Source organism: Diabrotica virgifera, chromosome 9 (assembly GCF_917563875.1).
Source record: "Diabrotica virgifera virgifera chromosome 9, PGI_DIABVI_V3a".
NCBI classification, from domain to species: domain Eukaryota; kingdom Metazoa; phylum Arthropoda; class Insecta; order Coleoptera; family Chrysomelidae; genus Diabrotica; species Diabrotica virgifera.
The window spans coordinates 99822954-99895042 of record NC_065451.1 but is presented as its reverse complement, the minus strand read 5'-3'; the positions used below and the strand labels follow the sequence as shown (position 1 = coordinate 99895042).

Below are 72089 nucleotides of genomic sequence, written 5' to 3'. Positions count from 1 at the left end.
TTAAAACCTTTATTTCATGTGTCGGGTATTATACTCAGGTTTGTCACCTCCGAGCAAGTGTGAGGGTGTCAACCAATATTGTATTCCTCATTAATAATAAGTTTGTACACACATCTCTAGATCAATTAACTGTCTAATATAATAAATTCATTACATATTTTTTTCCATATTGTAAAACCTGCGTTATCGACAGGAGCGTAGTAGCCTAGTACATCGGATGGTTAGCTAGTGTATAAAAATTGTATATAGGGTTTATAGGTATAGTTTATTAAATTTGTTGGTTGTAGGATTATAAAATTGTATATAGGGTTTATAGGTATCGTTCATTAAATTTGTTGGTTGTACCGGGTGTCCCAATAAGAATGGCTCTCGGCTATATCTCAGGAACCGTTTATAGTAGAGCTTTGAAATAAAAAATTTTATAACAAAAGTTGCCTCAGGGAAAGCCTGGAAATTATTTTCATAATTGTGGGACCACCGCTAGAGGGCGTAATTGAATATGAAAAATTAAAAAATCTAAATTTTACAAAATTTTCCTAATGAAGGGGCACTGGAAATCTGATCGTCGTATTCTTCATAAAATTCTACGCATACTTGATTTAACAAGTTTAGGTTTACCTTTGGAAATAAGAGGTGGGGGTGAGTGGGAATCTTGTTATGAAAAACTGGCTGTGAGTCCGGTTCTGCTTAATCAAATTTTGCAAACTTGGTCTTGTTGAAGATAGATCTTTTTCATTAATGTAAAAGTTATGATTTCGAACCAACTTAATGAGTAATATGCCAGCTAGAAGGCGTTATTTAATTTTTTTCAGAAGTCTAGTGTTCCTTGGAAAATATTAAATACAAACATGCATTTTTAATACCATATTACAAAATTAGACAAAATTAGCAACAGAATAGCGAAAACCGCATGTTAATACCTTTTTTCTATCTCGAGATATCTTACAAAACGTGTAAATTTAAAAACATAACTGTTACTGTCACCGGTAAACGAAATAATTCATTAAAAGTAGTGTGCTATGGAAACAATAAAGAAACATTTTCCAGCTCTCAACGTATATTAGGTCTTTTCAACGCTTCTGATTTGTTTCGAGCCTCGTTCATATCTCGTATATTAATATTATACACGGATTATACGGCATATGACAGAGGCTCGAAACAAATGAGAAGCGTTGAAAAGCCACATTACAAAGAAATAAAAACAACTATTTAGTGATGATATAAACTTTCAAATTTTTGCCCATGATTTTCGTTGCAAACATTTACTCTTTCAAGAGTAGTTTGAACAGCAGTCTCAATTTCTGCTCTAGATATGCTTTGAATGGCGTTTAGTATTCTCTGGATAATGTATTCTAGAGTAGTGTATGATGGGCAACAATTTGAATATTTAGGTCGTCACTAAGTAGTTCTTTTTTTTCTGTGTTATATTTAATTTTAATAGTATTGCTTCTCTTTATATTGTTTTAATTAATTATATTTTTATACGTTGACATCTGGAAAATGTTATTTTGTTTTTTTTTCCACAGCACACTACTTTTCATTAACTTAGTTTACCGGTGATAGTAACAGTTATGTATAAAATTTACACGTTTCTCAAGATATCTTGAGATAGAAAAAAGGTATCGACATGCGGTTTTCGCTATTCTATTGCTAATTTAATCTAATTTTATAAAGTATGATTAAAACTGCATACTTGTATTTAATATTTTCCAAAGAAAACTAGATTTCTGAAAAAAATTAAATACCGCCTCCCAGCTGGCTTATTACTTATTAGTATGGTTCAAAATTATCACGCTTACATTGAAGAAAAAGATTTGTCTTCAGCAAGACCCAGTTTTCAAAATTTGATTTAGCAGAACCGAACTTACAACCATTTTTTCATAACAAGGTTCTCACTCACCCCCACCTCTTATTTGCAAAGGTAGAGTTAAACTTGTTAAATCAAATATGCGCAGAATTTGATGAAGAATACAATAATCGGATTTCCAGTGCCCATTTATTAGGAAAATTTTGTAAAATTTAGATTTTTTAATTTTTGATATTCAATTACGCCCTCTAGCGGTGGACCCACAATTATGAAAATAATTTCCAGGCTTTTCCTGAGGCAACTTTTGTTATAAAATTTTTTATTTCAAAGCTCTACTATAAACGGTTCCTGAGATATGGCCGAGAGCCAGTCTTATTGGGACACCCGGTACATACATGTATGTTTTATTTCCTACCATTCTAGTATCTATATAAAAGTATTAGTTAATTACAGCAATATAAGTCACTCGGCGAAGCATTCACTAAATCCTTCTCTGGCGCCCTTCCGTTTTCCGTAATATCTTCTCGGTCAGTAGTTCTCTTTCTTTTCATTACTCCTTATATTAATTTACCGTCTTATTAATTAAGTTACCGTCTTATTAGGGCATGCAAATTGACCTAATCCTAACCTGAGCCCTACTGATAAGTCTCTTAAATATCCAGCTAGCCTAGCTTCATAAAACTTCCATAACTAAGTAGAATACCCCTTCAAAGCTTATATCTATTCTGTTACATCACACTTAATTCGTTACAAATTCTACTACATTCGTTACAACTACAATACTTTGTTACACTATCCAAAATGGTGTGTCCATGAGACAAGCAGCTGTGAGATTTGAGTTACCAATATCAACTATATAAGACCGAATGAAAAATGACGCCGTTAATTCTGGACATTCATTAGGAAGTAAGCCAGTGTTTTCAAAAGAAGCCGAGATTAAACTGGCCAACCAAATTAAAAAGCTGGCTAAACATTTTTATGGCCTAACACCCATTAAAGTTAGGAGATGTGCATATGACTATGCGCACAATCCAACAATATCATTGTCACATTCAATCAAGAAAAACAATTGGCTGGCAAGGACTGTTCCGCTGGATTCACGTCTAGACACAATATTACCTTCAGAAAACCAGAAGGAACTAGTATTAACCGAATTAAGGCATTTAATCGTCAAGAGGTATTATTTTTGATATTATTTTTTATAATTATTTTCGATAATTTATCGAAACTCATGGACAAATTTTAATTTACACCTAATAAATGATATAATGGTGACGAAACTAGCGTTCCACGGTGGAGCGTCCACCAAAAATATTCACAGAACGAGGACAGAAACAGGTTGGTTTTGTCACAAGCTGGGAGCGGGGGAAACACTACTGCAATATATGCTTTCAACGATTCGGGTACTTACATTCTACCCATGTTCATATTTGCTCACCAAAGAATAGCAGTACATCTTCAGCGAAATGGTCATCCAGGTGGAATCGACGGTTGCTAAAAAAATGGATGAATCACAAAGATTTATTTATTATGTGGCTAAGACATTTTCAGTTATTCATAAAATGTTCTAAAGAATATGATTTGATTATGGTTAATCACTCACTGCACCTTATCAGCTGACAATTTTTGCAAATAAAATGGGATTATAGTTTTGAAAATTCCTCCACACTCATCCCACCGTCTCCAGCCCTTTGATTGAGACTTGGGTGCATTCTATGCACCCTGGAATGTTCCAAATTCTTGACGAGTCATCCTGGAGATATTGCGGAGTTATTAAACCTGGCGTTCGGTAGAGTAGCTACCCCGAAAAAGGCCATTAAAGGCTAAAGAGACAGAATTATTTTCCTTCAACCTCGACGTATTTTCCAATTAATCATATGCTCCTGCAGAAGAGAAAAATGAAAGTAGAACTTGTAACCCTATACTCTGGGTATTGGGATTTTGAAGGGAAAAAAAACCGATAAAATAGGGGAAAAATAGGAAAGAAGCGATTTATGACACTAATGAAGAGTGGCTTAGCTCAGACGAACAAATCAAATAGGCAAAGAGACACTATATCTCAAGTGAGTGTTCGGGCTAGCTTCAATACACTGAATATTGGCTTTGAGGTATGCGAATAGAGAGATGGGATAATGAAACGATGAAAACAAGAAAATAAAATGAGACAGGTTAGTACAAAAATTAAAGGCAACTAGATAAGAATGCTGGAGATCGATCGAGATAAGAGGGACGATAAAGAGAGAAGGAAATGGGCGCCAACTCAACAAAAGGTTGAGATTTTTTTTAAGTAACGAACGACAGGGAAAAAAAATAACACTTGATACAATGATTTAAATACAAAAAAAAGAATCAATATTTAACTTGTGTTGCTATAAAATATATACTGTTTAGTAGAAACGGAAATAAAAATCAAAATCGCAACAACCAATATATTTATCAACAATTAATTATTGAACATTATGTATAAATATTTTATATTATACATCTATATAACATCTAAGTAACAGTAGTAGTGGGTGGTATAACAGTGAGAGAGGACCTAAGAGCCACTACAAATAAAAGAACCACTACTACTGGCCAAGGAAAAGATATATATTAGTAAACAATCAAAGTCCGTGTGAATAGCTGAAGTCTTAACCTAAGGTTAGTAATATAATAAACAAACTAATTGGACTGACAAGTGTCCAGAGCACTCAAATACCAGTATATGTGTAAGTATTACACTTAACACAGACACTGGGAGAATTAAAACATAAAAAAACGAGTCAGGTCGTAGATTCTACGTAAATCAAATAATGCTCACTCAAGTATTGAAAACCTCTCTTTAATATATTATATTTAATTATTATTACCCCTTTTTTTATTTAATTTTAAACTGATTGAATTACTTATTATTTATACCTTATCTAGTTTATATTAACACATGTATTTTTTTTACATCCTAATATTATTAATAAAAAAACAAATCCCCCATTTATTCAAAACTATATACGTAATTTGCTTGATTGTGTGCACACAAGGAAGTCCCCAAAAGTAAATTAATCAAAGGTAAATAGTACTATGAAATGCAAGTAATATAGGTAAAAATTAGCTTAGTTTTTACAATCACTGATCCAAATCAAGTCCAATAGGATGGGTGAGGTCCTCGTGGCTCCTATAAAGTCCAATGTAAGGCTCTTACTGTGTGGAAGAGCTCCTGTATCAAGTAGAGGTGGTAGATATTGGTATGTTTCTGTAGGTTAACAAAAAAAAACTGGTTCTGGATATAGGGACGAACTCTACAAAACAAGATAACATTCAATAAAATACCAAAGTCTCAATCAAATTGCAACAGTATACATTTTTAACATCGGATCGACCCCGTATTTTTTTACCAAACAAACAAACATCACCAAGGCACCCTGTCAGCTTGTGACAGACGCTGTCAATTTGTTGTAGCTGCGCGTTGGTTCGAATATTCTCGAAGGTACTAATTATTTTTATGTTAATTATAAAAACAGACAAAAACTCCTATGTTACTCTATCGCAAAAAAAATGGTCAAAGAAGGTCAAATGATATGAAGGCATATTACTGAGATTTTTACCGTGTTTCTTCACAAAAACAAAATGAAGCCATAAAGACAAAAAACATGGTCAGAGAAGGTCAAATGATATGAAGGCATCGCACTGAGATTTTTACTGTGTTTCTTCACAAAACAAAATAAAGACAATATCAGAGAACCGTTTTATCTAAAATAAATTATCTCTAGGCTTACCTGAAACTAACATGCAAACTTCAAAGCTTCCGTCATAACAGCATTGCTCATTTCTTCATATACAAATTATTTAATATTTACTTGCTTTGTCAATTGGTTACTCCAAAGATTTATTGAAAACTCTGTTTTTTCTTGAAATAGTTGATTGTATGTAATTTATTCGATGGTATTCATTTGTTCCAGAAATTCGTTCCTCTGACGATTTTACGTTTGCATGTTTACTGTTGAGCGAGCTTCGACCTGACTAAATCATAGATCCTCATCGGAACTTCGATTTCCCTTCGACAGTGGACAAGCCTGCGCGGTCGACGGAGGAATGTAGTTCTACGCTGATCGCAAGCGTCGCACAAGGGTTTATTAAGGGGACTTTGAATGGAATTCTAGTTGAATTTATTTAATTAGTAGCGTCATCGCTACAAACTCCTCAGAAACAGATTGTTCGGTATGAAAGCCACGAACCGCTCAGAAGTCTTACTTTTAACGACATTATTCCTATTCCGTCTTGCTCGAATGCCAATCCAAAACCAAAAAGCAATGTCAAAAAACAACATTCCATTATTTCACCTTAACACCGCTAAAAGATTTGGAAATACAAGAATAAACAAAATAATTTAATGACAAAAAAACTTGATAAAAAATGGATAACGGAATAAAAGGGTTCAGCAATGCCGAAACAAAAACCACACCGTCAAAAAAAATCAGTTAATTATAAGGACTTTTTTATAAAATATTTTTTTAAAAATATGTGTTACACACTAAAAAATGTTTTTCATTAAAATTACTTGGAGAAATATGTGCTCCTACTATTTCTGTATTTTTCTCTGTATAACTCAGCTAAATAATTAACAACTTGACATTTTCCTTAGGGGGCCGCCATTCCCCCGCTTTAGCCTAAATGAAATTGGGACGTGCATTTATAACTATCTACAAAGTACTTGATGTAGTATTTTAGACAAATAACTATTGTGGGCAACACAAAATCTATCCAATGTTTAACTTGTACAAATATGCGGTGGATATCTGCCATATTTAAAATCTATAACCCATATTCGGTATTCGGTAAATTAATTTTAGCATTTTTCGCTTCCTACTAATACCCATTTATGAGGGATTTTAACTAATGTTTCAATAAAATATCATTCTCAAATTTGCCATAGTCTTACCTTCCCTTTTTTTGATGAAAGTGTGACTCTTGATTAGAACTAGAAAATATTGGTTAATTTATCATCAGTATAAGTACAGGTTGTAAAGACCATTCCGAGGCACCACACTACCAAGGTTCTAAAGTAAATTGTTATTGCATGGAGCTACAAGTTCAAATTGAAAAACCTACGTGATATATAAAAATAAATATACAAAAAATAAAAAGTCCCAAAAATATTGGTCATAAATTATACCACAGATTCTGGGGTCAAAAATAGGTTGATTTAACCTAACTTATCTTAGTACAAATGGGCACATAAAAAAAGTTACAGCCCTTTGAAGTTACAAAATGAAATTTTTTTCCAATATATCGAAAACTATTAGAGATTTTTTATTGAAAATGGACATGTGACATTATTATGGCAAGACAATCATAAAAAAATTATAGTGAAAATTGTGCACCCCATAAAAATTTTTTGGGGTTTTGTTTCCTTAAACCCCCCCATACGTTCCAATTTAATTATTATTATGCTACCATTAGTTAAACTTACTGTTTTTAAAACTTTTTTGCCTCTTAGTACTTTCTCCAAAAGCCAGTTTTTATCGAGATGTTTTTATATTTGACAAATCCTCCACATGGTTAATTATAGAGACCTGGTAATAATAGGAAAATTTATTTATAATTTACATTTTTAGGTATATTTCGAACAATATTAATGCCTTATCGAAAAAATAATAAGAGGCAGAAAAGTTTTAAAAACACTGTGTTTAACTAATGGTATCGCAATAATAGTTTAATTGGAACGTACACAAGCATTTGCCGGGGGTTTAAAGGAACGAAACCCCCATAAAATTTGTATGTAAATATATTAAAAAAGAAGCCGCATCTAGAAAAAGAACAGGTGTATCGAAAAAATACTAAGATGGAAAAAAGTTTTAAAAATATTGTGTTTAACTAATGGTACCACAACAATAATTTAATTGGAACGTACAAAAAAGTTTGGGGGGTTTAAGGGAAAAAACCCCCTAAAATTTTTATGGAGTGTGCAAATTTCACTGTTGTTTTTTTAATATGTTCCTGCCATAACAATGCCACATGTCCACTTTCAATAAAAATCTCTAAGAGTTTTCGATATTTGAAAAAAAAATCCATTTTCATTTTGTAACTTTAAAGGGCTGTAGTTTTTTATGTGCCCTATTGTATATAGGTAAGTGAGGTTCAATCAATCTACTTTTGACCCCAGAATCTGTGGTATAATTTATAGCCAATCTTTTCGGGACACCGTGTATAATCGAATAAAAACAAGCTGTTGAAGAAGCGCCGACTCTCTCTACAGATGGGGTAAACTTTCCCCGCCTTCTTGTGATTGTGGCGCTGCAAGACAGACGATAAGGCACATAGTAAAATACTGCCCAAGTAGAGCATATACAAGCGACCTTATAGACTTTGCCATGGAAACCGAAGAGTCAATAGAATATATAAAACAACTGGACATCTGTTTGTAATGTATTATAGTTTCCCATTTTATACCGCTGACGAGGTTTTGGGATTGTAGCTGGGTAGTCTGCTATATCTAGGGCCTAGGGTATACAAGGTACTCATTTTATTCAGGCTGAGTCGACCTGGGACCTATAGACATTTTTAAAAATGTTTAGTTGTTCTTGCTGGCCTGTGATTTGAACCCTGGCCTACCAGCACGCGAGCCAAGCATACTATCGCCTGAGCTATGCCGGCCCACGTAATGTATTATACATAGGGTTACCATAATTTATTAAGGCCAAATCCGGACAGGGGTAGTAGAAAATGTAAAATGTGAATTTGACTCTGTTGCTACCTCTACATTGTAAATACAGTGTGTTCCAACGAAAATTTGACCCCACCCCACAAACTCAGAAACTAAGAGTTTCTTCACAAAAACACGTCAATTTGTATTGGAAGGGGGACGAATTTTCGTGCAAAATTCATGCTCTCAAATGTAACCCCCTACTGGCCCCCAGCGTTTTTTAATTAGCAAGTGTAGTCGAGTTGCACATCATTTGAAAGGTAGTTTTTTTTTCTCTACACGACCCTCTATTTTTTTTAATTTGCGAAATAACTTTAAAGACAGTTTTGGATTTAACTAATTTATAATACATTTGTTAAGTCCAAAATTATCTTCAAACTTGTTATGTAAATTAAAAAAAAATAGAGTTTCGTGTAGAGAAAAAAATTACCTTTCAAATGAAGTGCCACTCGATCACACTTGCTATTTAAAAAAAGTGGAGGTTGATGCGGGGCAGTGTAAGGTTACATTTGAGGGCATGAATTTTGCATGAAAATGCGTCCCCCTCCCATTATAAATTGACGTATTTTTTTAAATTTTGAAGAAGCTCTTGGTTTCTGAGCTTCTGGGGTGGTCAAATTTTCGTTGGAACAGACTGTATATGCGAAATGCATATGGCACAATTAAAAGTAGCTGTTTCGCTACAATATGCAACTAACATCGAAAATCTTTGCCAGTTTAAAATACCTATACACCTATGTTTTAACATACTTTAGACCTAGAACTTAAATAGGTGCTGCGTAGAATGAAATTTCTCACCGTTGCTTGGGCCAAGTGTTTTCCATTTTTTTTTAGTAAAGAAAAAAATCCGGACATTTCTCATATCCGGACGCCAATCCGGACATGTCTTTCAAATATGGACTGTCCGGACGAAATCCGGACGTATGGTAACCCTAATTATACATAAATCTAAATTTAATTACCTACTCTGTAATGTACACCATAAGCTACATAGATAAATAAACAGGAAATTTTCAATGGGCAATTTTCTACAATACTTTTTTTTTAAATATTGTTAGATATTTAAACTGGTCTTCATCTTTAAACAATCGACATCCTGTTGATGTAGTCTATTTAGATTTCTCCAAAGCTTTCGATCGTGTTCCCAAACGTCGATTACTAGCTAAATTGGATCACTATGGTATCCGCGGAAAGTTAAACTTTTGGATTCAAAATTTTCTATCAGACAGGTACTTCCGAGTTCGTGTTGGGGAAGCTTATTCACTGGACAAACCAGTCAAGAGTGGAGTTCCACAAGGATCAGTACTTGGACCACTACTATTTTGTATATACACTAGTGATCTTCCTCTTGTTGTATCCAGTAAGATTTCCGTTTACGCAGATGATACTAAATTATATGTGAATCCAATTATTGACCAACATGTTCTTCAAACCGACCTTGACGCAATATTCAAATGGTCCTCAGAGTGGTTACTTCCACTGAATATTGAAAAATGCGTCATACTACATATTGGCAAAAATAACCCATTACTACCGTACTTTATTAATGGGCATCCCATAGAGTCAGTAACCTCCCACAAAGATCTTGGAGTGATAGTTAATAGTAACTTAAATTGGTCTGACCATATAGTGTCCGTGTGTAAACGTGCAAATTCCAAACTGTTTCTAATCCGCAAATGTTTTACACGAATATCTCTAACCTCAATGAGTAAACTTTACTCTATATACGTCAGACCTATTCTTGAGTTTGCAGGACCAGTGTGGAGTCCAGATCTTAACCGTGATAAAGTCTTACTTGAAAATGTTCAACGTAAAGCCACAAGACTGGCATTTGGCCGTGTAAGACCTAATTATGAAGACAGACTATCCTTGGCTCATCTAACAACATTTGAACATCGACGTCTTCGAGGTGACCTAATTATATCCTTCCGTATTTTAAAATATAATTTTGGAAACCTTAACACAATATTTACGCTAAATCTAGACGAACGATTAAGAGGTCATCGTTATAAATTAAAGAGAGAACAGACGACAACAAGATCCAGGATGAACTTTTTACCAAACAGAATATTTAACATCTGGAATAACTTAGATGAAGACACCATATCGGCAACTAGTGTTAACATTTTTAAAAATAGACTTGATAATTCTTTATTTTCTTTGCAGGACTGAATAATTTTAGGACGGCATTATTTATTATTTCAAAATTTTGTTTGAAATTGTAATCTTTAAAATTTGTATTAGTTTTATAACGATATTTTTCTTTGTTTTGAACATTATGGGAGCTTTACAGGATTGAATTGTTTTAGGGCGACATTGTTTTATTGTTTCAATATTTTTATTTGATGTTTGTTAATTTTTAACTTTATTCTTAATTTGTATTAGTTGTAAAATGATATTTCTCTTTGTTTTTGGGCATAATAGGAGCTCGCTCCTCTGCCCTTATTTGATTTATAATAATAATAATAATAATAATATTGTACCGACAATTTACTTATTGAAATTATAAAGCATTGGAGGACTTGTTTGAATATTACGTAAGATAAACGAACATGAAAAGAAAAGTCTTCCGTCAACCGAATGTCAATGGCAATAGTACATTACCTGTTATATTCAAGAGTTGTATTTGTTTACAAACTGTTACGATTCTTTATTAATTTATTGAAATACACTGGCGTGCAAAAAATTTAGGTCACATTAAATTTTGTGTTTTGAGGTAGTAATTTGTTTACGGTTGTATCGGTTTCTTAGTATGCGCTGATATATATTGCTTTCCTAGAAACGAAGTATCATTTGTTGTTATTATCTGTCAGGTCAGTCTCGTACTGTCACCGTATTTACGACGTTTACGACTTTTTTTATGAAAAATATGCATTCACTCTAGTGGAACCTTTACAATTCCAATTGCCAATTTTTACAATTATGTGTTATTTTTTTGTGTAAAATCTATAGGTGATACAGTGTATTGTTAATGGTTTATATCTAATGAGTGATAATGCCTTTAGCTCCTGTTACTACAGCAAGAATTATAGCATTGATACAAAATGACTGCGGACAACGCAAAAATTGTTAGAAGTAGTCTATGTGTAGGTCTAATAACCAGGAGACCAGAATCCAGGCGAAATCGAATCACCACCCATAAAGATGATCGGTTTGTGGTGTCTGCAAGTTTGCGGAATAGAAGAGCCGCTGCGGTATTCTTATGAAATCAACTTCTAGAGGTGAGAAATGTTAATGTTAATGAATGGACTGTTAGAAGAAGGCTTTGAGCTGCTGGATTATCTTGCAGAAAGATGGCGAGACTAAATTTTGCCCAGACTCACCTGTCTAGGGGTCGACAAGACAAGAATTCTTGTCTTGACAACAACTTCTTGTCTTGTCTTGAGAAAAATCAAGAAATTTAAAAAAATCTTGTCTTGACGTTTTCTCTTTTCTTGGCATCTTATATCTTGTCTTGACTTAAGAAATCTTAAGATCTTGAAATTTCTTGATTGCCGGATACGGTGATTCCTCGACGACCTTTTTATTGCGTTGTGTGCTAACACTGCTTCCACTGCCACTGGAGTGACTTCCGGATCTGCATTTGTTTCCTGACGAAAGCAAAATTGATGTGTAGTTGCATGCTTAAAATTTTGTATGTTTCGTGCATATTCTAAACTTAGCTGTCCAGAATTTCATAAAGATTGTTGAACCAAATCGAAAAAGTTTGTACATCGAAAAGGATTTTGATTATTTGGAGGATGAGATCGAATTAAAAAATTATATACATGAGACTGCTTTAGATTTCATCTCTCCTGTAAGTAAAATTAAATAGCTTGCCAAAGAAAATAAAAACTCTGGGAAAAAACAACTTAAACTTAACAGTGCTTGCGAGGCCATAAATTGTAAGATGACTATGCCAAAATTAGATGTGCCTAGAAGATTGCATTAAACTTTCCAGATGCTAACATAGGGTTTAAGTGTAAAAAATGCTTTAACTATATTTTGCGACAACATCGAAAATCTAAATAATTGCGAAATATTACACAGTAGACTCCCTCTATAACGAGAACTGAAATGGCGGACTAATGACCTCGTTATATCAGACAACAATAATCAGCCGTGTGATGGATGACCGAAGATAACTTTAACGTTTGAGTTAAAGTTAAGATAACTCTCAGGAATAACGATGTCCATAACTATTTAGGTAAAATTTTTTGTGATGTATCGGTCACAGTTATGAGATAGTTATTTCATGAACGGTATATTAGAAATAACATTTGAGGAAAAAAGGTTGAAGTAACAAAGAGAACCTTATGTAAACATAGTACAAGATGGAGTGAGCGCGAGAGATTGATCGCAACATACTAGAGGATGAGTCGATATCCGTAAAAGTTGGTAAAGCAATAAAATCCTTAGCTGGGTGGGCCGGCCCGGCTGGATGTTTATAAATTTAAAAACATATTTTTATTCTTGTCTCTTGTGTGTTGTATCGGTCCTCGAGTCGTATTTGTGTATTAACGTTGTATTTGTAAATTAGTTCCACTTTTTGTTTTATTGTATTAATTGTTTTAGTTTTATTATTGCTACATATTTTTAATTGTTAGTTTAGTGTTTTTAATCGTTATTTAAGTGTAGTTTTTGATATTTTTAATTTTTTATATTTATCTTTTATCTATAGTCTTTACTCTATTATACCTAGGTAAATGTTTATTATAGTTGCTATAAATTTTAGGTGTAGTTTTTCATATTTTTTATTTGATTAAGGGGACAAGTGTCTAGTTTTTATTATTAGTAGTTTTGTATTTTAGTTGCTATAATTTTAGGTGTAGTTTTTTCATAATCATTTACGGGGATAAGTGTCTAGTTTTTAGTTAGTATTATTTTGTATTTTAGTAATAATAATATATTTGTAGTAATAGTACCTACTTTTGTAAACATGGCTCAACGGTCAAAGAAAACACAAAGAGGTCAGTATGAGAATCTTATAAATTTCCTTGAGAACAATCCAGTCCTAGTCACAGGCAAAACGAGGCCCAGTGATATTCACAAGATTAACAACCTATGGCAAGCATTTGCGAATGCCGAAAACGCGAGAGGAAATGGGCCTCTAAAGACTGCCGATCAGTGGAAAAAGATACAGAACAGTGATTATTTTGTTATCCCCTTTAATAAGCAGCATTTTTAGATCTTCAATGACTGGAAGGTGAATACAAAAAAGAAAAGTAGAGAAATACAGGTTGAGTTGACCCGAACTGGGGGAGGAGTTGCCATAAAAAAAAACTGACTTGGAAGAACGGCTGCTACAGTTAATATCCAGTATTCATTTAGGGGATCCGGCAATACCAGACCAGTTAGGGGGTTCAACTAGTCAAGGAGTTGAAGTGATAGGTAATTATTAAGTTACTTTAGTAATATAAACATAACTAGTGTGAATTCATTTTAGATGTTGTTCCATTTGAGGAAAACCAGTATCTGACAAATGAAGAAATCATTATAGAGATGGAGCCGCCAGTAGAGGCTGCACCACTGGATACTAGTCAAGGTATGTCAGCTAGATAATAATAATAAGTCTTTATTTTTTCTTAAAATTCATACAGTATACAAAATGTAGAAAATATATGGATAAAATAATCAGGTACTGATTTTTCTGAGGCAAGAGAAAAAATAGTATATTGTACAAGTGAGAAAAAAGACATATTTCTCATTAGCGCAGAAGTTTGTTGGCACGAAGCGAGTGCTGCAAATAAAGCGAGGGAGAAATATGTAATTTTCTCATGTGTTTTACACTGTACTTTTTCTATGGATGCGGTTTTGTCAAGAGTTCAAACTTCAAAATTAAATAATTTAGGTGCTTTTAGATATGCATAAATTAAAATAAAATAAACATACGTGTAGGTATATAACATATATGTGTAGGTATATTAACAGTTATAATTTGAACAGTTTTTAAAGGTAGTTCCTGGTAAGTTTTGCTTCAACACATTTTATTTGACAAAAATAATTACTGTGTTTGTATTGTGCATGTTACCATGGAAACGGCTATCATATGTATAGAGAACCCGTGAGAAAAATATTTCTCACTGCAATGGCCGACTTTTCTCATTGCATAAGGAATTGTTCGTTTTGAATGTATGTAACTAGTGAGAGAAGTTGCACATTGTATAGCATCCATAGAAAAAAATAATATATATATTTTTTCAAGTTCTGTAACAATAAAAATCCATAACTAATAGGAACATTTTGTAAATAAATAAAAAACTGTCACATAGGTTATACATGTTTCATAACAGGTCATTAACTAGTGGCACAAGTGTTAAGACAGTTAGCAATTTAGATCTAAGAGATTTCTTAAACGTTACAACCGATTTTAATTTTAATTCTTTAACTACTCCATTATACTTTTGATATTTGATATGTAAATGAGTTGTTCAATTGTTTTGTATGATATGCAGGAGCTGTAATTGTATCGACAATTATTGTGTATGTCAGTTCTATTTTTTTGTATGTCAGTTAATTTTGGTAATTTTGTGGAATGTCTATTCTAGCAGCATGTAAAAATCTTCTCTTTTCAATGTTCAAACATTTTACATGTTTTAATTTGTGAGAAATAGGCTGGTAGCTTCTTACACTATAGAGCAAACGAAGACACGAATTTTGAACCACCTTAATTCTTCTCCTGTCATCAAACTAATACTAGTCCCATATATAGTGATGAGTGTGCTAAATAACTGGCAAAATAACTCAAAAGATGGAAAACATAACATGAGTTATAATGTAGAAAATTCCCGATAAGTGTTTTTCCTATAATTTGTACTTTACCTTATTTGCTGATAACGAGATTCGTATTAATTGTAAATATTTCCAAATTATGTTATTTTGCTTTGCCATACTTAACTTAATGAGATTTCTATTGTCTATAATCATATCGATACCTCAGTTCCAGACTATTACAAGTCCGATTTTTTTATTTTGAGTTAAATATGAAGAAATGTACCTAATCATCATCTCTATCAGTTCCAAAGACTTACAAGTCGATTGGATATAAAACAAATAAATAAAATCAAATATTCTACTTTGGAAATAAAAAAAAATCACTTTTGTCAGTTTCATACGATTACATTTCGAAATAGTATGCTACGAAACCAAAATTTATGTTTAGTCTCCCAATTCCAAAGAATGATAACTCGGAATATTACGGTCTGGAACTAGCAACATTGGCACTGTCATTCCGATGCCGCCGAGTTGTTGACGGTCGAAGTGTGTTGTTTTGAGTTTTCTTTCATGGTCTAAGTTTTATAGTGTTTAGTGTTCACAATTTTGTGAGATTATTGTTATTTCTAAATCTTTTATTTAAAACATGGGCATCCCGAAGTGGAAACGAAAAATCGGAACAACTGCTTACATGTTATCCCTTGTAAATGAAGAAAAATACATCGCGGTAAATAACACGTGTGTTTTTTTGCTTTCACTGAGCAATTGTTTTAAATAACGTCCTTTTTAATCCTTTTTAAATTTCCCTTAGAAAAGTAAAATTTACTGAACCATGGGGAAAGACTGTTGCGGAATGTCAACAATGAAACAATACATGTAAATTAACGTATAAATACATTTAGGATAGTACGTTTATCAGCATTCTGCTCTACGAACTACGCTTACTAACGACCACAACAACCTTAAATGTTTAAAATAAACGGATCTTTACATAGCATGACTATAAAATAAAAATATAGTTGAACAGGCATTTCCCTTGCCCTTTAACAATGTTTTAAAATTGTTTTTGATCACTCCAGCTCCCATAATTTAGCCTAGCATATTATTATGTTCTTTGAACTGTGTCAAAATTGTAAATAGAGAATCCTTTAGGTTAGACTATTGTTTTTAAGGTATTAAAAGAAAAACATCGTAAAAAGAGGGTTGGGTCTGTTGGTAAAATTTTCCCTCTTTTTTATTTTAAAAAGTCTGTTCATTATTTCAGCCCTGCCCATTGGCGGCAACACCAGATGAATGGAACATAGTTTCATCATCAGTGGAGCTCACAGAAGCAAACAAGCAAATTTTAAATCCACCTATCAAATTACTTATTGACACCGGGAGTCATTCATCTTTACTTCGCCCCTTTGTGGCAGAAAAATACTTTCCAAACAAATATTTCATTGTAATACCCCTATTCTCACCTGCAACGGCAATAGCAAAGCAGATTTTAAAGCCGATATTCCCCTTTTCAACGAATTTAAACCTCTTACAGGAAACTTAGAATTCGTGTTATATAAATTTCATGATACTTTGATGGGATAATAGGTGTACGAGATCTTCGTAGCCTTAAACTAAATATAGACCTAGAAAATAAAATCCTTTACAATACCCATTTAGAAATACCTCTACTATATAGAAAACAATTTAATACAAAAAAATCAAAATTCCCTCATACACATCAACCCTAAAAATTAACGAAAACTTCTTAAATCCATCCGTCAATAAATATGAAAATGACGAATTTGAATGCTTTCATATTGAAGACGTACTACCAAGACAAAGATACGAAAAAATGAAGTCTTTGACCTTTCTCTATTAACAGACTCTGACTTCCACGAAATTGAATCCCTTTTAGATGCCACTTAAATAAATCGCGAGAGCCGCCCACCAAGCGAAGAAACTATTCAAAACCAAGAACCTAAGGTCCACAGTGATATACTTATAAACGAGGAAAAACCGCCGACACAACCTGAACAAGAACAAACTGAGATTACGAGTAATACCGCTCAACTTTAAGAACCCAATGACATTATTCCACTTACAGAGACAGATAACGAAACCGTACATTCTAGTCCAAAAAATCCGGTTATAGGTATTTCCCATATAAACAAATCTATTAACACTTTCAAAAATCAAGTTATTTCTAGCCATACAAATACAGAAAACAAAAATCGTAAAGTAATAAGAGAAAATTTTCGAGAAAAATCGAATTCAATTATCCGTCCCCGAATCTGATAATGAAACTAAAACTAGTCATAGAGGTATACACGAGAATATAAACGCCATTAAGCGAATATTCTACTGGTCCCGATTAGAACAAGACGTTAGAGAATATGTAAATTCATGTGAGATATGCCAGATGACAAAATACGAAAGACACCCTACGAAATTAATCTTCAAACCTACACTTATAGGTTGCGAATCGTTTGACCATATACAGGGTGAGGCAAATAAAGGGCTTATTAGAAATATCTCGAGAACTAAAGGCAACAGAATAATGAAAATTGGAATAAAGGGGTTTTGAAGGATGATCTAATAAATGAAAATATTTTCATCTCTTTGCAACTTCCGGTTATACCGGAAGTTGCTTATAACTTCGTTTTTTTAAATGGGACACCCTGTATATTTTTACATATTTGGATTCTCTTTGATGTCTTCTTTCTTAAAATATCAGGTTTTGTAATATTATACAGGGTATTTTAAAAGATAATTACGTTTTTTATTAATTTCGTAGCAAAATTAACACCCTGTAGAATTGTAGTAGTTTGACATCTAAAACTCTACTTACGTTCAAATGATTTTTAATATACTCTACTATTGTTAAGAATCATTAGTATAGCTAAATGTTTAATTTTAGTATACAGGGTTGGTCCAAACTCGGAATGAGTATTTTCTGAGTTTTCTTAAATGGAACACCCTGTATTTTAGTATTGTAATGAAATGATATTTTATGGTACTTTTCTATTTCTTAAGCATTCCCTATACCTAACTGCTTTAATTTGTGCTTAATTGTTAATCGCACCAACAATCTTAACTACGTAGGTATTTTGATAGCTAAACCATTATTGGTAATTTTAAGGACCAGTCTGGATTAATATGTATTTATTTCTGAAAAATTATTTGGGGTTGAGTATTTTCACGGCCAACCTAATAAAATTTTAATTATTTTTTGTTGCAATTAATGTTTAGCTTGAATCACCAATAACTCATAAATTAAAGCAGTTAGATATAGGGAATGCTTAAGAAATAAAAAAATACTATAAAATATCATTTCACTACAATACAAAAATACAGGGTGTTCTATTTAAGAACTCTCAGAAAATACTCATTCCGAGTTTCGACCAACCCTGTATACTAAAATTAAATACTTAGCTATACTAATGATTCTTAACAATAGTAGAGTATACTAAAAATCATTTGAACGTAAGTAGAGTTTCAGATGTCAAACTACTACAATTCTACAGAGTGTGAATGTTTCTACGAAATTAATAAAAAAAACGTAATTATCTTTTAAAATACCCTGTATAATATTATAAAACTTCATATTTTAAGAAAGAAGACATCGAAGAGAATCCAAAAATGTAAAAATATACAGGATGTCCCATTTAAAAAAAAACGAAGTTATAAGCAACTTCCGGTATAACCGGAAGTTGCAAAGAGATGAAAATATTTTCATTTAATAGATCATCTTTCAAAACCCCTTTATTCCAATTTTCATGATTCTGTTGCCTTTAGTTCTCGAGATATTTCTAATAGGCCAGTTATCTGCCTCACCCTATATACACAGACACATATAAAACACACGGACAATATTTTGTCACAATCATAGATAGTTTTTCCAAATTTAGTCAGGCCTATCCTTCAAAAACCCCTAATTCAGTAGAAGTTGCAAATAAACTTATACAATACTTCAGTCACTTTGGAGACGCATTACAACCGATAATGGAACAGAATGGAAAAATAAAGTCATTCAAGGCGTATGCAAAACTCACCATATCGAAATTCACTACACAACTCTTTACAATCCCGAAAGCAACAGCCATGTTGAAAGATTTCACTGAACTATAAGCGAAACAATCCTTACTCTTAAAAATTCTAAACCCCAAGAACCAATTGAATCTCTCATGAACTTAGCTTTACTATCCTATAATAATTCTATTCATTCTGCCACTGGTTATACACGGTTTCAAATTATTCGTGGAAGACTTGATTACAGAAACCCCTTTGAAATAGACGAGAAAATAAAAATCACCCAATATATACAAGACCACACCCAACCTAAAAACTTTAAATGACCTTATAAAACAAAAATTAGAAACAAAACAGCAGAAAACCGTCGACAAAATTAACGAAAATAGACAATCAACCGTAGAGATAAATACTAAACAACCTTTATATAAATTTAAGAATAAAAATGCATCAGAAAAGAAAAAAGCAAATCTTTACGAGAAACTAGAAGATACCACCATAGTTGTCTATTAGGGTGGGTCGAAAATATTGTTTTGCGAATTTCGATTTGTAATAGTGCGGAAAACATGACCTGGGTAGAGACTTAAAAACGTGCATATTTATTTTTTATTTATATTAAGATTAATTACCCGCGCATGACGTTTGAAAATTCGGAAAAATTGTTAAAATTACATTTATTTTATCAGAGTTTATTGTATAAATTACATGGCATAAAATGATATTACATTCTTATATTCAGAGATACACGTAATACAAATAATGATGAATCCAAAATATGAGAATAATCGTGCGCATACTGCGGAGGAAGGAGTGGGGAAAGAGGGCGTAAACTGTAGATCACGCGTCTTTGCTTCAGTGCACCTAATGAGTTCCGGGCGAAAGGTCGCGCGCATTTATCTAATGTTTTCGCGATTTTAAGTAGTTTTTGTTAGCTTTGTGACTTTGTGCATCATGGAGATTTCAAATAATACCCGAAAATCCACAAGTTGTCCCATATTTGGTGCTCCGGAAGAAATTAACGAAAATCAACTACCCACTTACAAACTTTATAACAAAATTATAAAATATTACAATTTAGTAAGACATCAGCTTAAACTTGAGAACAATTCAAAAAAAGAGCCATCCATTAATGAAGTATCTGAAATAGTGTCACCTAAAGTTGAATATTTATGGATAAAAGCGTCTATTCCTACTGTGTCTCATAATCGTGTGATGCAATTGATAAAAAGTTACCACGCGAAGTGTAAAAATTTAATAAAATGTTTGAAGCGTTTATCAGAAGAAAAAATTCAAGATTTTCATAGAAATTCGGAAAAACTGTTTGATTTGAGTTCATGTAAGTGTAAAGATTTAGAGTTATGCAAATGTTCCAAAGACCAAAAGATTCCTAAGGAAGAACAAGCTTTTTTAATAGATCAGAGAACAGAGAGAAAAATGATTATGGGAACTGTTGATTTATTGACAAGTAAGAGGAAAAAAAAACTGAGTGATAGAAAAATTAAGCTTAAATCCTATTACGATTCTAGCGTTTGTGAACCAGACCCTTCTCACGAAAATCCTAATACCTCAATAACGTCTGGAAGTAGCGATGAAGAACAAACTTTGCCCTCAAGTTCTCACGAAAATCCTAATACTACAATAACGTCTGAAAGTAGCGATGAAGAACAAACTTTGCCCTCAAGTTCATCAAAACCAGCATCAAAAAAACGTGAAATAACATCTCTCAAGAATTTATCAACTATCTGTGACCGATACGGGATATCCGATAGAGCAGCTGCTGCTGTCGCTTTTGCTGTTTTGCAAGATGTGAAAATCAACAACGAAGTAATCGATAAGTCGAAATTGCGACGAGCGAGACAAAAATTACGAAAAGAAACCTTATCTCAAAGCCAACTAGATACTATTCCTGCCTTATTTTTTGATGGACGAAAAGATAAGACCCTGAAAATTGTTATGAAAGGGGGAAAATACCCCTCAACATCTGTGGAAGAACATATTTCAATAATTAAAGAACCAGGATCAGTTTTTGTCGGATATGCCGTTCCAAGCCATGGAACTGCAAAAGCATTGGAGTCTGCTATCTTTCAAACAGTAACAGGTCAACTGAATATGTCTCTAGAGGATACTCTTGCCATAGGTTGTGATGGGACGGTAACTAATACGGGCAAATACGGCGAAGTCATACGGCTCTTAGAAAAGCGTTTACACCGACCACTTCAATGGATCATATTTATGCCTTTAACACTTAAATGAACTGCCCTTAAGACATTTATTTGCAAAACTTGATGGCACCACAACAGGACCTAATACTTATTCAGGTGCTATCGGAAAGTTATTAGATGATTGCGAGAAGCGCTCTGTTGTCGTGTTTGAAAATATAGAAGGTATGTTACCAAACATTTCAAATATAAAAGACCTCAGTTCTGATCAACGTTACCTTTATCATATCACATCTGCCGTCATAAGTGGTAAGTGCCCTTCTGATTTGTCTAATCGCTCTCCGGGAAAAATGTCGCATTCCAGGTGGCTAACAAAGGCCAACAGGATTTTGCGCTTATATGTTTCCCTGAGATACCTACAAACGAACTCAAACAACTCGCTACTTTTGTAGTTAAAGTATATGCTCCTATTTGGTTCGAAATCAAATTAAATCCGACATGTAAAGATGGAGCAAGGCACTTTTGGAAGTTGGTATTTTATTCTCGATATCTTCCGCAAGAATTGAAGAGTGTCGTTGATCCTGTAATAAAGCGAAATGCTTACTTTGCGCACCCAGAGAACTTGCTTTTATCTATGTTATCTGACGAACAAAAACATGTGAGAGAACTTGCCGCTAGACGCAATATAAAGGCAAGGAAACCATCTAAATCCCTTCAGCTTCGAGTCTTTGAAGTGCCTAAGATAGATTTAAACGCTTCGTCTTACATCGATTTGATAGACTGGCAGCAATCTTACTCGCAACCACCTATATTGATCAATGTTCTGGATGAGACTCTTCATTCCCTAGTTGAGTCAGGTGGTGATGATGAAGTCCTTTTTCTGAGGCTACCATGTCATACTCAAGCTGTGGAGCGGGCTGTAAAAACAGTAACAGAGGCATCTATGCAGCTTTGCCACAAAACAGCAAGAGAAGCTTTAATTAAGAATAAAATTATTTCACGAAAGCTTATGCCCAAGTTCGAAAGTAAGAAAGATTTTAACGTGATTTGAAGATACTTTATTTTTATTTTGTCATATTATTTGTTTATTTTTCTTTCTTTATAATAAAATTTAGTCCAAAAGCACTTTATTTTATTAGTTTACGTTGTTATTCCTATGAGCCACGATAAATCGATTTTCAAACAATTCACAAAAAAACAAAAATTTCAGTTTTTCAAACTCAATGCGCGGGTAGAAGGGGTTAAACTAGAAAAATTCTTTTTTCATTGTTTTTCATGAATGGATGTGGGTCACGTTTTTTTTACTATTACAAAACTTATTGGACAATTTTATTTTTTTCCATACAAAAGTGACCCACCCTATTGTCTATATTAAATTTAAAACAAAATCTAAAACTTATCACAAAAAGTTGTTAAAACCACAACGTCATATTCTAGGAAGAAGAAATGATCCAATACGTCATCATTATACTTTGCGCTCTAAAGGAACTGCAAGCACTAGCCATAACCGAAACTAACAACCCAATATTGCCTGTATACATTTGCAATCAATTTAGCATCTAATAAACAAAACTGCAATTTTTGTAAAAAATAAAATTTAAATAGTTCAATAATAGAACCTAGTTATATGGAAACTGCTTGAAAAATTAGAACAAATATATGGAAATTCACAAGTACCAAAGTTAAACAAATTCCAAAGTTATTACTCTTTATTTTCTACACAAGTAGTTATTAATAATAGACGATTAAAATTCACGTTCCCTTAGTTAATTCCCAATATAAACTAAATATTTCATTTATATCCTATACCTTTATCAAATTATACCATTATTCCTGAACAACCTTATATTATGTTGCTCAATACTGAAACATACTGGACCACATCAAAGAAATGCCCAGAGACAGATAAGTATTTCTGCCTCCAGATCAGCTTACGCCAGCATCAAACTTGTCTAGCAGACCCGATTATTCGTAAACGAGAAAACATTCCAATCCGAAACCACTACTCATGAAAAATTTGTATATCAACTACCCCAGACACCGAGCGAAGAAAGAAGGGAACCAAAAGATATTCCACCTTAACAACTCAACATGGATGAAATTAACCGAGTCAAAACCTTAAGTAACCTTCTACAAACAAGAGATCTTGAAAATACACCATCAAAACATACATGAATCAACCTGACGACATCACTGGTTATGGTAATCGTGCTCTTAGCCATCACTACATACTTTTGGATAAAGAAATATCGTTCAAGACAGAAAAGAGAAGAAGCCACCCAGAAAATAGAAGAATCCCTCTTTTCTGCTCTGATAAGGGAGGAGTTATAATGTAGAAAATTCCCGTGTTTTTCACGGGAGTGTGTTTTTGCTATAATTTGTACTTTACCTTATTTGCTTATAACGAGATTCGTAGTAATTGTAAATATTTCCAAATTATGTTATTTTGCTTTCCCACATTTAACATAATGAGATTTCTATTGTCTATAATCATATAAAAGAACTGTAAATTAAAATCAGAGGCATTGCTGAAGTGTCCTCGACATTGTAATCACTAGTTTTAAGTAGTTTTAGTATTTTTATAAATAAAAGTTTAAAAAAAACAAGTTTTCCATTTTCGAAAACAAAAGTCATGAGACATAAAAAAGTACAGGTGTAAAATTATCTTTACGAACCTATAAATTTACATTACATTGCACAGTATTCCACCTTTATATAATATATATTATAACTGAGATGTCTGTGACAGGAAAATTTTATAAAATTCTCCTGTACAGGGTTATTAACTATAGCTATTAACAGAATAAACTGCTTTATTTACAGAATTAGAAAATAATGTAAAATATAAAAGTTACATGATTTTTATGTACTTTCTGAAGATGATAGTAGAAAAACAAAGAGGGTGCAAACAAAATGGCCGCCGAAAAGGCTACTCTCATAGCCTACCATCATGACAGATCTATTAAAAATATCCAGTATCTCACTTATTTTTCCAGATAGGACCATCAAATCCAATATGGAAATGTTCGTTATAGAACGTTCTATTCAAATGTGTAACCATAGACAGGGTGTTCCATTTAAATTAACATAGTTAACATCTGCGGCCATTTTGTTTGCACCTTCTTTGTTTTTCTACTATAATTTTCGAAGACTACATAAAAAGGTAACTTTTGTATTTTGCATTTTTTTCTAATTCTGTAAATAAAGCAGTTTACAGGGGGTCAAAATATAGTGAACAACCCTATACTAGTGACAGTTGTGATACTCCTCCGGCAGAATACTAATAGGTCTTAGATCCTTATATTCAGTTGGATTGTTACATTTAGGTATGGGTCTAATAAATGCTTTTTTCCATTCATCTGGAAAATAGTTGCTAGAGAGTAGAGAGGCAACAGTTCATTATCCTAATGATATCCTCGTAATAAAGTACCTATACGTAATTAACATTTATTTAATTTGTTTACAGACCAAAAAAATGGGAAATAAAAGGTAGTAAATATAGAATAAAAAATGAGAAATTGGAAAAAGAAGAATGTATGTCATTTATTTAACTCAAAATACATTCTACTGGTGACAGAAAACAGAAAAAAATGTTTATTTGATAAATAAACATTGTTTGTTGCTTAAATTCAATATTCAACCTACGAAGAGGCAGATGGGTGGCAGCTTGAACATTGAAATTAAGCAAAAAGCAATGTTTTTTATCAAAAAACATTTTTTTCTGTTTTTTTGACAGCATTAGAATGTCGTTTGAATTAAATAAATTACATACATTGTTCCTTTTGTGTCAATTTATATAAAATCATAATGTTTATATAAAATCACTTATTAGAACTCTTTAGCGACGTATTATACAGTGTGTCCATAAAGTAACGCATAAATTCGTTATTTCGTAAACCGGCGACTTCAAGGAAAAATCCCGAAACAGGTCGATTTTTATTTTTAAATTACGATTTTTTGGAATGTATATCATACTAGTGACGTCATCCGCCTGGGCGTGATGACGTAATCGATGATTTTTTTAAAGAAGAATAGGGGTCATGTGATAGCTCATTTGAAAGGGTATTCAGTTCTCTATTAATTAATGTAAACTTAAACATAATTATTTATACACGGTGTTCAAAAAAACATTTTTTTAATTAAAATAATTGAGACAAAAAGAAGAATGTATGTAATTTATTTAATTCAAAATGCGTTTTACTACTGTCAGAAAACAGAAAAAAAATTTATTTGAAAAAAAACATTGATTTTCGCTTAAACGAAAAACTGACAAGAGGCAGATGGATGGAAGTTTTAACATTGAATTTAAGCGAAAAACAATATTTATTTGTCAAATAAACATTTTTTCCTGTTTTCTGACAACATTAAAACGCATTTTGAATTAGATAAATTACATACATTCTTCTTTTTGTCTCAATTATCTTAATTAATAACATGTTATTTTGAACACCTTGTATAAATAATTATGTTAATGTTTATATTATGGAATAGAGAATTTAATACCCTTTCAAATGAGCTATCACATTACCCCTTCTTCTTTACGTGCCATCTCCGCGAAGAAGGTTGGCAATCATCATTGCTATTCTCACTTTCGACACTACAGCCCGAAAGAGTTCAGTTGAGCTGCATCCAAACCATTCTCTAAGATTTCTCATCCAGGACATTTTTCTCCTACCTATGCTGCGCCTTCCTTGAATCTTTCCCAGCATAATTAATTTTAGGAGTTCATATCTGTCACCACGTGTTATATGACCCAAGTACTGAAGTTTTCTTATTTTGATGGAATCCAGTATCTCCCTGCTGTTCTGTATTCTCCTTAGTACTTCCTCATTGGTTATTCTGTCTGTCCAGGAGATTCTCAGCATTCTTCTATACGTCCACATCTCAAATGCTTCCAATCTATTGAGGCATTGTTTATTGAGAGTCCATGTCTCCACACCATACAAAAGAACAGAAAATACATAACATTTTAGTACTCGCTTTCTAAGATCTAGGCTGAGGTCTCTACTACACAATATTTGTTTCATATTAGTGAATGCACTTCTAGCCTTTTCTATTCTAATTCGGATTTCTTTGGTATAATCGTTTGTTTCACTAATGTTCGTCCCTAAATAGTTATAATTCTGAACTCGTTCTATCGTCTTATTATTTACGTGTAGATTGATGTTTCTAATATTTTTCTTTGATATAACCATGAATTTCGTTTTCTTTATGTTTAGTGACAGACCAAATTCTTCACTTGTTGCAACAACCTTATTTAAAATTCTTTGTAGATCTGTAATAGTTTCTGCTATTAGTATTGTGTCATCGGCGTATCTAATTTCACATATGGGTAGGCCATTTAGTTTTATGCCTGCTACTTCATCTTCTAATGCTTTTTTGAATATTTCTTCGGAGTATGCATTAAACAGTGATGGCGACAAGACACAGCCCTGTCTAACGCCTCTTTTGATTTTTATTTTATTGGTGTTTAAATTATTTATTCTTATGACAGCTTCTTGTTCATAATACAGATTATTTATTATTCTTATATCCCGTGTGTCGACGTTCTTTGTTCTCAGTAGTTTTATTAACGGATTATGTTTCGCCGTATCGAATGCCTTGTTATAATCTAGGAAGCTAATTACCCCTATTCTCATTTAAAAAAATTATCGATTACGTCATCACTCCCAGATGGATGACGTCACTAGTATGATAGATATACCAAAAAATCGGAAATTAAAAATAAAAATCGACCTGCATCGGGATTTTTCCTTAAAGTCGCCGGTTTACGAAATAATGAATTTATGCGTTACTTTATGGACGCACTGTATAATAAGTATGGATTACTATCGAAAGCCGATATAATCAATCAAAAAAAGATGTATGACTTTCTTGCGTGTGAACCTGTTTTTTTTAGTTTACTCCTCCTGGTTTAAAAGCAAACCATAGTATGTGATCATTGTCATGCAGTAGGTGTTCTTTGTCTCATTACGGCAACATGGCAGCAAGCGGTATAATCGCATATGATGGAGCTCCCAAAAATAAAATGTGTAAAAAGTGTAAAAGAAATCTAGTGAATGGTATAAAGTGCAGTAATTGTGACAACTACTTTCATGTAGGATGTGCGAAAAGTTCCAACTTTGTTACTTTTCGAAATGACGATGAAATTACATGTTGTGTATCCACGCAGCCAAGCACTGAATCCGACCACGCATTTTTTGATGCGATGGAGACCACAGACAAAAAGGTAATTTACTGGCATTTATTTAGTTATATATTAAAGCAGAATGATCTTTTAATTCTTGAATTAAGAGATAAGATAAATATTTTAAATGAACACATAGCCCTATTAAAACAAGGTAATAGAAATTACAATACAAAAACAGAGGACCTCCAATCTATGCAAAAAGCTGTTGAATGTAACAGAAAGTCCAGTAAACAACCGGTCCAAAACGATAACAATAAACTACCTAATTTAGTTCATATTGAGCGTGTTGCCAGCTCTTCTAATGTTCCGAATATTTCAAAGAATACGATTTCGACAACAATTCTGGAGATGGAAACCAAACGAAAATGTGATGAGATTATAAATCTAAATGAAGATGCTACAAACCAAACTAAGAATGAAGAAAAATGGAAGGAAGTAAGAAGAAAACCAAAAGGACAATTACTTGTAGGGAAGAATGATGCAATTAAAGTCAATGGTAAAGATCTAATTAGATCAATATTAGTAAAACCAAATCCATGAGAATAAACGCAAGGAACAACACGCTATTTAATATTGACAACATGCAGATTGAAAATGTGGAAAACTTCACGTACCTTGAAAGTGTCATAACAGAAAGCGGAGGTACAAAAAACGATATTCGTATGAGGATACGAAAAGCTCAACAAGCATTCAGCATGCTTAACCCTGTTTGGAGGTCTGGGGAATATACTACAAGGACAAAGATCCGAATATTCCAGTCAAATGTTATATCTGTTCTACTCTATGGATGTGAAACCTGGAAAGTGACAAAATCCCTTACAGACAAATTGCAGGTCTTTGTTAACAAATGTCTACGAAGAATTGTGCGTATTTTCTGGCCAAACACCATCAGAAACGAAGATCTGCTACACCTGACCCAACAAAATAGGGTAGAAAATGAAATAAAATCCAGAAAGTGGGGGTGGATAGGTCACACACTCCGAAAAGATAGTTCCAGTATTGCAAAAACTGCCCTAGAGTGGAATCCCCAAGGAAAAAGAAAAAGAGGTCGCCCAGCATAAACTTGGAGAAGATCCATCATGGACGAGATAAGAACTCAAGGAAAGTCTTGGAATGAGGTGAAGGCCCTAGCGCAAAATAGAACCCGATGGCGCGTTTTCACTGAAGCTCTATGCTCCACTTAGGAGTTCAAGAACATTATATATATACAGAGAGAGTCTGTAAAGTGGAATAAATTCAATATCTCAAATACTAATTGTTTTTTTGGAAAATGCTCAGACCCGTCGATTAGTATTTCAAATTGTCCTTTTTGACATTCAATATTAATGTATACAGGGTGTCCCAATTTAGAGATATGACGTCATCGTCGATTTTCTTAAATGGCAACACTGTCATTTTGATAGCTAATTTGATAGGGTTTGTAAAGTTATACATAACTGCAAAATATCAAATTTTTATTCTCTACCATTTACAAGATAATAGAAAATAACAAAGTTATATCTGTAATTTGGAATATATTCAATAATTAAAATACTAACTGTTTTTTTGAAAAATGCTCAGACCCGTCGATTAGTATATCAAATTGTCCTTTTTGACATATAATAATAATGTATACAGGGTGTCCCAATTTAGAGATATGACGTCATCGTTGATTTTCTTAAATGGCAACACTGTCATTTTGATAGCTATTTTGATAGGGTGTGTAAAGTTATACACAACTTCAAAATTTCAAATTTGTATTCTCTACCATTTAGATGATAATAAAAAATAACAAAGTTATGAAAAAGAAGTAATCAACTAATAATTGAATTAAATTATTTCAATAAATTAAGCAAAAACTCATAATGTTGCCCTCAATTATTGTCAAATTGTCAATGGGCAACGTTATGAGCATTTGCTTAATTGAAATAAATAAATTCAATTATTATTTGATTACTTCTTGTTCTTCATAACTTTGTTATTTTTTATTATCTTGTAAATGGTAGGGAATAAAATTTTGAAATTTTTCAGATGTGTATAACTTTACACACGCTATCAAAATAGCTATCAAAATGATAGTGTTGCCATTTAAGAAAATCAACGATGACGTCATATCTCTAAATTGGGACACCCTGTATACATTATTATTATATCTCAAAAATGACAATTTGATATACTAATCGACGGGTCTGAGCATTTTTCAAAAAAACAGTTAGTATTTTAATTATTGAATATATTCCAAATTACAGATATAACTTTGTTATTTTCTATTATCTTGTAAATGGTAGAGAATAAAAATTTGATATTTTGCAGTTATGTATAACTTTACAAACCCTATCAAATTAGCTATCAAAATGACAGTGTTGCCATTTAAGAAAATCGACGATGACGTCATATCTCTAAATTGGGACACCCTGTATATATTTTTATTGAATGTCAAAAAGGACAATTTGAAATACTAATCGACGGGTCTGAGCATTTTCCAAAAAAACAATTAGTATTTGAGATATTGAATTTATTCCACTTTACAGACTCTCTCTGTATATATATATGTTACAGTTCAAGTTGATTCTCAGTTAGAGTTGACTCCAACTAGTTGGAGTCAACTCCAACTGAAACGAGCAGTAAAAGTTGATTTTAAAAATTTAAATCAACTTTTACTAGTTGGAGTTGACTCTTCCTGGAGCGATTCAGTAAATGTTGATTATACGAGAATCGCAAGTGCATTTTTGATGAGTGTGCGTTTCTTTGTTTTGACCGTTTCAACTACTTATTAGTATAGCCTGTAACGTCGCCCCCGTTAGGTAAATTATTCTGATTCGATTTTTTGCACAAACTTACTCAAAGAAATACATACATCCGTATAGCAATCCTTATAACAAATACACAGGGTGTCACGCGGTACCGCGGTCGAAAAATTGTTTAACCAATTTTTGTTAACCAAATTCACAAAAATAATTTTTATCTACTCTATCTCATATTTAAAGCAGCGGTTCTCAATCTGTGGTACATGTACCACTGGTGGTACATATCATTATTTGCGGTCCTGCCAAAGACAAACCATTTTCATTTCCAATAATGACACGAGCCGTCTCACCGTGCCTCGGAGAGCACGTTAAGCCGTCGGTCCCCCTGGGCTAGTGTACATCGACACTAGTTACTTGAAACAGGGTTAAAGATGTAATTGGCGCCGGAACTGTCCGAAAGGAAAAATGCCATACGATATTAATTATGAAAGTCAGAAACTAAAAAAAATCAAAAATTAAAGCTACCTCTATAAGATCCTGAAGAAATTTTTGTCATTATTTCATTAATAAGATATTATTTTTAATTATCAGCAATGAGCGCTAAGCGTGTATTAAGGCGGCCGTCAATGCGAATGCGAGTGAGATTCACCATTGGACGGCCGGAATGGTGTATCTATTTAGCACTCACCATTGACGGCCGCCTAATAAGCACTTAGCGCTCATTGTTAACAATTAAAGATAAAGATTAGTAATAAAATACAGTCCTCTCTCTTTAACGATATGCAAGGGACCGGGAATTTTCATCGTTATAAGGAGAGATCGTTATACAGAGAGAGAGAAAAAAATCGTTCTTGTAATAGTAATCATACTGTACTAAATAACTTGTGTTAATTTTCTCTATTGCCCGAGTTATCTTCGATAACTTTTCTTTAACCGAGAGTACTCTACGCTTTTAAGAAAACATCCTGACTGTTCACAGACCGAGATACAACCGAAATTGAAACTTAGAAAGCGTCAATAGTCAATAGAGGACAACATCTGTGTGAAAACAGTTAAGGCACACCGCCCGGACGATAAAAGCGTAGTTTACTCAACTTTCTGCATATCGGATTGAAATTTGAACCACCAAATTTTTGCTAAATTGGAGCCACAAAATGAATCACTCAATCACATTTTATCAAGTTACACCTAAGCAAGAGCTTTTTCAGTTATTCCCTGTGTTTCAATTAAGTGTTATCTTTAATTGGTAAAATTCTTACGGTTTAGTTATCTTAGTTATTGCCAAACGCAAATGGTTATCAGTTGTTTCTTGAAAAGTGAGGTAATCCAATATTGAAAAGTTATCGTTATAAAGAGAGAACGATATCGGTATAGAGAAAGAATTAATACATTGTCCTTATGACGAACCAAACAATGTTTAGTATTTTGATCGTCATAGAGGAATTATCGTTATATAGGGAATCGTTATAAAGAGAGACTACTATAGTGACAAAAATGTCTGCTGGATCTTATAGAGGGGGCTATAAACTTTAATTTGGTCACTTTCTGACTTCCATAATAATAAATTTTAACCGAGTTATTAAGCCTTGAATTGCCGAGTTATTAAGCCTTGGCATTTTTCAAATTTTAAATCGCGTATAACTCGACAACAATCAATTTTAGAGAAAAATCACAAAATACTTTTTTTGCTCAGACTAACCCAAATGATCTAAAAAAAAATGTTCGAAGTGAAAAAATTATTTTTGTGAATTTGTCTAAAAAAAATGTTTAAACAATTTATCGATCAAGGTACTGCCTGGTAGCCAGTAGATTTGTTATAAGGACCTCTTTTTGAGTAAGTTTGTGCAAAAAATTCGAATCGGAGTAATTTACCTAACGGGGGCGACGATACAGCCTAGACTAAGTTGAACATATTCAGTAACATTTAATTTCTAGAATCGGCTGCTCGTGTGAACCAGAATCAACTTTTACTAAATGGCATTGGGAAGAGTATACTTTTCCTAGTTGGAGTCTACTTTTACTAGTAAATGTTGAATATAAATCTTCATTTTATATTTATAATCAACTTTTACTGAAACCAGCCGTTAGAGTTGACTCCAACTAGTTGAAGTCAACTCCAACTGGATAATCAACTGTAACATATATATATATATATATATATATATATATATATATATATATATATATATATATATTGTATATTTCTATTTGATATGAAAATTAAATTTTGATAATTATAAACAAAGTTCAATTTAATATAAAATATTTTCAATTTTCTCAACCACGGGCATATAAATTTAGAACAACCTGTATACAACAAATTGTTATATGTAATTTTAAGAAGTGATTAGAAGAAGCTTACGAAACTCGGGACAATGCGCCGAGAATAAACAAAGTGAATGGCGCGTACCATTATCGTTGTTCGCGGAAGGTTCGATCATTAGCTTATGCTAAATAAGACTCAGTTGAAATAGATAATAGGTCATTATCGTTGTTCGCGGAAGGTTCGATCATTAGCCTATGCTAAATAAGACTCAGTTGAAGCAGATAATAGGTCATTAAATTTTGTAAATAGTAGAAAGTAATTTTAGAATGGGAATTAACTATTTTTTTTTAAATCCATTAAGCATATTTAGAAAAATTAAAAATTGGTTTTGAGGAATACTGCGAATGAGAGTTGGTGGTGGAAGGTTGATTTGTGAATCTGGAAGGGATATTTAGAAAGTAGGGGAATGAATGAGAAATATAGGGCAGAATGTTTTGAGCTGTCGAGAAGGGAAGTCCAGTAGTAGACGGTAGTGTACGGAGAGTGAGAAAGCCGGTTTAGTTCCGTGAGTGTGGAGATCTATCGTGGAACGAGAGGTAGGCCAGGTTGAGAGTAAAGAACCTCTTTGAGCCAAGAGTGTCCCGGTAGCTGATTGCAGTTTCGAAAAAGGTAGAACACAGCATCACGACAGAAGCAGGAACGAGAGCTATACGAGCTAATCTTCAAAGGAGAACATTACTGAAAGCCAGGACGAGGTTTTGATCGCAGCCAAGGATAGCAGGAAACGGGTCTTGTGTGAAGACATTCTCAGTTCACCAGAAAAAGGTCAGTCTCATTTGTTTGGACATGAATGTATGGGTTTTTCGTATTAAATACCACATTATAAATTGAAGAACATAATCAATAATATCAGAAAAGCTTCATCAAACTTAAATAGAATTGTTGCTAATAAATCCTAATAGTTAAATGTTAATAAAAACTTTCAATTGGAAACCAAAAGGAAATAAGATTCCCATTTGTAAATGTTATGTTTAAGAATAATAAGATCTAGCACATATTAAGCAGTGATTGCCATTTAAATAAAATAAACAATATTTTGATTATAATTGTAACCCATATGTGTGTATTATTTTACTCTTTTCTTTCCTATCCCGATTAGGAACCATTGAGAAATACTGAGAAGCCACGTAAGTAAGTAATTAATTTTATAATTCGCCCTGAGATTGAAAACATATTGATATGTGATCTGAATATTATCTCATATCAATAATCAAGATCACATCAACTGTCGTCCAACGTGGAAAGCATTGAAAAGTATTTCTAGTGGCAAATTTGAAGGATAGAAAGAGTAAAGCCGGTATTTGAAAATGTATATGCCTGTGGTAAAAAGTGAGATACTTACATTTGATAACATAAAATTTTAGATCTCTTTAGGTACAAATTTTACATAACTGATTTAATATTTTATTTTTACGATATTTACATTTGATATATTTATTGACAATTTATAATATTTGGGTGAGAAAAAGTCGTCTTGGTAACATACTAGTAAAATTTCATATTTGGCGGGGATAGTACTTTTTGAAAACAAATGTCTGTGACAAGAAGCCAAAGCAAAGACAACAAAAAACAAAAAGAACATTCAGACCAAGAAGATATTTTAGACACGACAATCATGGCATCAGAACAGCAAGAATTATCAGGAATAGATAAACTATTACAACTGATGCAACTCCAGTCACAAAAACTGGATGACAATCAACGAAAAGTGGATCAAAAAATGGATGAAACACAACAAAAAATGGATGAAACACAACAAAAATTGGATCAAAAAATGGAGGAAACACAACAGAAAATGGATGAAACACAACAAAAAATGGATGAAACACAACAAAAATTGGATCAAAAAATGGATGAAACACAACAAAAAATGAAACAAGCAATAGAAGAGAACAACAAGAAAATGGAGGAACGCATAGGAAAGTATGAAAAGGAAGTAAAAGGATGTTTGACAACAATGAAAAACGAGATGAAAGAACAAGAAATGAAAATTAAAAATAACGTAAAGGAGATAACGAATTGCCAGAAAAAAGAAATGGAAAGTTTGGAAAACAAGTTGCAAAACGCTATTCAAGCAGACATAGAAGAAGTGGAAAGAAAGATTGCGGAAATCAATACGCAACAGAATGTCGGAGAAAGAAGAGAAATGGTTATACATAGCACAGATGACGTGAAGATAAGGTTTGGCGGGGATGTAAGAAGATTACACCCAGTGCCGTTCATAAATAGCCTGAAAAAGAAAATACAGCACATCGGAAATTTCGAAACAGCAAAAGAAACTATCAGAAACCATCTCAAATATGAAGCAAGCCTATGGTTCGATAGCAAAGAAGAAGAATTCGGCAATTGGCAACAATTTGAACAAAAATTTTTGAATTATTTCTGGGGAAAGGTCCAACAATTGGAAATTAACAAGGAATTGCAAAATGGGAAATACAATGATAGGATGGGTGTATCAGAAAGGACATATGCTTTGCAAATTTACAATAATGCAAAACATTTACAATATAATTACTCATCGGAACAATTAGTCGAACTGATTGCAAGACATTTCGAGGAAACGCTGGAAGACCATATCACATTGCAAAATTACAAAGACATAGATAGTTTATGCCAATTCCTACAAATAAGAGAATCACGTCTAAGAGAAAGAAAATCAAGAAGGTCGCGAGAAGATTACAGGCCCCGAGAAACACAAGATTACAGAGATAGAAATCAAAATAGGAGGGACTATACAAGACGAGATTTTAATCCCAGAAGGGATATGAAGGGAAAACGAAAATAGAGACAACGGAAGAGGAAATTATGAACAAAGAAATAGGCAATGGAATGAGGACAGAAATCGAGAATACCAGAATAGAAACACCACACGCTCAAATCAAGAAAACAGAAATAATGGTAGACAAAATGAACAGGGATATCGAGAAAACCGAAACAGATCCGACAGACCAAGAGAAAATAGAAGAGAAGTAAATAATATCCAGACAGATGAATATGACGGAGAGAGACATTATGACGAAAATATAAACAACGATGAGCAACCGGCGTCTTTTCACGACGGCGCTCACTAAAAACCAAAAATCAAACAGGAATCTTTTGTCACGCCAAGGAGTTTATTAAATTGGCAGGAAACAACGAAAAGAAAAATGGAGTTAATTTAAAATTTGTGGATGGATTTATCAACGAGAAACCAATTAAAATTATGATAGACACTGGATCTGAAATAACATTGGTCAACAGAAAACTAATAGAAGAAGTTAACTTAACAAATTTAATTTACAAAATACCTAGGGTAAATTTAGTGGGCGCAAACAAACGGACATTGGCAACTATAAATGAAGGCATACGAGTAATGGTACGACTGGGTAAGAATATGTATGCACTACAATGTGTAATAATGCCAAACATGTCACATGACATGATAGTAGGAGTTGACGAATTGGCAGAAAAACATGTAGTGATAGATTTTAAAAATAATACGATGAAACTAACAGAAGAAAAAGAAAAAGAACAGGACAAGGAACATGAGAAACAAAATACGGACGAATCAGGTAAAGAACAAACAGTGGAAATGAATTTGGCAGCGAAGCAAGGACAAAGAAAAAAAAGGAGAAAAGGTCAGAAAAAGATAAAAGAAAATGAAACCTGTGGCTCCTCAAAAGAAGAGTTGAGCCCAGAAGAAGAAAATTTGAGAGTATCAGAAACAAAGGAAACCTGGGATTCCTCAAAAGAAGAGACGAGCTCAGGAGAAGAAGAAATAAAGCTTAAAAATGAAAGTGAAAAGAATATGATTGAAACAGTGGTATTTGAAGAGGAGGTATATGCAAACGAGAATGCAGAATGCACGGTAAACATGTGTGAAGAATCTGAGAAAGAAGACAGAAAATTAATATGCGGAGAAGGGAAAGAAAAAGAATTGCGGATGATGTTAAGAAACTACGAAAATTTGATCAATGAGGAAAACAGAGTGGCTAAAAAGTACGAACATTCATTTGAGGTGAAAAACTTGGGAAATTTTCGATCAAAGACTTACCCGATTCCATACAAGTATCGAAAAGAGGTGAAAGAAGAAATAAATAAAATGTTGGAAGATCAAATCATCGAAAGATGTGATTCACCGTATGTTAACCCGATTGTGATAGTAAAGAAAAGCAATGGAGAATTGAGATTATGTTTAGATGCCAGGAATATCAACCAGCACACTGTATCACAATATGAATCACCTCTAAACATCGAGGCCATTTTTGGAAAAATCACCGGGTCACACATATTTTCGAAAATTGACTTAAAACACAGTTTTTGGTTGATACCGTTAGCTGAAAAGTGTAGAAACTACACCGCTTTTTCTATTGATGGTATTGTCTACCGGTTTAAGGTAGTGCCATTTGGATTGCAGAGTGCTTGTGCTGCACTCGTCCGAGCTCTACATACCATTTTGAATCGCCATGAAGATTTCATAGTTCATTATATCGATGATTTATTAATTTTTTCACAAGATACTCAGAGTCATCTGGAACACATAGAAATAATTCTGGAAGAATTGGACACAGCGGGATTGAAATTAAACATTGAAAAATGTCAATTTTTTCAAAAAGAAGTCATTTATTTGGGTTTTCAATTGGACACCAAAACAGTAAGATTAGCCGAAGACAGAGTCAAGCTCATAGATGAATACCCAAGACCAACGAATTTGAAAACATTGAGAGGTTTTCTTGGCACGATTAATTATTTTAAAAAGCTGATTCCCGATTTGAGCCAAATGGAAATCCCTCTGATAAAATTGCTTAAAAAAGGAATAAAATGGAATTGGAAAGAAGAACAGGAGGAAGCTTTCGAAACATTAAAACGAGAATTCGCAAAAGGAACGAAAATATACCACCCCATTTACAATTTACCTTTTATACTCCGAACTGATGCGTCCATACAAAAATTTGCTGGAGTTCTGTCTCAAATACAAAACGACCAAGAAGTGCCGATATGTTTTATATCTCGAGTGACTAAAACACATGAGAGAAAATATAGTGTTACAGAATTGGAGTTTGCCAGTGTACTATATTGCGTAAACAAATTGAGGTTTTACTTATTGGGAGCAAAATTCACAATCGAAACAGACCATGCAGCTTTAGTACATATCATGAAGAATAGATTAGTAAATAATAGTAGTAAATAATAGTAAAGAATAGATTAATAGAGGCATTCTATTATTACAGGAGTATGATTTTGAGTTCCGATATATAAAAGGAAAAGACAACATAATAGCCGACGCTCTAACACGGGATGAGGACACCGGAAAAAAGGAAACAATTACTCTACAGGTGGGACTAAATAGATTAATACAAGAAGAAGGGATATATTCGTTAAATGAGATAAGGACAAACCAGGAAGACCTAGAGGAAAGAGAGAAAAGAAGAGCGGAAGTAGAAAATAACATATATTTTAAGAGAATAGACGGAAAGGAACTATATTTAGTGACACAGACATTGGCCGAAAAGATAATAAAGAAATTACATGAGGACAATGGGCATATCGGTAGCAGAAAAGTTTGGCTCGTTTTTAGGGAAAATTACATCAGCCGACAGGATTACCGCATTACAAAGGAAATTACCCAGAAGTGCGATGTATGTCAAAAATATAAGAGTCGAAATTTCAAAAACGAAAATGTTGCCAAAAATATTGAAGCCCGAAACAAATTAGACATTGTAGCAATAGATATGTTAAGCGATCTAATTATGACCACTAAAAGGAACAAACATATTCTGGTAACGGTGGATGTGGTTTCAAAATACGTAAAATTATATAGTTGCCGCACCACAAAGGGGGAAGAAATATTAAGAAAAATCGACAATTTTATAGCCATAGTAGGAACACCAAAAAAGATTCTACTGGACAATGCAACGTATTTCCGAAATGATCGTTTCAAGGGACAACTTCGAGAACGAGGAATAGAGACAAATTTTGTCAGCATCAGGCATCCACAGAGTAATCCTTCGGAACGATTCATACAGGAAGTGACGAAATTTCTTCGCATTGCAACAGATGGTCAACATCGCCACTGGGACAGGAAAATGGCGGAAATAGAAAGGTATCTAAATACAATTCCGAGCACAGTAACAAAAGAGACCCCAGAATACATCATGAAGGGTGTACTGCCGATAAGGCCATGGGAAGACCAAGAGCCAAAAGAATATCAACAGGTGATTGAAACCGTACAGAGAAGATTACGGCGAAGCAACGAAAAATATATCCAAAGACAGGAACAAAATAGAAAAAGAAGACCAGTGACTTTCCAAAAGGGTGAAAAAGTACTCGTGAGGGCATTACGAGTATCAAATCTTCCTGGGGGCATTTGCGCAAAGTTGATGCCTGTTTTCGAAGGCCCGTACATCGTGAATAATGAAAATGGGATAAATAGTTATGAGTTGAGGCACAGGAACTCGGAAAAGATCCGAGGAATTTATAATATTCACGATGTATACAAATATCACGAATAAAAGACAGAATTACATGAAGTAGATAGTAAGTTAGGATATAAGACGTAGATTAAAGTAAGGAAATATACAGGGAGTTGGTTTTGCCTCGAGAAAATTTATTTAAAAATGCAGATAAATTTTATCGAATACAAGGCGGGGATTTGTTATATTTCTATTTGATATGAAAATTAAATTTTGATAATTATAAACAAAGTTCAATTTAATATAAAATATTTTCAATTTTCTCAACCACGGGCATATAAATTTAGAACAACCTGTATACAACAAATTGTTATATGTAATTTTAAGAAGTGATTAGAAGAAGCTTACGAAACTCGGGACAATGCGCCGAGAATAAACAAAGTGAATGGCGCGTACCATTATCGTTGTTCGCGGAAGGTTCGATCATTAGCCTATGCTAAATAAGACTCAGTTGAAATAGATAATAGGTCATTATCGTTGTTCGCGGAAGGTTCGATCATTAGCCTATGCTAAATAAGACTCAGTTGAAGTAGATAATAGGTCATTAAATTTTGTAAATAGTAGAAAGTAATTTTAGAATGGAAATTAACTATTTTTTTTTGAAATCCATTAAGCATATTTAGAAAAATTAAAAATTGGATTTGAGGAATACTGCGAATGAGAGTTGGTGGTGGAAGGTTGATTTGTGAATCTGGAAGGGATATTTAGAAAGTAGGGGAATGAATGAGAAATATAGGGCAGAATGTTTTGAGCTGTCGAGAAGGGAAGTCCAGTAGTAGACGGTAGTGTACGGAGAGTGAGAAAGCCGGTTTAGTTCCGTGAGTGTGGAGATCTATCGTGGAACGAGAGGTAGGCCAGGTTGAGAGTAAAGAACCTCTTTGAGCCAAGAGTGTCCCGGTAGCTGATTGCAGTTTCGAAAAAGGTAGAACACAGCATCACGACAGAAGCAGGAACGAGAGCTATACGAGCTAATCTTCAAAGGAGAACATTACTGAAAGCCAGGACGAGGTTTTGATCGCAGCCAAGGATAGCAGGAAACGGGTCTTGTGTAAGACATTCTCAGTTGACCAGAAAAAGGTCAGTCTCATTTGTTTGGACATGAATGTATCGGTTTTTCGTATTAAATACCACATTATAAATTGAAAAACATAATCAATAATATCAGAAAAGCTTCATCAAACTTAAATAGAATTGTTGCTAATAAATCCTAATAGTTAAATGTTAATAAAAACTTTCAATTGGAAACCAAAAGGAAATAAGATTCCCATTTGTAAATGTTATGTTTAAGAATAATAAGATCTAGCACATATTAAGCAGTGATTGCCATTTAAATAAAATAAACAATATTTTGATTATAATTGTAACCCATATGTGTGTATTATTTTACTCTTTTCTTTCCTATCCCAATTAGGAACCATTGAGAAATACTGAGAAGCCACGTAAGTAAGTAATTAATTTTATAATTCGCCCTGAGATTGAAAACATATTGATATGTGATCTGGTTAATTAATTAAATTATTATTAATGCATTGATTAAATTAAATGACAAATAAGAATATTATCTCATATCAATAATCAAGATCACATCAATATATATATATATATATATATATATATATATATATATATATATATATATATATATATATATATATATATTTTGATTGTTTGGCACTTAGATCACTTTGCCCCGTCACTCTACATATATATATATATATATATATATATATATATATATATATATATATATATATATATATATGTAGAGTGAGGGGGAAAGTGATCTATCTAAATCACCATTACAACACCAGGGATAAAGCCAGAACAACCACTCCTCTTTACAGCGCACACCACAAGAAAGCCCAAACGGAAACAAAAGATTCAACGACTCCTTTACTCTACTATCCGGGCTCTAATCCACAAATAAGCTATGGCACTAACATCTACCAGATTCTGTTTGGGGTTCCCACATAGCTTGTATTGGAGATCATACGCCATTGCATGCTCTTGGGGGATCCCACAAAAAGAATTCTATGACTTCTTTAGGAACGCTAAAGGAGTTGAATATGATCCAACTTACTTAGACATATTAGACTCTCTCATAGCAGCTTCTGCATGCCATGATGCTTTTGGAGAGGAATTGAAAGATGTAGTCGACTCTGTAGGGTTAACAACTATCACCAGCTTAACCCTTAAAGCTTGTAAAGCTAAAGTTCAAGTCAGGTACTCCCTAGATAAACTTACATCATCCGGCTCGAAGGACCAAATGAAGAAGTATCGCTTTGGTATTAATTCCCAAACCGTTTTCTCCGTCTCTTGGTTGTAGAATAAATTACTTCTTCTTCCTAATTGGTTTATTTAAAAAGACTACACTTACTAAAGCTAAGTTTAGCTTTTACGCCAGACACATCGAGAATTAATATTGTACAAAAAAGTCCCAAATATTAATTTGGACTTAATTATGAACTATTATAATTGAAAAAGCTATCGTTTTTGAAATATATGTAACATTGACAAATATTTTATTTAGGAATTGTCACTCATTTTTTGAGATAGATTTTTTAAGAAGGCCAAAATCGTGTATTAAATGTGACATAATTTTAGGGGCGTAATAAAGCAAAGATTAGAATTTGGATTATATAATAAAGTTTCAACATGATCTAAGTGCCAAAAAATCAAAAAATCACTTTTTCCACTCAAAGTGTTCTATGTGCCATCGCCAATAGCCCCACTGTGATTTAAGTCCCTATTCTACTGTTACCTAATTTAAAAATTGACTGCATGATCAAGCTAGCGGTATGTCCTTCGGACGTGTCCGGCCAAACTGTTCTAAGTGCCATGCTTCTTTATTAGTATTGTTCCATGTCAGTAGTTGCTTATAAACGTTCGGGAACGTGTCGTTTTAAGGTTAAAATTCCTATTTTGCATGAAATAATGAATGAACAAGCATTTCGTCGTGATGAAACAGTTAAAAACAAAAAACGTAATAGAAAAATACAGAGTGAGGCACGAGTTAGTGGAAATTCGTACACTACCGATAAATTTAAAAAACTAGTTCCGGCAAGACGTAAACCTAAAAACGAGGTTAGTATTAATTTTTATTTTCGAGTATGTGTGCAATAATGACATTAGCAACAAAAACCAATATTTGCAATGTAACCTTATATTTTGCTTTTTTTGTTTTCAGGTTGAATGCAAATGTAAGAACAGCTATTGTAAGGAACTGACTGGAATAGAGAAGATGCAACTCCATGAGTAGTACTATTCACTGGATTTAAATGAACAGGGTAGTTATCTTATGGGACTGATTCAGATACTTCCGGTGACACGACGTCGTCATGGTACTTACGATGATGATTCAGAGAGCCGACGCCAATGCACTATGAGTTACACTGTTCCTGATGGTAAGGGAGGTTTACAAAAAGTTTGTAAACATACATTCATGAAGATTTTTGCTGTTAATCCCCAAAGGATTACAACCATTGTCAAGAAGAAAAAAAGTGTGGATTACACTTACACAGACAAGCGAGGTGGTGCAAAAATGTTTAAATTCACTGTCCATGATCGTCGTTTAGTGAAACAACATATTAATAGCTTCCCTAGAGATGTCAGTCATTACAACCGACTTAAGTCGGACAAAGAGTATTTGAGCTCTGATCTGAATGTGCATAGGCTTTTCAGGGCATTTCAAGAAAAGAATCCTTGTACTCATATTTCACACAAGTTTTACCGAAGTGTTTTTTTGAAGGATTTTCCGAACCTATCCTTCCGTCGACCACGAGTGGATACTTGCAAAACATGCGGTCAACTGAGCATATCAACCAAAAGTTCTGACCCAGCAACCAAGAAAACAGGGACAACAAAACTTGAGTTACATCACCGCCAAGTAGAAGCTGTTTTCGCATCTATAAAAAGCGACTTTATACGAAGCACTTTGCCAGTAAGTGACACGTGCACCATAACAATGGATTTGCAGAAAGTTTTTTCGTTACCCAAACTAACTCACAGTAGTATGTACTATTCCCGCCAAATATCTGGTTACAACTTTGGTATTCACGTGGCTGATACAGATGATGGATTGATGTGTATTTGGCATGAGGGGCAATCAGGAAGAGGAGGCAACCAAATGGCATCTTGCCTTTTACAAACACTAAACTGTGGACTACTCAATACATACAAAAAAAATCTGTGCGTTTGGAGTGATAACTGTGCAGGTCAGTTGAAAAACAGAATGCTTTTGTTCTTGTACATTTTTCTTGTCTGCCATGAAGTTTTTGAAACGATTGATCATAAGTTTCTTGTATCAGGTCATTCGTACTCAGCTTCAGATCGGGATTTTGCTTTAATCGAAAAAAGAGCAAGACAATGCAAGATAATTAATATGCAGGATGTTATGAAGGCGATAGTCACAGCGAGACCTTCACGTCCTTACAAAGTTCTGAACATGGGTGACGAGAAAACGTTTTTTGATTTTGATGCAGCCTCTTCCGCGTTTCTGAATACAGCCAAACTTGGAATTTCTATAGCTGTTTGGATTCGAGTTTCAAAGAACAACCCTGGGACCGTCATGTACAAGAAAAGTTACAGTGATTTAGCACCGTGGGAAAGTTGTATAGTCCTAAAACCTGGCATTACTGCCACTACCATCAAAAATGCTACACTGGCTTCTCTTCCAAATTCCTTACCTTTAAAAGAATCTAAAAAGAAAGACATTACTGCAATGTTGCAATTTCTCGATGATGACAATAAACAATATTTTTTAAACATTTTGACAGTTTAAGCACTTTATCATTTTCATTTTTTGTAATGTGTTATATTTGAAGCATGTTTAATATTTAAAATGACTTAATTTAACAATTTTTATTTTTAAATAAACGATTTACGACAATAAATTTGATTCAAAAACGGTTTTTTGTGTTTTCCCAATAAAATGTTTTTTGGCACTTAGATCACTTTGCCCCGCTACTCTACATATATATATATATATATATATATATATATATATATATATATATATATATATATATATATATATATATATATATATATATATATATATATATATATATATATATATATATATTGATAAAAGGTACGCTGTCGCCTCGCGGTGAAAACTATGACGACCTCGCCTCACCCTTTTGTAGTTCTTTTTTTCAAAAAATATATGCATATATACAATGAGGGGAACTTTCTAATGAAGAATCTCTAAAGAGGGGAAACGATTTTAAATGTTTTTTTTATATATAAATTTACGGTGAAATCCAATGCGCTGTCGCCTCATAACTATATATGACTAAGAATGAAAGCCGGTAAGTTGTTGCCTCAGACGGCGTTGCCAAATATTGGAAAATGAATAAAGGATTGAATGGGTCGAACTTTGGTGCTCAGCGGGAGGTAGGTATTTATTACGGATATAGGTAAAGAAATAGTGGGAATTGGTTTACAAGTTCTATTGTTGTTTACATTAAAAATAAAAGATGGTTATTTTTGATATTTTAAATAAGGTTAAGATATGAACTTGGTTTGTTTGGATTATGCGTGTAAAATTCTTTTATTAGTAGATATTGCAAAGCTAGTATTTTGCAGTAAATTAAGCTAAGCCAAATTATTTTGTGTGAATTATTGCTCTTATACAGTAAAATTATAAAGGCTCTTACCGATATAATTTATTATTTGCAGTAAACCTTATTACCTATCTCACAGAAAAAAGTGTCAACGGTGTATTTAAAAATTTTAATTAAAAACCAGTTGTAAAAATGTTACAACAAAACGTATTCTTACAGCACAGTGTACGAAAATAATCCATAAGGTGGTGAAGGTGGGGTGGTTTTAAGGGCGAAAATGGTTTTCTGAAATTTCTGGCTAAACATTGTATCGTTTAAAAAAATTCAACGCAAAAGCTGTGGGCGATAAAAAAATCTACAATTTGTGTAGTGGTCTTTTGATCCTAATCTCAAAAAATTTTAAGAAAAACTCAAAACTAGGTTTTTAGGTACCTATTTAATTTTTTTCTTTTCTACAAAAATAATTTCATTATGTTTTGTTTAAAAGATAAGCGGATGTTTGCGAAATGGGGAACTAATATCTAAGTCGTCAAACCCTTTAAATAAGGCTTTGGTGAGATGTTTATTATATCTAAGAATAAAAAAGAAATTATAAAAATAGCAACAAAAAGTAAAAAATAAAAATATTTCTATATTTTTACTTAAGCAACATATAAAAAACTTACATATGCCATACATATTTTATTTCACTTTTATAAGATGTTGAATATTTGATTTTTTAATATTGAAATTCACCTCTTTATCTAGATGGATATACGTCATCTTGAATATAATTTGAAAAGTGTTCTCTTAAAAAGTTTGTTTTTGAATATATCTTCTTTGTGGAGGCACATATGAATTGCATTCGGAATCTTCCCTCGCTTGGTTTTTTATGCATTGTGTAGTTTTTTATTTGGATAGTACTTATCGTCACTGTCCGTTTTAAATTCTTTACTTGTTTGAGCCAGAACGTTATCTTTTGCAACCAACGCTTTACTTTTTTTAACTTCTTGCATACCTGAAATACTTGAAAACTTAATATTTCTATTCTAAAGATTGATTTTTTTATTTTCTTCCGCATTTCTAAATCGTGGTGAAAATCTAGTTCTTCAAGCGATTTTCCTTTATGTTCTAAGAGAAGAGAATCCCTTTCCATTACTATTAAAAATTTTGACAATTTTACGGTTTGATAAATGTCAGCAGGTAATTCATATCATTCATCATGCATTTTTTCATCATGCCCCATAAACTTGGCAAATTGTTTAGTTTAATTTTTGGACATACTTAAAATTTGTGCTACTGTTGCAATATTTTCGCGTAATTTGTTGCTTGATATAGCTTCAGGGTATGTTAAATTCATTTTGCTTGTCAATTTACGGATCGCAACATCACCTTTGTCCCATTTTAGCTTACTGCCTGGAACTGCAAACATATAGTTATTGTTATTAACGTCGGACGACGTCAGATATGTATTTATGTCTATGTTTTATTAAAGTTTCTATGAAACCTTGCAACATTTTTGGAAGTAAAATAACAACAGCTCAAGAACCTTTACTAGAACCCACTGGAATTTTGTGTCCTCTCGTAAGTGCCTTTTCTCCTTCAGTTAAAACATTTTAAAAATCGCTGAAGTCCGTTTATCTTTTGTTACGAGATTGCTGAATTTTTAAATACTGAACATCACCTATTCGGCTTCTGTTAAAAATAATGATTAATGCTAGAGCTTGGTTAATTAATTTTTATATTTCAACATTATCAATATTTCTCTCAAACGTCTACTGACACTTCACACCAATTTTAATACTTTCTTCTCAATATATTTTAATATCACTTACAAGTGGTACGAGCTTTGGCCATTTTTGTTCTTGAATATCTTTGTTAGCGAGAGAAGCAATTTCCAAACTCCAACGATTTGTCAGCAACGTTTTCAAATTATGTATTTATAGCCCTTGGCCAATTCCTGTATTTGTCTTTTGTTGTACACGTAAAATCAACTGATTCTTTTAGTATTAAATGGAGCTGTTCATCGCAACATAGTTTTAGGTACGTACCCAAGTGCAACGCGACAATACGAGTAGGAAAACTGAAGATTTTTTTAAAACTATTATATACATATAAAACTAAAGACTAAGTAGTTTCGTGTTGCAACGAAATTGAAAATGGTTATTCATTTTTGATTTACATGTTTACTCTAATTAGAGTACGAAGGGAACCATTCTCGTTGGAACTTTACCGCGCTGAGCAGAGGGGACGTGATTTATAAATTGTCAAATTCCCTCATCTTTCTTAGTCTCAGCATCCCTTATGGCTTGCAAATTTTAGAAGCCTCCGAGGTGTAACCAGAGAAGGTTCCCCTTGTTTTCAATCTGGTAGGATGCCGAGCAACATTTTTGGTGTTGTTTTATATGCTATTAGGTTGACAACTTAGTCTTTTGCTAGCAGTTGCCGCTAGGGAATCCCTGCCATTTCGGTCGTTGCAATTCGTGGCTGCAGGTCGGGGTTTGTCCTAGTTGGGTCAGAGAGAGCAGCATATGTGCCTCCTGATGAGAGACTAATAAGTTTCGAAACCAGTAGAGGCGCTTGCAACGCTCTCTGATTGGACTAGAATATGATGCGGCTGTAGTTTCGCGTTGCAACGAAATTGAAAATGGTTATTTATTTTTGACATATAAAACTCTTGGAGCACTTGAGATCGTCAAAATTTTTGGGTCTTAAAATATGCTGTAAAGCAATCTTATTATTATTTACCAGCGTTCTATACTAAATAAGAAATATAGAGGGGGTTCGCATTCTTCCGCTACATGCATAGTTTATACCCCCTCTCTTATGTTTTTTAAAGTAATAATTACCAAAATTAACGTAAAAGTAAATGCTATACATAGAAGACTTAACATTTAATTTGGGGACAACTTGTTTTGGATCCATTGCACAGGCTGTAATGCGATTTTTTGCACATTTTGCGATTCAGAAACGTAATTATTACTGGAACCACCACGGTTTTTTGCTTGCAAATTTTGTTATGTCGTTTAAGATGATACCGTCGTTTGCTGATAGTCTAGCTAGAAGGCTTACAAGACAAAATCAATAAAGTTACAGAAGTGAGTCAGCGTTATGGACTGAATACTAATATTAAGAACCCTAAATATATGAGGATCAGGAAAGAAAACTCATAAAAGTTGAAGGGCTAGAAAAAACGTAAACAAATAAGTATAAACATGCAAATTACCTATAAAAATATTAATCTGGGGAGCAATATCAATGATAAATAAAATAAATAATAAAATAAGGTGACTTCGATGATATGTATTTCCCGTGTTGTCTTTACACCGCCATCTATCAAGATTTTATTTTCAGTTATTACTGCTATAATTTATATGATGGTCCCGTCCATGATTCCAACAATAAGTCAATTATATATAAAAAACTCCCCTTTATTAATGGTCTAACACATTCAGTCATATCCATATTTAAAGATGTTCCCAATATTAATATAGCCAAATACAGAACAGAATGTTCGGTTCTTCTTATTTTCCATCTGTGATTTTCATCGTGTTATTTTTGAAATCTATCACATGTTTTTCTGACAATTCATCCACTCCTACGATCATATCATGAATCATGTTTGGCATTATAACACATTGTAGTGCATAAAATTTCTTCCCCAATCGAACCTTTATTCGTATTCCTTCATTTATTGTTGCCAAAGTCCGTTTATTTGCGCCCACTAAATTTACCCTGGGAATTTTGTAAATTAAATTCGTCAAATCAACCTCTTCTATTAATTTCCTGTTAATCAAAGTAATTTCTGAACCAGTGTCAATCATAATTTTAATCGATTTCTCATTGATAAAACCATCTACAAATTTTAAACTAGATCCACTTCCTTTATCATTATTTCCTGCTAATTTAATAAATTCCTTCGGGTGACAAAAAATTCCTGTTTGTTCTTTTGTTTTTAGTGAGCGCTTTCGTGAAAAGACGCTTGCTGTTCTTCTTCGCTTCTTCTTCCGTCGCTTTGTCTCTCATCCTCATATTCATATATTTTCGTGTTGTTTACCGCTCTTCTGTTTTCTCTTTGTCTGTCGGACCCGTATCGGTTTCCACGATTTTCCTGTTCATTCCTTCTATTATCATTTCTGTCCTCTTGATTTGTGCGGGTGTTATTTCTATTGTGGTTTTCTCGATATCTGTCTTCGTTCCATTGCCGATTTCTATGTTCATAGTTTCCTCTTCCGTTGTCTCTATTTTCGTTTTCTCTTCTTGTATAATTTCTCCTAAAGTTCTGTCTTCTATCTCTATAGTCTCGATTTTCGCGTTGTCTATAATTATCTTGCGATCTTCTTATTTCTCTTTCTCTCATTTTTGCTTCTCGTATTTGTAAGAATTGGCACAAACTGTCGATATCTTTGTAGTTTTGTAGAGTTATGTGATCTTCTAAGGTATCTTCAAAATGTCTGGCTATCAGTTCTACTAGCTGTTCGGATGAATAATTGTACTGTAGATGTTTTGCATAATTACATAATTGTAGTGCATATGTTTTCTCTGAAATACCCATTCTATCATGGTACCTCCCATTCTGCAATTCCTTGTTTATTTCTAGCTGTTGTATTTTTCCCCAGAAATAACTCAGGAACTTTTGTTCAAATTTATGCCAATTGTCCAATTCTTCTTCTTTGCTATCGAACCATAAACTTGCCTCATCTTTAAGATGGTTCCTGATCGTTTCTTTGGCTGTCTCGAAGTTACCGATGTATCGTATTTTCTTTTTTAAATTGTTTATGAAAATTACTGGGTGTAATTTTTTTACATCCCCACCAAATCTTATTTTGACTTCCTCTGAACTATGGATAATCGTTTCTCTTCTTTCTCCGAAATTCTGTTGCGTCCTGTTTTCGGTGACTTGTTTTTCTATTTCTGTGATTCTTTTTTCCACTTCTTCTCTGTCTACTTGAATAGCATTTTCCAGCTTATTTTCCAAATTTTCTAGTTCCTTTTTCTGGCAATTTGTTAACTCCTCCATTTTCTTTTGAATTTTCATTTCTTGCTGTTCTATCTCGTTTTTCATTGTTGTCAAAAATCCTTTTACTTCATTTTCATACTTTTCTATGCGTTCTTCCATTTTCTTTTTGTTCTCTTCTATTGCTTGTTTCATTTCCTGTTGATTGTCATCCATTTTTTGTTGTGTTTCATCCATTTTTTGATCCACTTTATCCATTTTCTTTGATGTTTCTTCCTGATTTTTATCCATTGCTTGTTTTGTTTCCTCCAGATTTTTATCCATTGTCCTTTTTGCTTCATCCATTGCTTGTTTTGTTTCTCTTTGATTGTGATCCATTTTTTGTGACTGGAGTTGCATCAGTTGTAATAATTTATCTATTCCTGATAATTCCTGTTGTTCTGATGCCATGATCGTTGTTTCGAAAATGTCTTCTTGTTCTATATGTTCTTCTTGTTTTTTGTTTTCTTTGCTTTTGCTTCTGGTTGTTATCGACATGTAGTTAAAATTTATCCCCGCCTGACACGAAATTCGAAAATACCCTGTATGCTGTCGAGACGAAAATTTTTCTCTCCCCAAATATAATCAATTTATCCCACAAATTTTTAAATATTTCAAAATTCAAATCAGTCAAAAATAAAATAAATATGTAAAAAAACTGTACCTAGATAAAAAGTCAAACAAATATTTCAAAAATTTTAAATATATCAACTTTTTTCCGACGGGCAAATAAATTTTCCTTTACCTGTTTTTCCGTTTTCCATTCCCTTCAAATTCACAACCAGAGATACTTTAATGTCCTACGTTGGCTCGCCATGTTGTTATGATCTACTTCTTATTTATTTTATATTAATTATTATTTATTTGATTAATTATTTAATTGTCGCAAATCATACATAAAAAATGAATAAAAAATCTCAGGGTGCCTTTTTATAATATTAAAAAAATGTCTAAATTATCTTACGTTATACTTATCTTCTCTCGTGGATTCAGTATCTCTTAGTTGATCCTAATCGGGATAAAATAGAAAAAAGAAATAAAGCAAAAATATAAAATAAACATACAGAATTGTCTTTTATTTATCAAACCAATACTCTAAAAAATCTATCAAATCTAAAACCTGTGGACACAGATGTCCGAATGAAATTTTTACCACTTAAATTTATTCTAGTTAAAAAAAAAACAATTTATCGGTTTGTTCCCGATGACTTTGGTAAAACAAATTAAACAAAACAAAATTATGTATTCGCAAGATTACCTATATTTCCTATTTACTTTTTGAAATATTGGAATTTTAATTCATATGCTTTTTACTCAAAGTTTTAGTTTCCGAACATTAAAATATCTTTCACATAAATTGACTGACCTTTTGCTTCATTCACTCTGATGTCTTCTCGTGACCCAAAACAGCTCTCTCTCGTAGAATATGTTAAGGCTACTCATCAAAGCCCTCTCCGTTCTTCAGCTTCAAAACTATCAGCATACCAGCACCAATTCTCCAACGAGCCAAAGCCTCTTTTGACCAGTACTCGATTCACGCCAACTCCAAAAATTCTCTGCTCTCCTTCTCACAATAATACAGAACCAAAGAGGTATTTCATCTCAATTTGATCTGTCTCTCGTTCCACTTTTCAACACTATTCTCCACTATCAAACAACCACTGGTACTTGCTAACTACTTATCCACGAAAACGTCGAACTGCTCCTCAGCGATGCCAATAACATACTGCCTTCTTTTTCAAACTCACTCAATCATTCAAACCACTTTTCCCCTTCCAAATTGCCAAGAATCAGAAACATTTCTCTATTCCATTCGACAAACAGTCATTTTAAAAATTATTCCGACCATCTTAATTTCTTTCGGGGAACCCTACAACATTTACTCGGGGTGATAACAAAGATATTAAAATTCCAAACTTTCTTTTAAATCATTTTTCTAGAAAATGATAATTACCTCTACCTGTAGATTCTATAGTTCCCGTAATAAACAATCTTTTTCCATTTTAAAACTAAATACATCGTCCTTTTCACTTTAATTATTCACAAAAGTCTTTAATGGTTCATCGGAAAGCTCATTAAAAGAGAAATCTACTTACATCCAAACTAAATTCTAATAAATATTTAAAGCTCAATATACAGGGTGTATCAAATTTATGTGCCCGCGTTATTTAAAAAAAATTTAATTTAATTTTCATTTTGCCTTTGATTGATAAATTGAAAACACAATAATATATATATATATATATATATATATATATATATATATATATATATATATATATATATATTGTTAAGATATGTAAAATTTGAATTAATATGGTTTCGATCTTAATATTTTAGAAAAGTTAAAACATATAATAAAAATATACCAAAATTCATTTCGAAGAAATGAAAGTCAATTATCTTTGGATGGCCGTAGGTAAACAAAATTTAAATAGGGATTAAGTATTTTCTTTGTACAGTTAGTATGATAAGAAAGTGGTTATGTGTTTGGACAATGAGACCGGGTTTCCCAAATGGACTTTTGCGGCGAGGGAATAATTGTATTTAGAAATTTAAATGAATGTAATCTTTGTTTAGATATTTAAAGGAAAAAAAAACCGATTGGCATGTAATTAGTTTTAGGAAATTTCTAATGGTAGGGAAAATTGGTGTTTGTTATCTGAAAGGTAGATGGGGATAAAATTGAGGAACTCGGATTGGTGAAGAAGGAAAAAGGAGGGGCTAGGTATGAAGAATGGGAGTTTAGCGAAATGTTAGAGGGTGGAAGAAGAGTCAGTTGTTAAATGATCGTTAAGTCGACTAGTGGTGATCTCTAAGAGTCTCCTGAAGTAGTAAGGCAGATAAGTGAATAGTTGTGAGTTTGTTGAAATAAGTGTCCTGACGGAAGCTCATCACGTAAAGCATTGTAAGTTATATTGTTCTACTTATATTCCAAGAGTCACCGTTGCATGCCGGAACGAGAAATAGATTCAGTTTATCGAGAGGAGAAAAGGCTAGCATTGTTTTTTGAAAGATACGTGCATCTGTAGGGGGTCATTAATGACAATAGGCTTGCAATAATTTGTTGCGAGATTGCTGACTACATAGGGGGCTGCTAAGAGTAAATTGTAGGCGACCAGAGACAAGAATTTGGACAACTCATCATCCGAGAGACAGTTTTATTTTTTTTGTAGAATTATTCATAACGCAAATTTCAATAAGTACTTTAGATAGTGGTAGGGTTATTTCAATAATCAGAATAGGAGATATTATTTTTAGAGGATATTTTGAGGGTGAATTTATTTCAATAGATGCTTTTGTACCATATATGTGTTTTATTCCGTTAATCTTTGACCTTATTTATCATATGTAAAGCAAAGGAGATATTGAAGCACGAGAATATAAAACCCTGAGATTAGAGCATTAAATAGTGTGATTAAATCATAAGTGCATCATTAAAATTAAATTTAATTAATTAGTTAATTATCTAATCAAGTGCTTTGAGCACACCGATCTTTGAATATCACATTAACTGGAGCCCAGAACGTGGTGGCTTAAAAATATCGCAGCTTTGCATTTGATGGTAGGGAAAGAGATAAGGAATAACTACAGGTGATCCAGAGATAATTTGACAATTTTTCCAGGTGTAAAAATAATTTTGATTTATGGATTGATCGTAGGTATTGGATATTTACTGCCATTGAATTATTTGAGTTTTTTTTACCAATCGTACATTTGATATTTATTTTGAAATTTACTGATTGCATATTTGATATTTGTGGCGAAAATTTATTAAATTTGGGGAGAAATATTTGTCGTGTTCTGCAACTTATAGAGTGTTGTAAAATTTCACATTTGGCGGGGACAAAGAAAACAGTAACGAAAAGAAACAACATGTCGACCACAAGGAGGCAAAGCAAAATGCAAGAAAACAGAGAAGAGGAAAAAATTGTTGAAGAAGGATTGGATAATGAAGGAGATACAACGATTATGGAGAGAAAAGAACAGGAATTAACAGGAATAGAGAAACTATTGCAACTGATGCAACTCCAGTCACAACAAATGGATAGAAATCAACAGGAAACAAAAAGGACAATGCAAGAAAATCAACAGGAATCAAAACGAGCCATGGAAGAAACACAAAGAGAAATATCACAGAGAATAGAACAGAAATTGGAAGAGAATGATGGCAAATTGAAAAAGCGTTTGGAAAAATATGAAAATGAAATGAAAGCCTGTTTAGAAAAAGTTAGAGAAGAAACAGAAAGGAAACTGGAGATGCAACGAGAAGAAATAGAAACTAAAATGAAGGATATTAAGAATGTGCAGAAGATGGAATTAGAACAGTTAGAAAGCAAATTTGAAAATGCAATACAAGAAGACAGGCGAGAAATAGAAGAAAAATTTAAGCAAAACGAAAAACAAATTGCGGAACTCAAGAATCAACAGAATTGTGGAGAAAGAAGGGAAATGATTATCCATGGTACAAGCGACGCGAAAATACAATTTGGCGGGGATATTAGAAAAACACACCCAGTACCATTTGTTAAAAATTTGAGAACCAAATTGCAACATATTAGATATTTTGACGACTGCAAAGAAACAATTAGAAACCATCTGAAAGAAGGAGCAGCGTTATGGTATGAAAGTAAAGAAGATGAGTTTGAAAATTGGACAGATTTCGAAAATAAATTTCTCAACTATTTCTGGGGGAAAGTTAAACAGAGGGAAATCAACCAAGAGCTACAGAATGGAAGATATCACGAGAAAATGGGAATATCGGAGGAAAGATATGCTTTGCAGATATATAACAATTCCAAATATCTAGACTACAAATACTCTACCGAACAACTGGTAGAAATGATAAGCAGACATTTCGAAGAAACGCTGGAGGACCACGTGATTTTGAGAAACTATCAAGATATTGATAGTTTGTGCCAATTCCTTCAAGTAAGGGAAGCAAAACGAAGAGAAATGCGAAACAGAAGACAACATGAACAATATAATGGACCGGCAAGAAGGTATCAATCAAATTATGACCAGAGAAACCGACATGCCCAATCAACAAACGAAGATAGGCCGAGAGAATACCAAAATTACAATAGACAACAAAATTATGATAACAGGAATCACGCAAAAAATAGAACATATGAAAATCACAACAGAAACAGAGATGCACAAAATCCTCCGACTAGGAATACGAACGAACAAAGGGACGGTAGAAACAATCAGAATTTCCAACGACAAAATAGAAGGGAGATGAATCATGTAACAATAGAAAACGAGGAAGAAGATATATGCAATGAATCCAGACAGGATTTTCAATAAAGCATCCACTGAACAAACATAAACAACTCTCCGGTATATTTTGTCATCCGAGAGAGTTTATACAGTTGGCGGGAAATGAAAGACAAAGTTCTAATTCCAATTTAATATTCTTAGATGCATTTATAAAACATAAAGCGATTAAAATTTTGATTGATTCTGGATCGGAGATATCGTTAATCAATAAGAAACTAGTAAAATAATTAAATTTGGACAGATTTGTGTACAAAATTCCTAGGGTTGTTTTAGTGGGTGCAAACAACAAAAAATTGACGACAGTAAATGAAGGTTTGGGAGTGCGGATCAGAGTGGGAGACAAATACTATATTATGCAATGTGTGGTGATCGAAGATTTAAACCATGATATGATAGCGGGAATTGATGAATTGAGTGAAAAACACATCACCATAAATTTTTCGGAGAATAAACTGGAAATCAGAGCAGAACCAGACAACATAGAAGAAGAAACGGAAATAGAGAGGAAAATAATTGTTGAAAAGATAAATGAACAGGAAAAACATAAAGAAATCAATATGACTGTAGAGGAAAAACCGAAAGTACAAGAAAAAAATCAACCAGAAAAAAAAAAAGAAGGAAGAAAAAGAAGAAGAGTTCAAAAAGAAAGAAGGAAAACACGGTGGATACAAGAGAAAGACAGGAAATCGAAGATACGGAAGAATTGTCGGCAATCGACGATAAAACAGAGAGGAAGCAGGAAGAAAAGGAAGTTCTCATAAGAGAAATGAAAGCAGTAGAAACATGGTGCTCGGGATACCAAATGGAAATTGAAGATAAAAAAAAAACAGAAGAAGAAATAAAGGATGAGGACAGAGAAGAAATGGCAATAATGGACGAGAATCCAGAATTTTATGAAGAAATATTATGGACAGTGAACACATGCGAACAAAATGAGGATGAAAGAAAATTAAAATGTGGAGAAAACATGGAAAAGGAAGTAGAGAAGATTCTAGAAAATTATGGAGATTTGATTAATGAAGAAAGCCGAGTGGCTAAAAATTATTAACATTCTTTTAAAGTTAAAAACTTAGAAAATTTTAAATCCAAGACATATCCAATCCCGTATAAATACAGGCAAAGCGTCGGACAGGAAATTGAAAAAATGATCGAAGACAAGGTGATAGAAAGATGTGACTCTCCATATATCAACCCGATAGTATGCGTTAAAAAATCGAGTGGTGATTTGCGATTATGTTTAGATGCAAGAAACATTAATTCACACACAATCGCGCAATACGAAGCGCCTTTGAACATCGAAGCCTTATTTGGACGAATCACAGGGTCACACATTTTTTCCAAAATCGATTTGAAACATAGTTTTTGGTTAATACCTTTGGCAGAGAAATGTCGAAATTATACCGCTTTTTCGATCGACGGAGTGGTATACCGATTTAGGGTGGTACCATTTGGCCTACAGAGTGCATGCGCTGCTTTGGTTCGCGCATTGAACACAATCTTAAATAGGCATGAAGAATTTGTTGTACATTACATAGATGATTTATTAATTTTCTCACCGGATATAACAAGCCATCTACGACATATTCACACTGTGCTAGAAGAACTGGATCAAGCGGGAGTGAAATTAAATATTCAAAAGTGTCAGTTTTTCCAAAAGGAAATACTGTATTTAGGATTCAAATTAGACACAAAAGGGATTAGTCTTGCAGAAGATAGAATCTAAATTATAAATAACTACGCTAGGCCAACCAATTTAAAAACATTGCGGGGATTTTTGGGAATGGTAAACTATTTCAAAAAACTAATACCAGACATCAGCACAAAAGAAATACCGTTGATAGCATTACTTAAGAAAAATGTTAGGTGGAAATGGGGAACGGAACAAGAAATGGCTTTCAAAAATTTAAAAGGAGCTTTCTCCACAGCTGTAAGAGTACACCACCCAAGATATGATCAACCTTTCATTCTCCGGACCGATGCTTCCATAACAAAATTCGCAGGGGTGTTATCACAGATCCAAGACGATGTAGAGGTGCCAATCTGTTTTGTCTCCCGTGTAACCAAAACATATGAGAGAAAGTACAGCGTTACTGAATTAGAGTTCGCCAGTGTGTTATTTTGTGTAAATAAATTACGGTTTTACCTACTAGGGGCAAAATTCACCGTTGAAACAGACCATGCAGCTTTGGTACATATAATGAAAAATAGGCTGGTAAATAATAGAATTCATAGGGGCATTCTTTTACTTCAAGAGTATGATTTTGAATTTAAATATATCAAAGGAACTGACAATATCTTGGCTGATGCGTTGACGAGAGATGAACAATTCCGCAAAGAGGACCACAAAACTCTCCACGTTGGCATGAACATAATGAGAGAAGAAGCAGGCTTATTTTCTTTGGCTCAGATCAGGGAAAATCAGGAACAACTGGATGAAAGAGAAAAGCAAAGGGCCGAACAAGAAGATAACTTATATTTTAAGAGGGTCGATGGTAAAGAACTATATGTAATCACGGAACAGATGGCAAAAGAAGTTTTAGCAAAATTACACTGTGACAACGGACACATTGGAAGCAGGAAGGTGTGGCTTATGTTCAGGGAGAACTACATTTGTCGACAGGACTATACAATAGCCAAAGAGATGACTCGAAATTGCGAGACATGCCAAAAGTGTAAAAGTAAGAATTTCAAAAACGAAAACATCACAAAAAACGTCATAGCTCGGAAGAAACTGGATATTGTCGCCATTGATATGTTGAGCGATTTAATAACAACAACACAGAGGAATAAACACATATTAGTTATGGTGGATGTTTTCTCAAAGTATTTAAAACTGTACCCATGTAGAACCACGAAAGGAGCTGAAATACTTCGGAAGATAGACAATTTATCGAAACAGTGGGAAGACCAGACAATATTTTGTTGGACAATGCGACATACTTTAGGAATGACCGTTTTAAAGGGGAATTAAGAGAGAGAGGCATAAATACAAAATTTGTAAGCATCCGACATCCACAGAGCAACCCATCAGAGCGTTTTGTACAAGAAGTCACAAAATTTCTAAGAATTGCTGCGGAAGAACATCATCGACATTGGGACAGAAAAGTGTTTGAAATAGAGACGTATTTGAACTGTGCACCAAATACGGTTACCAAGGAGACGCCTTTATATGTAATGAAAGGAACAATGCCTACGAGACCGTGGGAAGACACCGCCCCCAGACAATACGAAGAAGTGATCGAGGTGGTTCAACGAAGATTGAGACGAAGTGGAGAGAAATATCTCCAAAGGCAAGAGAGGACCCGAAGAAGAAGGCCGGTTACATTCCAGAAAGGGGATAAAGTTTTAGTGAGGGCACTGAGGGTGTCCAATTTACAAAATGGTATTTGTGCTAAATTGATGCCGGTATTTGAAGGTCCATATAGGGTCAATACGGAAAATGGGGTAAATAGTTATGAATTAGCGCATATAGAGACAGGCAAGATACGGGGTATTTTTAACATTCACGACATTTATAAGTATCATGAGTAGAGTTTGGTAACATAATGGAATAATTTGATCCTAAAAAAAAACTTGTGTCATTTAAATAAATAACAGAATTTTTTCGGCAAATCAAATGGCGGGGAGTTGTTAAGATATGTAAAATTTGAATTAATATGGTTTCGATCTTAATATTTTAGAAAAGTTAAAACATATAATAAAAATATACCAAAATTCATTTCGAAGAAATGAAAGTCAATTATCTTTGGATGGCCGTAGGTAAACAAAATTTAAATAGGGATTAAGTATTTTCTTTGTACAGTTAGTATGATAAGAAAGTGGTTATGTGTTTGGACAATGAGACCGGGTTTCCCAAATGGACTTTTGCGGCGAGGGAATAATTGTATTTAGAAATTTAAATGAATGTAATCTTTGTTTAGATATTTAAAGGAAAAAAAAACCGATTGGCATGTAATTAGTTTTAGGAAATTTCTAATGGTAGGGAAAATTGGTGTTTGTTATCTGAAAGGTAGATGGGGATAAAATTGAGGAACTCGGATTGGTGAAGAAGGAAAAAGGAGGGGCTAGGTATGAAGAATGGGAGTTTAGCGAAATGTTAGAGGGTGGAAGAAGAGTCAGTTGTTAAATGATCGTTAAGTCGACTAGTGGTGATCTCTAAGAGTCTCCTGAAGTAGTAAGACAGATAAGTGAATAGTTGTGAGTTTGTTGAAATAAGTGTCCTGACGGAAGCTCATCACGTAAAGCATTGTAAGTTATATTGTTCTACTTATATTCCAAGAGTCACCGTTGCATGCCGGAACGAGAAATAGATTCAGTTTATCGAGAGGAGAAAAGGCTAGCATTGTTTTTTGAAAGATACGTGCATCTGTAGGGGGTCATTAATGACAATAGGCTTGCAATAATTTGTTGCGAGATTGCTGACTACATAGGGGGCTGCTAAGAGTAAATTGTAGGCGACCAGAGACAAGAATTTGGACAACTCATCATCCGAGAGACAGTTTTATTTTTTTTGTAGAATTATTCATAACGCAAATTTCAATAAGTACTTTAGATAGTGGTAGGGTTATTTCAATAATCAGAATAGGAGATATTATTTTTAGAGGATATTTTGAGGGTGAATTTATTTCAATAGATGCTTTTGTACCATATATGTGTTTTATTCCGTTAATCTTTGACCTTATTTATCATATGTAAAGCAAAGGAGATATTGAAGCACGAGAATATAAAACCCTGAGATTAGAGCATTAAATAGTGTGATTAAATCATAAGTGCATCATTAAAATTAAATTTAATTAATTAGTTAATTATCTAATCAAGTGCTTTGAGCACACCGATCTTTGAATAACACATTAATATATATATATATATATATATATGTGATATTTTATAAAAATGTACATATTTCTTTTTATCTATATTTAGTGTAGGAAACAGAGGTTGAACCTTGCAAAATGGACACAAGTCCGGTTTTATTTTTTTTCTGGCATATCAAGGGGTGCTCATTATAAGACTAACTTTTTCTGAAAAAATTTCGCCCCGGAACCCCCCTTTTCACCCCTTCAAGGGGGTAATTTATGGTTTTTGCAGAACGTAGCCCTTCCTGTACCTTTTACAAAAAATTTCTTGTATAGAAATATGAAGAGGACTATATTTTCTACGATTTATTTCCGACAGCATCTCTCTATCATCCACCGTTTAGCAAGGGTGGCGCCCCAAAGTTGACAAGTTTTTAAAAAAGATGTTTTTAAAAAAAATATATTTTTCCCTAACTGTAACGGAAATTAAAAAGAAATGCTGCGGAGATTATTCACAAATAGATTATTGATTTTTTGGTATAGGTTTCACTTAAGGGTAATTGCCCTTTTTTTAATTACAGGGTGTTACATTTTAAAAAACCCCTTTTTATACCATCTGAACTGTTTATGCTAGAGTAAAAAGACTTTCAGCGATTACCCATGTACTGGTGTTATTTACAAATTTGTATAATGCACCCCCATTTTTTCCCCGGAACCACCCAAAAAAAAGAAAAATTAATAAATAAAGTGATTTTCTTGGAATCCTTCACACACAATGCCCTTCATTAATATGCTTCATATATCATTTTGTGCAAGTTATTATTACCCATGCATGGACACTAAAAGCGATTTCCTAGTGCAACCCCTGTAGCCAAAAACAATAAATAAAATGGGGGGTTGAAATTTTTTTTTTGTTTTTTGCTTTTTGATCCATGTGGGCATATGATTCATCAATAGTGCTTTTCAAAAATATATATGGTTATTGCAACATCCCTGCGCAAACTACCCCTATCCTTGAAAATATACTGCAGAAACTACCCCTATACCTTATCCAGCATGTTTTTACGATTTTCTCATTACCTATTCATTTTTTTTTAAGCAAAACTTATACAAGGTTAAAGACCACTATTTACTCTAAAAATTAGGTTCTATTCATTTTTTTCGTTTAAGCAACCGTTACGGCACAGTGGCGCCGTAAACCTCATATATGCTTTGAGGGGTCCAGTTTTTGTTTATTTTTTCGTCATCTGTTTGTTTTATTGATAAAGTACTTATGTAAAATAAAACAACACAGTGTAACCTACAAATCATGACCTATGCACATTTTACATTCTTTGCTCCCCAAAGCTACAGTGATGGCCCAAAATAAATTTTTTCATATTTTCGCCACCTACACGCATTTTATTGCGTTAATGCTACCTTAATAGCACAATATTCACCCCTAAGTGGTCGCTAAGCAGTGGCGGATCCAGGGAGGGGTGATGGAGGCGATCACCCCCACCCCTCTCAAACCAAGTGATATTATATTTCAAGATTATAAAAATATTCATTTATTTTTATAGAAATACTTATATTATATTAATATTATTTTTATAAGAATGACTTTTTATGCTTTAGCGACAGTGGCGGATCCAGCATCGTTAAGAGGGGGGTGCCAATTGGTTAAATTTCTATAAAAATAAATTAATATTTTTATAATCTTTGAATATAATATCACTTGGTTTGAGAGGGGGGGAGGTGATCACCCCATCACCCCTCCCTGGATCCGCCACTGTGTAGCGACCACCTAAGGGTAAATATTGTGCTGTTAAGGTAGCATTAATGCAATAAAATGCATGTAGGTGGCGAAAATATGCAAAAATTTATTTTGGGCCACCACTGTGGCTTTGGGGAGCAAAGAATGTAAAATGTGCATAAGTCATAATTTGTAGGTTACACTGTGTTGTTTTATTTTGCGTAAGTACTTTATCAATAAAACGAACAGATGACGAAAAAAGAAACAAAAACTGGAGCCCGCCAAAGCATATATGAGGTTTACGGCGCCACTGTGCCGTAACGGTTGCTTATACGAAAAAATGAATACGACATAATTTTTAGAGTAAATAGTGGTCTTTAACCTTGTATAAGTTTTGTTTAAAAATAATACATAGGTAATGAGAAAATCGTAAAAACATGCTCGCCAAGGGATAGGGGTAGTTTCTGCAGTATATTTTCAAGGATAGAGGTGGTTTTCGCAGAGATGTTGCAATAACCATATATATTTTTGAAAAGCACTATTGATGAAGCATATGCCCATATGGATCAAAAAGCAAAAAACAAAAAAAAATTTCAACCCCCCATTTTATTTATTTTTTTTTTGCTTCAGGGGTTGCACTAGGAAATTGATTTTGGTGTCCATGCATGGGTAATAATAACGTCCACAAAATTATGTATGAAGCATATTAATAAAGGGCATTGTGTGTGAAAGATTCCAAGAAAATCAATTTATTTATTAATTCTTCTTTTTTTTTGGGGTGGTTCCGGGGAAAAAATGGGGGTGCATTATACAAATTTGTAAATAGCACCAGTACATGGGTAATCGCTGAAAGTCTGTTTACTCTAGCATAAACGGTTCGGATGGTATAAAAAGAGGTTTTTTTAAAATGTAACACCCTGTAATTAAAAAAAGGGCAATTACCCTTAAGTAAAACCTACACCAAAAAATCAGTCAATTATTTGTGAATAATCGCCGCAGGATTTCTTCTTAATTTCCGTTACAGTTAGGGAAAAATATATATTTTTTAAAAACATCTTTTTTAAAAACTTGTCAACTTTAGGGCGCCACCCCCGCTAAACGGTGGATGATAGAGAGATGGTGTTGGAAATAAATCGTAGAAAATATAGTCCTCTTCATATTTCTATAAAGGAAATTTTTTGTAAAAGTTGCAGGAAGGGCTACGTTCCGCAAAAACCACAAATTACCCCCTTTAAAGGGGTGAAAAGGGAGGTTCCGGGGCGAAATTTTTTCAGAAAAAGTTAGTCTTCTAATAAGCACCCCTTGATATACCAGAAAAAAAATAAAACCGGACTTGTGTCCATTTTGCAAGGTTCAACCTTTGTTTCCTACACTAATTACAGAGTCTTGAAAAAGGAATAAAACAATTCCGAAAGCTAGACAAAAAGTCAAAAGAGTGTTTCTTTAACATCCTGGCCAACCTTCCGACTGCAACCCTAATAAACTAGTTGTTTGTATATATATATATATATATATATATATATATATATATATATATATATATATATATATATATATATATATATATATATATATTTAGCCACAGACCGCATTTCCCGATAATTTCAACACTGTTTTATAGAATATATATATATATATATATATATATATATATATATATATATATATATATATATATATATATATATATATATATATATATACAGTTTTTGGTTATTGGGTTATGCAGCAATTGATAAGTGTACTCTTTTAAGTCTTTATTCCGAGCTTTCGTTCATGATTATGAACATCGTCAGGGTGCTACAATTATATTATATATGTGAAACAATATGAAAATATGTATATAAAATTATATGTACTTACAACTTATTGAGGATATTTCAAATAGGTGGTCATTAAAATGAGAATTGTACTTATTAAAATGGTCATGTAATGTCTCGATAAAACAAAATTATTCAAATAAAAATTTTTTTTTTTTTTTTTTATAATTTAGTTCAACTTCAAAATCGACGAAATATAAAATGACACTTGGACATTCATGACATGGCATTATTTGAAATATCTAACAAAAATTTTTAAAGATGATCAATTTAGTAAACGACCAATAGGGCCAATGATAATTAAGAAAGTATTTTTTAAATTTTATAAATTACTGTTGAAATTATAAATTAAGGTAAAATTTAAAAAAATTAGTAAGATTTTTTGATCAAGTTTAATTAGAAGTTTTAAATTATTTATATAAAAGTAGTGTATAAAGTTGTTGACAAAAATTAATTTATACAAAAGTAATTTATAATGTTGTTGACAAGTCAGAGTATCTAGAAGAGGAGTTAGGAGATAACTCACGATTATCTAAAAATAGTAGATAAGAAAACATTTCATTTAGGTGGCCTATATCAATACTTATTCTTATCTACTATTTTTAGATAATCGTGAGTTATCTCCTAACTCCTCTTCTAGATACTCTGACTTGTCAACAACATTATAAATTACTTTTGTATAAATTAATTTTTGTCAACAACTTTATACACTACTTTTATATAAATAATTTAAAACTTCTAATTAAACTTGATCAAAAAATCTTACTAATTTTTTTAAATTTTACCTTAATTTATAATTTCAACAGTAATTTATAAAATTTAAAAAATACTTTCTTAATTATCATTGGCCCTATTGGTCGTTTACTAAATTGATCATCTTTAAAAATTTTTGTTAGATATTTCAAATAATGCCATGTCATGAATGTCCAAGTGTCATTTTATATTTCGTCGATTTTGAAGTTGAACTAAATTATAAAAATTTTTATTTGAATAATTTTGTTTTATCGAGACATTACATGACCATTTTAATAAGTACAATTCTCATTTTAATGACCACCTATTTGAAATATCCTCAATAAGTTGTAAGTACATATAATTTTATATACATATTTTCATATTGTTTCACATATATAATATAATTGTAGCACCCTGACGATGTTCATAATCATGAACGAAAGCTCGGAATAAAGACTTAAAAGAGTACACTTATCAATTGCTGCATAACCCAATAACCAAAAACTGTACATTTACTGTCAGCAAAGACTCATTGTCTTCTTAATATATATATATATATATATATATATATATATATATATATATATATATATATATATATGAAAAACAAAATATGCACAAGATGGAATGCAACCATAGACACGTGTTTCTGACTTATTAGTCGTCATCAGTATGATATAGCTAAATATGATATAGCTATATCAAGCTATAACTTGATAATTTTTTGAAAGAATTTAAATATTTATTATTAAACATGCCTAAAAGTCAAAACGAACTAAAATTAGAGCGATTATGCTCTAAACGTGAAACTATCTTTCGTAGGGCTCAATTATGTTACGATGCCGGGTCGGCCTTAGAAAAAGATCCAGAAAATGCCTCAAAAATGCGTAACTTTGCAGTTAGATATAGTACTTTCGAAAAAACTCTATCAGAATATGAGGAAATTGTTCAAGATATCGTTATATTAAAACAAGAGATGGAGCTAGATGCTGGCGTTGCTTACCATACGCATTTAGATGCATTTTATGATCTCTATTCCAATATTGAATATTTAGCTTCATTATTAATAAATAAACCTGCTGTTTTGAGTAATAATCCCAATAGTACTAATAATTCTAATATTAAAATGCCCAAATTTGAATTAGTTAAGTTTGATGGTGAAGATATATCTCTGTGGCCTGTTTTCTATGAAAATTTCAAACAATTTGTTCATAACAAAATGGAATATCCCAAGTCCGATAAGCTACAGTATGTGTTGAGTTGTATTTCCGGGAAAACCTTGAAAAGCTGTAGCTCAATAGAATCCATTCCTAATAATTATGATATTATTTGGAATATGCTTGTTGAAAGATATAATGATAAAATATTTGTTTAATCTCTATATGGATCGAATTGTTAATTTTCGCGGTTTGCAATCTAATAATGCATCCTATTTGGAAGTATTTTTGGAAAAGTTTGATACTAATGTTTCTGCACTAAAACGATTAAATCTCGATAATTTAGATGATCATATTTTAACTTATTTAGCTATGTTAAAATTACCACAAGATACCATAGATTCATTTGATTTAATAAGAAATAATAATGATTTACCCGCTTATGATGATTTATTGAAATTTTTACGCCAACGTAGTAAATCTCTTATTAAAAATGATAGATCAAGGAATTCCAAAAATAATTTTTCGTTTCAAAAACCGAACAAATCGTTTCATTTGCAAGAACAGAATACATATTCCTCCATAGATTGTGTTGTTTGTAAAAAAGGCCCACATTTAATTAAAGACTGTAAGCACTTTTTAGGGCTACCATTTGAATCCAGGGCCCGGATTACGTACACTCGATACGCATCGTATCCGCCATGTTTTCCCATAAGGCGCTACAGTAAAAGATGGTGGATACGATGCGTATCGAGTGTACATAATCCGGGCCCTGATTTAAATTAGTGAAGGAAAATAATTTATCTTTAAATTGTTTTTCTTCAAAGCATCGAGTATTCCTAGTTGCATAAGCCAAATACTACTCGGCCTAATGAAAATGTTCCATTTCCCTCCACTAGTACTGAGCCTACCTCTGGTTCTTCTGATAATCCTTCTAGTTTACATGTCCGCCATTCTAAAAATATCCCAAATTAATCAGAATCGAGTTCTGTTAGTCTGTTTGGGACAATAATGGTTAAAGTTGTTGATAAATGGGGTAGTGCTCACAAGGTTAGATTTTTGTTAGATAGTGGTTCTTCTGCTAATTTTCTTACTTTTGATTGTTCCCGAAAATTAGGCCTAAGTTATTCGAAATTAAATTTGACAGTCTCTGGTATAGGAGGATCAACCACCCCGATAGTAGGTAAAACCAACATTGTTATCTTTTCCCATTTTGATAAAAAAATACAATATCCTATAGAAGTGTTGCTTATAGACACAATCTCTAATAAGTTGCCAGATCAACCAGTTGACAAAGACTGTATTAACAGTATAGAACACTTGAAATTAGCTGACCCGAATTTCTTTTTTCCTGGCAAGATAGATGGTATTTTAGGCTTATCTGTCTTTTCAAATATCATTGGTTGTAATAGAGTGTCATGCGAAGATTCTCTATCAGCTATTGAGACTAGTTTAGGTTATGTAGTCATGGGCTCAGCTGCACAAAATTTTGAAAAAATCCACACATATTTGTCTTTCGTCTGTAACCCTTTGTTGAATTTAGATTCCTTGGTCGAAAGAATGTATGAATTAGAGGATTTGCCCACTGTTACTAATAGTTCATCAGAAGATGAAATTTGTGAAAATTTATTTTTAGAAAATGTATGTAGAGATGCAGATGGTAGATACACAGTTTCGTTGCCGTTCCAAAATGATCCTAATCTACTGGGTGATTCTTTTGTTCTTGCTAAAAATAGATTGTTGTCCTTAGAAAATCGCCTCGCACCAAACCCAGAACTTAGAAAACTTTACTGTGATATCTTTCAAGACTATTTAGACCAAAAGCACATGAGTTCCCATTCAAACCATTGATTCGTTGTCGTATTATATTCCCCATCATTGTGTTTTTAAACCAGATAGCCCTTCCACTCCTTGTAGAATAGTCTTTGATGCCTCTATGAAAACTAGTAAAGGACCGTCATTAAATGAAATTCTTTATAAAGGTCCAAAATTACAAAATAATCCTACCACAATATTGTTGAATTTTCGTCTTTTTCCAATCGCAATTGTCGCTGATTTGAAACAAATGTATAGGCAGGTTAAAGTGGTTGAATCTCATTGTTCGTTTCAAAGAGTTTTGTGGAGATTTGATACCAATGATCCTATTTCTATTTTTCAATTAAATACTTTAACTTTTGGAGTAAAATCCTCACCATATCTTAGTCTCAGGGTAATAAAACAATTATGTAATGACGAATCTAAAAATTTTCCTGATGCTATCATCCCAATTTTAAGAGATATGTATGTAGACGATTTTATTAGCAGCTTTCCAAATGTTTCTGAAGCTATAGTTACACACACTCAGTTAGTAAATTTATTTCAAAAAGGTGGTTTTAAATTAACCAAATGGATGTCGAACTCGAACGATCTACTATCGACAATTCCCGAACCCCTTCAATTGGTCAAAACCAAACAATTTGATAAGTCAGTCTCCAAAGTGTTAGGATTGCAATGGGAAGAAAAATGTGACAATTTTAGTTTTGGGTTAGAAATACCCTCATCGACCCGTTGTACAAAAATAAACATGCTCTCACTTGTTGCTCGTATGTTTCATCCCTTGGGATTCCTATCTCCTATAACCCTCTTGCTTAAAATTTGGATAAAAAAACTTTGGACTCTAAAGGTAGATTGGGATAGTACTGTACCAAAAGAAATCGAAATAGCATGGGAAAAGTTTCAAAATGAATTTCATGTCCTATACAAAATACAAATTCCACGCCATATAGCAGTTACACCTAATTCGTCGTTGTCTTTTGTAGGATTTTCAGATGCAAGTGCTGCTGGATATGCAGCCATTGTTTATTCCAGGGTTGTTAATTGTACAGGTCAAGTTAAAGTTACTTTACTGTACTCTCAATCTAAAGTATCTCCAATGTCTAAAATAACTCTTCCTCGATTAGAGCTTTGTGGAGCGCTTCTTCTCTCAAAGCTTCTTTCACATGCTATTGAAACTTATTCTCCTAGACATAATATTGATAAAATTTTTGCCTTAAGTGATTCCATGATTGTCTTAAATTGGATAAAGTCCTCAGAGAAAAATCTCAAATTATTTGTTCAAAATAGAGTTGTTACAATTCATAAGATGGTTCCGTCACAGTATTGGTTTTTTGTTCCTGGAAAGGAAAATGTTGTTGATTGCGCCTCTCGAGGTTTGTTTCCTTCTTCGTTAGTCAACCATCCCACATGGTTTACTGGTCCAAATTGGTTACTGTTGAAGCCAGAATATTGGCCTATTCAGTCCGTCAACGGACAGGAAATTATGATTTGTGATTCTGAATATAGATCACAAACCTTCTTTGGTAATGTCACTCGTGTAATTTCTCCGCTGTATACTCTTATTGAATATTTTTCCAGTTGGTTGAAACTTTTAAATTCCACAGTATACGTTGAAACGAGTAAGCGATGGACTACCCCGCTAATTGAAATAATATTCGAAAATATTACCTCAACTAACCAAGATAGCCATCGTTACACCCTTAGCTTAGCTCAGTCACTCAGGTGTGTGTTCGTCTTGTCCTAACCTCAGATATGAACTATGAAAATTGGAATGGAAGCAAACAAAACATAGTTTTTAACTAATCATGTTTATTGTTCATAAAGATATAATAAATAAAATGACTTAGTAAATTGCATTAACAAATGTATTCAAATTCTTGCCAAAAACTAACAATTTTGGATTATACTTATGGCTTTTGGTAGCTGATGGTATCTTCTTGATGTCGTATGGTACTGCTGCTGGTTCTGCAACGGGCTCTGGGGTTCTAAAAGCTGTACTCCACCAGGCCTACAGGTGTTGGTCGTTGCAGTGTAGTTGTTGGGGTTGCAGTATGGATGCCATGTCCTCGTTGTTCTATCGCCGGCGATCTGAGGGTTGTTGAAACTCCCGGAGGGAGAACGGTGATCTTATTCCAAAAAACTATAAAATAGAGACACATATCAATCATCAAGAAGAAAAACCAATGTGTGCCATCTGCCGTTCTAATCGTCAGAAAGAGTAGCAGATGACAAGAATAAATCAAATGAAATTTAGATGAGAATAGTTAAAATTCTGATTACTAAACGTGCATACATGTAAATTAAAAGATAATTATATTTGAAACTAAAATATCAGAACACATGGTCTGACATTGGAAGTTAGGTTAGATAAAAAAACAATTAGAAAAACTGTTAGACGGAGAAATATAATCACAATATAATGTTATCCTTACCCCAAGAGATGATTTGATGAAATAGAAATGATTTATTTTTCGAATTACATGCCTTTTTAAGGATTAATTTTTCCCTTCCAGTGTATGTCAGGGAGTAGGGGGTCAAGTCCATAAAGTGACACTGTCAATGAAAACGACATTTAAAATGACAACCAAGTACTATGAAGTAGCGGCATGTTCCGTATTGAAAATACAGATATTTGGAGAGTATGAATATACGAGGTATGTTCAGTATGATGATTTAAATGAAAGAGATATATTAAATAGAAGATAATAAAAGAGGGTAATAAAAGAGAGCGCCAACCGATTTTTAAAGGGGAAAATGGGTAAACCAATTAGAAGAAGATAATTATTAATGAAATATTAAAGGAAATAAGGTAAAATAATTCTTTAAAAATAAAATATCAAAGATGTGACGTTTGTAACGTTACACACTCCTCTCACCCATCAGAAAAATTTTGAACAAGTGAGAAATTTTTCTCAAAGAAAACAGGAATGTTACACACTCCCTCCACTCATCAGAAAAATTTCGAACACAGGTGAGAAATTTTTCTCAAGGAAAACAAGAAAACGAAAGTTCTAACCAGAAATAAATATATGTATGCAGTAGTAATCGTTCAGAACAAATCAAAAATAAATACTCATAATAAAGTAAATATTAAGTCAATGTATATAGTTAATTTAAATTATTAATCATAAAAAATTTTAAAGTACCAAAATAATTTTCAGATGTTACTCTGGGGAAAATAAAAATATTACCCAATGAATTGTAGTATTCATCACACTATAAAATATTTATTTATTATAAATAAATGACATCAGAGAATATCTACCTCTGGATAAAAAAAATAGATGTACTTTAAAAAGTATGAAATCAATTTAAAATTATAAAGATTTATAGTATAAAGTGTAAGTATTAATCAAATTCAACCAAAAATCCAAGTAAGTAATGATTAAAGGTAAATAAGTTGACCTAAGCCAAATAATGTTGTTATTTATAAAAATGAATTGCAAATATTCAGGTATTTATATAATATAGAAGGCATATTATGTATAACCAAATCTAAGTAATTATATAATGGATATTACATCCTATATAAAATAAATAAATAGCTATTGGAGCTACTAACAACAACTGAATCTCGAACAAAATAACAAGTACTCGGATAACAAGTACCTAAAGTAAGGTAATAATATAATAATCAATATGATAAGGTGAGTAAAAGCATATAAGTAGATAAAGATAACATAAGTATAATATGATAAAAAGAAATGCAAGTGCAACTATAGATAAACCATTAAAAAAATAAGTACCAACTATATGGAAAGCCAAATAAGACAAAGTTCTACACCAAAGGGTTTGAAAAAACTGCATAAAACTAGTCATAAAAGACTTAACCAATAAGTTAATAAATAGAGAGAGATAATGATACATAATGCAAATGTTACTTCCATCAAATGCATACCAGGGATCTACACTAGAGAACAAAATATATGTATAAAAATGCATAAATATGATTTGCAAAGATGGAAAATAACAAATGCTAGTAGCTAAACTACAATCATACTTCAAAGCGCCACAATTCTACACCAGATTTCTAAAAGTAGATATGCATAGAATTGTTTGAACTCCAAAAGAAAAAATTTATAAAAGACATCATCCTAAAAATAATATACAGCATTAAACTGTATATCAACAGTCATTAAGACCAAAAAAACGGAACTCAGACTCAATAGATCTGGCCCAACCCTATGGATAACTTATATGTACCCTAGGAGAAAAAAAAGCACTAGGTGTCTATGCAGCTATATATAAGCCATACACAACTTATAAGTGCCGGATGAGGCTTTCATGCTAATCTGTATCAAAAATCAGTACAACACCCAAAATAAAATAATAAAACAATAATATATAGATAAATAGGGCATTGTTAAATAAAAAAGATGTTAAATATAATGTTTATCATAATTAATATAAGTGCAATAATGCAAAAAATTGAAAAATGTAAAATATCATGCTTTACGAACAAAAATTTTTTGAGATTCAAGACAAGAAGAAGAATGGTTTAAATTAATATTCTGAATACGTAAAGAAGAAGAATAAGAATAAAATACCTCAATGAAAGAAAAGAACTTGAAAATTGTCCTAGTCTTTACTATACAAGTAAAGTAGTATATACCATCCGAACAGAAAGTTCGACGGAAACAACAAAATTTTTGGTAGTTGTACAAAATTGGTAATAAATATATGAAAACAACTAGAAAATATAAGAATAAGTAAAAAGTAATTGAAAATAAGTAATAAAACAAGATTTAAATGCACTTTAGAGTACACAGAAGTACCTATGAAAAGAACGTAGAAGAAATAGTACGTATAAAAAGTACAGAAAATATGACAATAAATGGAAAAATTCTCTTGGGTTTTGGAAAGTTACAATAAAATAAGAAAGTAATTAAAGAAGAACTACCAAAAAAAACTGGTTAAATTGAAAAAAACAGGAAAAATGCCATGTGGACATTACTATCAAGGTTCTAACATAAAAATTAGCCAAAAAAAGTAGGGAAAAAGTATCAAAATGTTAAAAATACCAATATTTGCAACTGTAAATGTATTTTAAATCAATTATGCTGAAATATATAATTAAATTATTGAAACTGGTAATACTTTTTGACCCATAACATGTGAAAATATATAAAAATTAGTCAAAAAGGTAGTCAAAAAGTACCA

General features: G+C 32.8%; 2 protein-coding genes across 2 annotated transcripts; both read left to right on the top strand.

The window, feature by feature from the left end:
• The first annotated feature begins 64711 nt into the window (after positions 1–64711).
• Positions 64712–65332, top strand: LOC126891175 (uncharacterized). Its single transcript, XM_050660358.1, has one exon. The coding sequence runs from the start codon at positions 64712–64714 to the stop codon at positions 65330–65332; it is 621 nt and encodes a 206-aa protein (XP_050516315.1).
• Positions 65333–67392: 2060 nt separating this feature from the next.
• LOC126891174 (uncharacterized) lies at positions 67393–68515 on the top strand. Its single transcript, XM_050660357.1, has 2 exons — positions 67393–68452; positions 68508–68515. Exons 1-2 carry the CDS (start codon positions 67393–67395, stop codon positions 68513–68515), a joined length of 1068 nt encoding a protein of 355 aa, XP_050516314.1.
• Positions 68516–72089: the final 3574 nt, after the last annotated feature.

Excerpts from the sequence above, each read along its gene's own strand:
- LOC126891175 (XM_050660358.1), top strand. The coding sequence starts at position 64,712 with ATGCCTAAAAGTCAAAACGAACTAAAATTAGAGCGATTATGCTCTAAA.
- LOC126891174 (XM_050660357.1), top strand. The coding sequence starts at position 67,393 with ATGTATGTAGACGATTTTATTAGCAGCTTTCCAAATGTTTCTGAAGCT.